Consider the following 72,089-nt stretch of genomic DNA (forward strand, 5'->3'; position numbering starts at 1 on the left):
ATCGCGACATTGCTGCATCACAGACAGGAGCGCCTGCGATGGTGTACTCAACGACGAACCTGGGTGCACGAATGGCAAAACGTTATTTTTTCAGATGGATCCAGGTTCTGTTTACATCGTCATGATGGTCCCATCCGCGTTTGGTGACATCGCGGTGAACGCACATTGGAAGTGTGTATTCGTCATTGCCATACTGGTGTATCACCCGGCGTGATTGGTGCCATTGGTTACACGCCTCGGCCACCTCTTGTTCGCATTGACGGCAATTTGAACAGTGGAAGCTACATTTCAGATGTGTTACGACCCATCGTTTTACCCTTCATGCGATCCCTGCGAAACCCTACATTTCAGCAGGATAATGCACGACCGCATGTTGCAGGTCCTGTACGGGCCTTTCTGGATACAGAAATTGTTCTACTGCTGCCCTGGCCAGCACATTCTCCAGATCTCTCACCAATTGAAAACGTCTGTTCAATGGTGGCCGAGCAACTGGCTCGTCGCAATACGCCAGTCACTACTCTTGATGAACTGTGGTATCGTGTTGAAGCTGCATGGGCAGCTGTGCCTGTACACGCCATCCAAGTTCTGTTTGACTCAATGCCCAAGCGTATCAAGGCTGTTATTACGGCCAGAGGTGGTTGTTCTGTTTACTGATTTCTCAGGATCTATGCACCCAAATAGCTTGAATATGTAATCACATGTCAGTTCTAGTATAATATATTTTTCCAAAGAATACCCATTCATCATCTGCATTTCTTCTTGGTGTAGCAATTTTAAAGGTCAGTAGTGTAGATGTAGCGATGAAGAGAGGATTTTCCCGTACGACTATTTCGCGAGTGTATCGTGAATGTTAGGAATCCTGCAAAACATCAAATCCCCGACATCGCTGCGGTCAGAAAAAGATCCAGCAAGAACGGGACCAACGATGACTGAAGAGAATCGTTCAACGGGACATAAGTGCAACCCTTCCCAAAATTGCTGCAGATTTCAATGCTGGGCCATCAACAAGTGTCAGCGTGAGAACCATTAAACGAAACATCATCAATATGGGCTTTTGGAGCCACCGATGGCCCACTTGTGTACCCTTGATGACTGCACAACACATAGCTCTATCAGCCTGGGCCCGTCGACACCGACACTGGACTGTTGATGACTGGAAAAATGTTTCCTGGTCGGACGAGTCTCGTTTCAAATTGTATCGAGCGGACGGAGGTGTGCTGGTATGAAGACAACCCTCATGAATCCATGGACCCTGCATGTCAACAGGGGACTGTCCAAGCTGGTGGAGGCTCTGTGATGGTTTGGGGCGTGTGCACTTGGAGTCTAGCTACGACTATGACAGGTGACACGTAGATAAGCATCTGTCTGATCACCTAAATCCATTTATGTCCATTGTGCATTCCGACGGACTTTCGCAAGTCCAGCAGGACAATGCAACACCTCATACATGGTTCAAATGGCTCTGAGCACTATGGGACTTAATATAACAACAACACACTTTTCATAAAGTTGTCTCACCTACACAAGTTACAGAGATATTTCATGAAAACTTTCCCGTGTGCAGTTACTTACCTTGACATTTTTTTCAACTACTAAGACAAAACCATATGTTACATTATAATATTGCTACGGCGAACTTCAACCATACGCGGTGTTCTAACAATAAGAAATATAAAAAAAAGGATTTCGTTAAAAAGCTGGCTCTTGACATTCTTCCATTAATACGAGGGTTGGAACTTTAATAGTGGCAGCTATTTATTTACAGTTCGTACAAAATAGACACTTGTTTGAAAGTTTTACTGACCTTCAAAGTAGTCACCAGCATTGTGTATAACCCGTTGCCAGCGATGTGGCAGTCGTAGGATACTCTTGACAGTTTCAGCGACGCTGTCTATTGCCCGACGAATTTGTAGCAGTTCTGAAGCGGATGCCGCGAAGTGTTTCCTTCAGTTTAGAAATCGAGTTGAACTTACGAAGGCTTAAGTCAGGGGAATGCAGTAGGTGGTATAGCAATTAGCAGCCCCATCAGTCAAACAAATCAGTAACAGCTTGCACTGTACGTGCTTGAGCATTGTCTTGCAAAATGGTGGTCAGGTCCTTCAGAGAATGTCATCACTTGTTAGTAGGCTGTTTAGGTTTTTATGTTGGTAACGCCTCGTAGCGCTCTGTATGAAAATCACTGGCTGTGCTGTGTGCAGTCTGTGGCTGGTTGGCATTGTTGAAATATTCGCTATTGTAGTGTTGGGCAGTTGGAGGTAAGCCGCCAGCAGTGGTGGATGTGGGGAGAGAGATGGCGGAGTTTTGAGAGCGGATGATCTGGACGTGTGTCCATCAGAGACAGTAAATTTGTAAGACTGGATACTGGATGTCATGATATATATATATATATATATATATATATATATATACTCTCCTGGAAATGGAAAAAAGAACACATTGACACCAGTGTGTCAGACCCACCATACGTGCTCCGGACACTGCGAGAGGGCTGTACAAGCAATGATCACACGCACGGCACAGCGGACACACCAGGAACCGCGGTGTTGGCCGTCGAATGGCGCTAGCTGCGCAGCATTTGCGCACCGCCGCCGTCAGTGTCAGCCAGTTTGCCGTGGCGTACGGAGCTCCATCGCAGTCTTTAACACTGGTAGCATGCCGCGACAGCGTGGACGTGAACCGTATGTGCAGTTGACGGACATTGAGCGAGAGCGTATAGTGGACATGCGGGAGGCCGGGTGGACGTACCACCGAATTGCTCAACACGTGGGGCGTGAGGTCTCCACAGTACATCGATGTTGTCGCCAATGGTCGGCGAAAGGTGCACGTGCCCGTCGACCTGGGACCGGACCGCAGCGACGCACGGATGCACGCCAAGACCGTAGGATCCTACGCAGTGCCGTAGGGGACCGCACCGCCACTTCCCAGCAAATTAGGGACACTGTTGCTCCTGAGGTATCGGCGAGGACCATTCGCAACCGTCTCCATGAAGCTGGGCTATGGTCCCGCACACCGTTAGGCTGTCTTCCGCTCACGCCCCAACATCGTGCAGCCCGCCTCCAGTGGTGTCGCGACAGGCGTGAATGGAGGGACGAATGGAGACGTGTCGTCTTCAGCGATGAGAGTCGCTTCTGCCTTGGTGCCAATGATGGTCGTATGCGTGTTTGGCGCCGTGCAGGTGAGCGCCACAATCAGGACTTCATACGACCGAGGCACACAGGGCCAACACCCGGCATCATGGTGTGGGGAGCGATCTCCTACACTGGCCGTACACCACTGGTGATCGTCGAGGGGACACTGAATAGTGCACGGTACATCCAAACCGTCATCGAACCCATCGTTGTACCATTCCTAGACCGGCAAGGGAACTTGCTGTTCCAACAGGACAATCCACGTCCGCATGTATCCCGTGCCACCCAACGTGCTCTAGAAGGTGTAACTCAACTACCCTGGCCAGCAAGATCTCCGGATCTGTCCCCCATTGAGCATGTTTGGGACTGGGTGAAGCGTCGTCTCACGCGGTCTGCACGTCCAGCACGAACGCTGGTCCAACTGAGGCGCCAGGTGGAAATGGCATGGCAAGCCGTTCCACAGGACTACATCCAGCATCTCTACGATCGTCTCCATGGGAGAATAGCAGCCTGCATTGCTGCGAAAGGTGGATATACACTGTACTAGTGCCGACATTGTGCATGCTCTGTTGGCTGTGTCTATGTGCCTGTGGTTCTGTCAGTGTGATCATGTGATGTATCTGACCCCAGGAATGTGTCAATAAAGTTTCCCCTTCCTGGGACAATGAATTCACGGTGTTCTTATTTCAATTTCCAGGAGTGTATATATATATATATAATGACTTTTGAGCACTATTAAGGTAAATACATTCCTTGTTCTCTATCAAAATCTTTCATTTGCTATGTATGCCTACCAGTAGCTAGTGACTTCAGTAGTTAGAATCTTTTATTTAGCTGGTAATATTGGCGCTCACTGTATTGCAATAGTTCGAGTAACGAAGATTTTTGTGAGGCAAGTGATTAATGAAAGGTATAGGTTATTGTTAGTCGGGATCATTCTTTTGTTGGGATTATTGAAAGCCGGCTGGTGTGGCCGTGCGGCTCTAGGCGCTTCAACCCGGAAACGCGTGACTGCTACGGTCGCAGGTTCGAATCATGCCTCGGGCATGGGTGTGTGCGATGTCCTTAGGTTAGTTAGGATTAAGTAGTTCTAAGTTCTAGGGGACTGATGACCTCAGATGTTAAGTCCCATAGTGCTTAGAGCCATTTGAACCACTTGATTATTGAAAGTCAGATTGCGTTGCGCTAAAAATATTGTGTGTCAGTTTATTGATGATCAGAATAATTAAAGAGAGAAATTTCTGAGGACGTTCAGTTTTGCTCAGCTGTTTGAAAATCAAATAACGTAAGGGCTTTATCAGCACAATCATTCATAAATCTTCCAAAGGGGACGTTTCACACTTCTGTCACTATGCTGTTCATTTTTGAACGAAACCTACGACCTACGTAGAGACAGAATTGATGACACTTTCTGCTGGATCTGACTATCATTTTGCAGGACAGTGCTCAAGCACGTACAGTGGAAGCTGTTACTGATTTGTTTGACTGATGGGGCTGCTAAGTCTTATACCACCTACTGCATTCCCCTGACTTAAGCCCTCGTGTGTTCAACTCGATTTCTAAACTGAAGGAAACACTTCACGGCGTTCGCTTTAGAACTGCTACAAATTCGTCGGGCAATAGACAGCGCCGCTAAAACTGTCAACACAACTAGCACTGCAAAGAGTATCCTACGACTTCCACGTAGTTGGCAACGGGTTATACACAGTGCTGGTGACTACTTTGAAGGTCAGTAAAACATCGAAAAACGTATCTGTTTTGTACGAGCTGTGAATAAATAGTTACCACTATTAAAGTTCCAACCCTCGTAAAATCCATATTGTTTCCTCAAAACATCCTTTTTTTAAATAGCGCTGCCTCCATTACACGGCAGGCTAGGTTCTATCCTTTTCAAACCAAGTACATAGCCAGACTATCGGACACACACTACTACTCTCTTCGAAAGACGTAAACTCTATGATCGAAGAATGTAACATTACAGAGGTTGAGTATGTTTATCAAATTCGCATCCGCATTCATATTTATGGTAAAAACTTCTTGAAGATTGTCGAGGCAAATAGGACAGTCCCAACGACCACATATGACAAATCGTGGGGAAAATCAGATGCTACATTACTGGCCATTAAAATTGCTACATCAAGATGAAATGCAGATGATAAAGGGGTATTCTTTGAATAAATATGTTATACTAGAACTGATATGTGATTAGATTTTCACGCAATTTTGGTGCATAGATCCTGAGAAATCAGTACCCCGAACAAACTCCTCTGGCCGTAATAACGGCTGACCATGCTGACCATGCAGCTTCAACACGATACCACAGTTCATCAAAAGTAGTGACTAGCGTATTGTGACGAGCCAGTTGCTCGGCCACCATTGACCAGACGATTTCAATTGGTGAGAGATCTGGAGAATGTGCTGGCCAGGGCAGCAGTAGAGCATTTTCTGTATCCAGAAAGGCCCGTACAGGACCTGCAACATGCGGTCGTGCATTATCCTGCCGAAATGTAGGGTTTCGCAGGGATCGAATGAACGGTAGAGCCACGGTCGTAACACATCTGAAATGTAACGTCCACTGTTCAAAGTACTGTCAATGCGAATAAGAGGTGACCGCGAGGTGTAGCCAATGGCACCCCACATCATCACGCCGGGTGATACGCCAGTATGGCGACGACGAATACACGCTTCCAATGTGCGTTCACCGCGATGTCGCCAAATACGGATGCGACCATCATGATGCTGTAAACAGAACCTGGATTGAAACTTCCTGGCAGATTGAAACTGTGTGCCCGACCGAGACTCCAACTCGGGACCTTTGCCTTTCGCGGGCAAGTGCTCTACCATCTGAGCTACCGAAGCACGACTCACGCCCGGTACTCACAGCTTTACCTCTCGGTCGGGCACACAGTTTTAATCTGCCAGGAAGTTTCATATCAGCGCACACTCCACTGCAGAGTGAAAATCTCATTCTAAGAAACTGGATTCATCCGAAAAAATGACGTTTTGCCATTCGTACACCCAGGTTCGTCGTTGAGTACACCATAGCAGGCGCTCCTGTCTGTGATGCAGCGTCTAACCGCAGCCACGATCTCCGAGCTGGTAGTCCATGTTGCTGCAAACTTAGTCGAACTGATCGTGCAGATGGTTGTTGTCTTGCAAACGTCCTCAACTGTTGACTCAGGGATCGAGACGTGGCTGCACGATCCGTTACAGCCATGCGGATAAGATGCCAGTCATCTCGACTGCTAGTGATACGAGGCCGTTGGGATCCAGCGCGGCGTTCCGTATTACCCTCCTGAACCCACCGATTCCATATTCTGCTAACAGTCATTGGATCTCGACCAACGCGAGCAGCAATGTCGCGATACGATAAACCGCAATCGCGATAGGCAACAATCCGACCTTTATAAAAGTCGGAAACGTGATGGTACGCATTTCTCCTCCTTACACGAGGAATCACAACAACGTTCCACCAGGCAACGCCGGTCGACTGCTGTTTGTGTATGAGAAATCGGTTGGAAACTTTCCTCATGTCAGCACGTTGTGGGTGTCACCAACCTTGTGTGAATGCTCTGAGAAGCTTATCATTTGCATATCACAGCATCTTCTTCCTGTCGGTTAAATTTCACTTCTGTAGCTCGTCATCTACGTGGTGTAGCAGTTTTAATGGCCAGTAGTGTAGAATGAGATTCATTTAGAGAATCGTTAGGCAGTGCAGTGCAGTTGAAGGTCAGCACGGTAGAGGCTACTAGACGAGTTGGCCGCTATTGCTGTACGTACGCAAGGTACCTGTTACGAAGCCGACGCATCCTGCGGCTGGCCCTGACGTCAGAGTAGCAGGTGCGGGCCAGTGGCTGCTGGCAGCGGGCCGCCGAGGTCATCTGCCTGGAATCCCGCGCTCCAGGGTCCAGGGACTGCCCCGCGCACGCCCAGCTCCGCTACTTCTCGCACCGGCTGCGCACGCGGTCCGCAGTCTCGCCTCCGCCGCCATGACGACCGCCTGGCTACTCCTGCTGTGCGCTCGTGAGTACTGCAGGCGCCACACCTGGCTCTTGTGTGCCCGTCTCTGAACCAGTGCAGTATCCTGTGCGGTAACAACTTACTGTTATAGATACGACTGTGCAAAATATATCACTTCTCGTACTTCATTCCTAAACTTGTCTGCAGTCATCATTTGTAGTGCAACACACATCTAAAGGACTGTTTCTGTCCATTTGCTCTCATTCGCATCCCATGTGCATAACCTCCACTATCATTTCATGCAAACGGTTCTTATAAGTAGTCGACTAGCACATAGCCAGCAATATTCTTCATATGAAATTTGAGTTTCTCCCGGCGTTTGAAATATGCAAACAACATACGGGAATACAGCCGGGTGACGTCATCGACAACCGCTGATGTTTCGATTGGTCGAGACCCCATCATTATCAGGGTACAAATGCCTTTGTCCCCTGAAAATTACAGGTTGTTTATTCGTAGTAAAATAAGGAAAATCGTTCAAGTGCCTTTGTCCCCTGAAAATCACAGGGTGTTTATTCGTAGTAAAAAAAAAAAAAAAAAAATCGTTCAAGTGGCTCTGAGCTCTATGGGAATTAACTTCTGAGGTAATCAGTCCCCTAGAACTTAGAACTACTTAAACTTAACTAACCTAAGGACATCACACACATCCATGCCTGAGGCAGGATTCGAACCTGCGACAATAGTGGTCGCGCGGTTCCAGACTGTAGCGCCTCGAACCACTAGGCCACTCCGGCCGGCTATCCGTAGTAACATCATTGGTTGTCGAAGACGTCACCCGGCTGCATTTCCACAAATTATTTGTGTAATAGTCTTCATATCATTCCTTATAAACAAAATTCACTTGTTACAGAGATCTCCGCATGAAAATGGTGTCCAAATAGTGTTCCCTATACCGCTACACATTTGTGGAAAATTTTTTTTTTTTTGTCGTATTTATGACTGATGCAAAGGTCCAGGGGTGCGTTGAAATTTCCCTCAATTTCTGACAAACCAAATATCTGCAATACGTCAAGATGGTTGACACTGGTAGCAAGTTTCATTAGATATCAAAATGTCTGGCTCGTTAGCACAGTGGAAAAGTGCCAGACTACAAATCGTAAGGTCTGTGTTTCAGTCTCCTGTCGGTCCGAGGATTTATTTATTTTCTATTTTTCTTAATCGCATCTTTCTCCTCTAGCAATGTTGAATTTCTCCATGATGTGAAGCAAACTGTACGTCCGCCTATAACAGAGTGGGTAAGCCAGTTCATAGGTCGGAGAAAGGCAAGGGCCATCTCTAGCAAAACATTGCGAAATCGTCTTCAGATTGAAAACGACCTTAGATCAGCGCAACAGCATTTGTGTTTTAATCGATTCTCATTTACTTACCTATAAAGCTAACTACAACAGTTGTATCGATTTATACATCTATATATATTAAAATTGCCTCATATTGGTAAATCACTAATTTTGATGATGCTTTGACATCACTGATCTTTCACATGTAACGTATTAAATGTTGCCTATGAGTAATCACTACGTCCAATTATACTTGCTCTTTCGCCGGCCGCGGTTCTAGGCGCTTCAGTCCGGAACCACGCGGCTGCTACGGTCGCAGGTTCGAATCCTGTCTCGGGCATGGACGTGTGTGATGTCCTTAGGTTAGTTAGGTTTAAGTAGTTCTAAGTCTAGGGGACTGATCACCTCAGATGTTAAGTCCCATAGTGCTTAGAGCCATATGAACCATTTGAACTTGCTCGTTCGCATGCATTACTACCGAATAAGCTCGACATATCGTTCTTCCAGTTGGTTTACTTTATACGACACTAATGGTTCCTTCAAAACTCACTTGTATTTCCTACACTTATCTAAAGTTATACAGAATTTCAACAATGGATGTAGTTTCGATGTGCTATAGGCGGCCATATAGTCTCTTCTTTGTGACGTGTTGATATCGTACTATTCAAATTCCAGCCAAAATGCTGCTGTGTATTAGTGGCTTTCTAATACTGCCTTCAAAAATTCCTTTTCCTTTTTACATGATAGAATAACTGAAAAATTCTACCAATAGACTGAAATCTTACAGTTAGTTTCAGAGACCTTTACCATATTTTCACCTTGTTTGATATCAGTGAGGCAAAAACTGTATCTTGGTGAGGATTGAAATGCGTCAATTTTGTTTTCCTTACAAAATAGAAAAGAATCGATTTAGATCGCATGTCCTTATGTTAAACTTGACCTCACAAATATTTTATTTTATCTGATTCATTGGCTACAATTATTCTTTGTAACATATGTCAGAGAGTAAAAGTCGAATTTTGCAATACACTCTCGGTGTTTGGTCATATACCCGCTTTCTCAATTATTTTTTTGTTTGTTTATATCATGTAAAATGTGTGCCTTGGAGTTATGCCTGAAAGTGCAACAGTTTGTGTTAATTTCCACTTTCATCACAGAGTATTAATTTTTGGAAAGTGATGTTCTTGTTTATCTGGAGTTAAACGTAATGGTTTCATTGTCTTTTCCGCCATTACACTGAAGCTGTTAATCAGAAATATTTTTGATATTGCTGAAGGTATTCAAGCGGTACTTTGTTCTATTTGTAAATGAGGTTTACAACCTTTGTTAAGTTATTCAGGTAAGTCATTTTGTAGCTCTAATAATTAGACAAAAATACGTCAGTCTTACATAGTCTACTGATTTCTGCCTGGTTTAAATGGTCAATATTAGCAGATGACACATAAATATACACTTAATATACAAGTAACATCTGCATCTCTACGCAAATTTGTGAGATGCCCGCACACATTGCGAATATACTGAGGCTGGAATCAGCTAATCGTATAATGTGTGGGAAACTTCTGTAGCACTATTACAGTCAAACAAAGGAAAAAGGTTAAGAGCTGCATTGTATAATACACAGCTGTACAATTTTTTTTATTAAAGGTGATCGATTTCGGTCATGAATCTGATCATCTTCGGTTCCCTAAAAGGTATTCAGCTATGCGCTGTACAACTGCAATGCCCAATGAAACTTAAAATATTCCTTTCTTAATATAACTGCGTATGTGTGATAGTCATGTAAAGATCAAACATCAAAGACGCAAGCAAGCTTGTTTGATGTTTACTCATACAAGACATCACTGCATTCTCTGAATTATTTGATGCAGCCCTCCGTGAAATCGTCCTCTACGCCAGCCTCTTCGTCTCAGAGTAGCACTTGCGACCTATGTTAATTACCGTTTACGCATGTTCTACTGGACGACAGCACACAGCACGAACCAAATCGGTGTTTTGGTTGATACCCTACGGACACACAACGTTTATTGCCGATCAGTGTGTCTGCGATCTGGAGGCCTGGGTGTTAGCTGTAGTTGTCCAAAAATGGTTCAAATGGCTCTGAGCACTATGGGACTCAACTGCTGTGGTCATAAGTCCCCTAGAACTTAGAACTACTTAAACCTAACTAACCTAAGGACATCACACACAGCCATGCCCGAGGCAGGATTCGAGCCTGCGACCGTAGCGGTCGTGCGGTTCCGGACTGTAGCGCCTTTAACCGCTCGGCCACTCCGGCTGGCTGTAGGTGTTCCTTCGCGTTTCCACTTCACAGTGATATCACCAACGTCCGTCTTCTGCAGCTACGGGAGGGTTGAAATGTCCCTGATGGTTGTTGTTACTCAGTTGAGATACAATGTAACGTCCACTGTCGAAGTGACCGAGCTCTACTGGGCAATCCATTCTGATGTTTCTGATACTGTACTGACAAAAAGGCTCTGTCTGCCTCCTTTTATACTGACTGGTCTGTTCTTGTCATATCTAGCGGTCAATATCGTATTCCGTAGGGGTGTCCAGACACCTTCGATCAGACAGTAGGTATTCGTGTGAGTTCTTATGTCGTAAAGCAGTGCCACTGACACTTTTGCTATAGTCTATCATCGACAAACGATTCTGAGACATACTGTCGGAACATCTGTATCCGTTTGTTCATGTACAACATATCGCAGGTCAAAAAGACAATACAGACCTCAGTCCTTCAGAACGCTGTCATTGTTTCGTGGGATCGTTTTCCATGAGGGTCACGGAAATGACACTGAATGAAAACAGACGGTCTCAGTTGTGGTGGGGGGGAATTCGGACAATCGCATGAAAAATGACAGCAAGACACTTAACATAGAAGTGATAAAGAACAATGACTCTCTGAAAGAAAGTTCTAGCTGTTTTTATTAATGGATAAAAAGCTGATGGGAAGAAATGGAAGTTGGTTAATGATTATAGGGAAACAAGGAAAGAAGCTGTAATCGTTGTGTTATTTTATGCAGTATCAGTAGACGTAACACAAAAGAAATTACTAACAAACATCAACGAAGCGAGAAGTAGGTCCGGTGTAGAAATGCCGCTGCCGGCCATAATCTCGCTCTTGTATTTTCGCCTAGGGGAATGTTCATGTGAGATTCCAGCTGCGGCAAAATCGTTATCCTTGCGCTCGCCCACCTTGAGCGTGTCGCAAGCTATTTTTTATTTGGGCAGGGCCAGCATGTAGCGTAATGTTTGCAGAAGGTAGTCTGATGGAATCAAAGCTTCAAGGCCGCATGTGGCGTCGCTCAGTATTGGAAGACTGTAGAGCCGGATCCGGCGATATTTTGGTGGCCGGTACTTGCAGAAACGCGGCAGTTTTGTTACGTAAATGTATGTAATCTTGATAACGTTGTCCGCGGCTGGTAAGATTTGCCGACAAAAAGCAAACACAGTGTTGGCACAATGTTTCGCCAAAATGCTGTTACACGTACGCCTAGAAGGATATTTTCACACTGAAGTGCCAAAGCAACTGATCTGCGTATTCAGATACAGAGATATGTAAACAGGTAGAATATGGCGCTGAGGTTGGCAACGCCTATGTAAGGCAGCAAGTGTCTGGTGCAGTTGTTAGATCAATTATTGCTGCTACAATGGCAGGTTATCAAGATTTTAAATGAGTTTGAACGGGGCGTTATAGTCGGCGCACGAGCTGTGTGAAGCCTCTCCAAGGTGGATTTTCCCGTACGACAATTTCATCCGCCTTCGCTGCGGCCGGAAGAAGTTCCTGCAAGAACAGGACCAATGGCGACTGAAGAGAATCATTTAACGTGACAAGTGCAACACATCCACAAATTGCTGCAGATTTCAGTGCTGTGCCATGAACAGGTGTCAGCATGCGAATCATTCAACGAAACATCATCGATATGGGCCTTCGGAGCCGAAGGCTGCTCGTGTACCATTGATGACTGCACGACACAGAGCTTTACGCCTCGCATGGGCCCGTCAACACCGGCACTGGACTGTTGATGACTGGAAACGTGTTGCCTGGTCGGACGGGTCTCGTTTCAAACTGTATCGAGCGGATGGACGTGTACGGGTATGGAGACAACATCATGAAACCATGGACCCTGCGTGTCAGGAGGAGACTGTTCAAACTGGTGAAGGCTCTATAATGGTATGGGGTGTGTGGAGTTAGGGTGATATGGGACCCCTGATACGTCTAGATACGACTCTGAGAGGTGACACGTACGTGTCCTCTGTGATCACCTGCATCCATTCATGTCCATCGTACATTCCGACAGACTTGGACAATTCCAGCAGGACAATGCGACACCCCACACGTCCAGAATTGCTACAGAGTGGCTCCAGGAACACTCTTCTGAGTGTAAACATTTCCGCTGACCACCAAACTCTGCAGACATGAACACTTCTGAACATATCTTGGATGGCTTGCAACTTGCTGTTCAGAAGAGATCTCCACCCACTCGTAATCTTACTGATTTATTGACAGCCTTCCAGGATTCATGGTGTTAGTTCCTTTCAGCCACACTTCAGGCATTAGCCGAGTGCATGCCAGGTCGTGTTGAGGCACTTGTGCGTTCTCGCGGAGGCTCTACACGATATTAGGTATGTTTACCAGTTTCTTTGGCTCTTCACTGTAGTTTCGTGTATAATTTACGTTACATTTCCTGGCAGATTAAAACTGTGTGCCCGACGAAGACTCGAACTCGGGACCTTTGCCTTTCGCGGGCAAGTGCGGGCAAGTGCTCTACCAACTGAGCTACCGAAGCACGACTCACGCCCGGTTCTCACAGCTTTACTTATGCCAGTATCTCGTAGAGCACTTGCCCGCGAAAGGCAAAGGTCCCGAGTTCGAGTCTCGGTCGGGCACACAGTTTTAATGTGTCAGGAAGTTTCATATCAGCGCACACTCCGCTGCAGAGTGAAAATCTCATTCTGGAAACATCCCCCAGGCTGTGGCTAAGCCATGTCTCCGCTGTATCCTTTCTTTCAGGAGTGCTAGTTCTGCAAGGTTCGCAGGAGAGCTTCTGTTAAGTTTGGAAGGTAGGAGACGAGATACTGGCAGAAGTAAAGCTGTGAGTACCGGGCGTGAGTCGTGCTTCGGTAGCTCAGTTGGTAGAGCACTTGCCCGCGAAAGGCAAAGGTTCCGAGTTCGAGTCTCGGTCGGGCACACAGTTTTAATCTTTCAGGAAGTTTCATATCAGCGCACACTCCGCTGCAGAGTGAAAATCTCATTCTGGAATTTACGTTACAATATGAGAGCATGAAGCTCTCAAGTAACAAGAAACACAATCGAATTTGTTTGCGTTCGCAGCAAGCTCTACTAGGTTATCTAGACACATAAGCGGAATAAAAACATTACATAAAAGTTTATTGTCATCACAAAGATATTTACATGCCAGGCAGAAGTTTGCAATGAGTGCAGCACAGTGCAGTTTCTACGACTTGCATAGATCTGTACACAAAAGTGTTGATGTATTTGTAAGTAATGTCATAAATTAATATCAAAACCATCGAGGATCGTAGAACACTCAACAAAAATAATAAAATGGAAATATAGTTCTGAACTTCGTTACTGTACTTCGCAGTACAATGCTGGCTACTCCACGTGACGTGTCATACAAAAATAATTTCCATATAATATAGATACGTACACATACGGTGTACTGAACGTTAAAATCCAGTGTCAAATGCTTCACAGTTATTTTGAGGTTGGTGACTTATTTAGAGCAGCTGTTCCGAAGCACGAAATGATACATTGTTACGGTAGATTTGAGCAAAATGAGACATTAATTCATATCCTAAAGTAATAGGTCCTGTAATGTAATTATCCTAAGACTGATAATAAATTCTTACTCAATATTCGAAATCCTTAGTGATAATCGGAAATGAGCAATCTTTTCTTGAAGAAGACAACTCACATCTAATAACAACACGTTGAGTTCGTAACAATTGTTCAAAGCTATGACCGCCATTCTAAATACAAGCAAGCAGTCTAAATGCAAGAAACTAACAACATAATCCATTTCTTAACTGCAATCTGTGTTAATACTCGTTCGGCCCCAAGAATCTTCTCCACACTGTTTCTTTCAATGTGTGTTTTTCATGGGCCTGTTGGTGGGTATGTATTCATGAATTTTGTAAAGAGTAAACTTCCAAACTTCCGCGGCCGGCAATATCACAATTAATAAAATGTTCCGTGCTATTATGTCTTGTTCGAATGGATTTCACATTTAAACCCAACGTTTCGTCCCCATCTGCGAAGGACATTTTCAAGGGTGATCGTAGATGCTTTGACTGTCCGATTGATACCTTGGCTCTCTACTGACTGACGTCACCCAGTAGCGAGCCAGGACGTGAATTGGACATTCAAATAATTATATGAATGCATGGTGTCTGTCCGAAACACTGACACAGAATCGCTCCAATGGGCAATGAATCCACCACCTTCAGTGAGGGTGCACAGTTACGTCAGACCTCCTGCGGGAATCTCTAAGTAGCGGAGATGGAGGACGTGGAAAAGGACTATGGATAGGTGGCACTAGGAAAGAATGTGTGTCGGCCTGGAGGCCCTCCGAGATCGTCCGCGCATTTGCGATAAATACCGTGTCCGGATGGCGCAACTGCATTATAAGCAGGAGATCCTTTTCACTAGTCGCCGCAGATACTGCAGAAAGTCCTGATGCAGCTGATATCAATAGTACCTTCCCTTTCGTTTCCTTTCCACTTACTCCTCCTTTAGTTTTCATAACATTAAAAGGAGCGAAGATCCCCCTTGAAAATGTCCTCCGCAGCCGGGGACGAAACGTTGGGCTCTAATGTGAAATCAATTCGACCACGGCATAACAGCCCGGAATATTTTATCAATTGTGATTCATGAATTCTATCCAATACCACCTCTTCAGTAGTGCAGAACGAACAATTCTTTATGGGGACCCCTGCGACTTTAATGATACAATTTCCGGTACGTTTCTGTTCACGGTTCACGACGATAAATTTCTCCTAAACAGAATGGCGCCTGTTGAGAACTATTCTCTGTGCAGTCGTTTGGTCTCCTGTGTTCTGCATCCTACTATATATATTCCAAGTACGTGCTTGCAAGTTCATGTGACGAGTAACGCTACATCTTCGACTACCGTCGTTGATTGTATACGGTGGGAGACTTCGTCTTGGACACGTCAATCTTTCTTAAGATAGCGCCACCAACGACGATGCAACAGACGTTCGTTTGCTACGAAACACAGCATTCCTCACAAGCACTGGTCATTGAGGACCTCGTACCGCCTGAACCATTCATTCCGACCATTAGTTTCTTATCTCAAAATACTCATTCTAGGGGATAATCTAGCGTTAACACCAATGGTTTGAGGCACCCTGTATAAACGATCGCTGTCGAAGTTCTGTGTCGTACCGCCAGGAATGTAGGCCGTGTTACTTCTGACTACATAATTTTTCCTATGCGAATATTACTGCCACCATTTCATTACTTGCAATTTTGACATTCATACTTACTACACCAGTAATTATTTATATTCTACGCCAGTGAATAGTACGTTAGCTTGTTGTAGTAGTTTTAAAATAATAATAATAATAATTTCGCGTGGGCTGACATCTTGATGTACGTCTTTCAATTGGATGCCACTTCGGCGACTTGCTCGTCTCCAGTTAAAGGCAGACAGAAAAATTTCCTGCGTTAGGTCAGAATTTGATACAGTACATCTGTTTTTCAAGTCCAGTGTTTTACAATTAGACCACCAGAACGAACATTGCAGTTGTGATAAGCCTGGAGTTCTTTCAGGTCAGTAGGGACCCACTCTTGTATGGCAGTCAGCAGTTCAGTGGTGAGGAACTAAACTGGAGCCAGACTGTACATGGTGAGTCAGTTTTATGAAGCTGTTGGCTCTAAGCACTATGGGACTTAACATCTATGGTCATCAGTTCCCTAGAACTTAGAACTACTTAAACCTAACTAACATAAGGACAGCACACAACACCCAGTCATCACGAGGCAGAGAAAATCCCTGAGCCGCACGGGATTAGCCGAGCGGTCTGGGCGCTGCAGCCATGGAGTGTGCGGCTGGTCCCGGCGGAGGTTCGAGTCCTTCCTCGGGCATGGGTGCGTGTGTTTGTCCTTAGGATAATTTAGGTTAAGTAGTGGGTAAGCTTAGGGACTGATGACCTTAGCGGTTAAGTCCCATAAGATTTCACACACACACACACACACACACACACACACACACACACACAGAAAATCCCTGACCCCGCCGGGAAAACGAAGCTGTTCTCCGGATGGCTTCAAACTGCTGTCGTCCTTATATCAGCTACCGTTGCTCACGAGGCCAACAAAAACGACCGACTGATGACTTGAGCTCAATTTTGCGGAGGCGCCAACCGGTTGACATTCCCCTGGACAATTTATAGACCGTTGGAACTTCTATCCGGCGGTCACCATACTTGATTTCTCTGTGACCACCATCACCATCAGCCATTTAACCTACTCACTGCTGGCCAACGTTCAGCTTTTGTGTGCATTACTGTCTCCAGCCACACGCGTACATATCCATTTTACTCTTGTGTACCATCTAAAGTCTCTACCCACTTTCCATTAGGTCATCATTCCCAACGTTTCATTTAATCTGGAATCCAGGAAACATATTCCATAACCTATCTGCCATTAATTGGTGAAGTAACATGTCTTGGCTACCTCCACAGTTACCACACCCACTCTGATTTGTTTCTGATCTAGTTCCTGTACCTCCTAGCTGGTTCAACAAAAATCTCTCCATTGTTCGCTGAACAAATCTCAATATTAGAATGGTTCTCGCATTCAGAGATCATCTCTCACCGCCGTAAGTTAAGGCTGGTAATATACCCGATAGCAAACTTTACTTTTTTGACGATTCTCAGGATTATTTCTGAAAAAGTTTAGCTAAAGTCCTACAGTGCACTTCTACACTTTCGTTCATTTATTTTCCTATTGTGTCACCATATGGGTCCATGACTTCATTGATGATTTGAACTATTTTCTTTTCGATATGCTATAGTCAGATCCATGAACGGTGGCGGTTTGCGTATGTCAAGGCACGGACGGGAATTGCATTGTTGACGATTCTAAGCGACAGTTGCGGTACGCTTGAACAAAGCCTATATCCTGCATATTATGTCTCTTGCTTGCTTATGCAGAATTTATCACTTACCACCACAATCAGCGATGAGATTTCGCAACAAATGGAATCGAAATTCACTTAACAGCTCGCTACGGTCACATTTACGCTCACATTAACTACGGCATTCACAGCAGAGCGTTCAAAACACTACTGAGCGCTCATTGGCTGTCGAAGATTACATCTACATGGATACTCTGCAAATCACATTTAAGTGCCTGGCACCTACGTGACGTAGGTGCGCGGAACAAGCCTAAACTAGACCGCCATCGTTCGTGACTTCAACTGTAATATAAATAATGTTTGTCTTACTGTAATTCTTTTTCAATTTCGATTCAAAGCTTCTCCATTAAGTTACCCATTTATTGTTGAACATTATCTGCACTTGAGGAAAACAGTACAATATCTGCAAAACAGGGGTGCCTCAGATAGGATCCATTAATGCGTATTCTTCCATCGTTTTCTCGGTTTAAAGTTTTGAAGAACTCCTCTGCGGCAGCTGATATTAAGTTTCATGATGAGGACTCTCCTTTCCTTTTCTTTCAGTTTTTTTCACTATACTGATAAAGTGTGATGGACGCTGTAGCATTGGTGTAAACATCTTCAGTTTGAATCAATGTGTTGTTTCTGAAAATGACAAGAGACTACAGCCAGCTAAATAAACTACTATAGACTCTAGCTAGTAGGAAGCATGTGGTTAGCCAAAGAAAGATTTTGTTGAAGAGAAAATTTTACCTTATTCATGTGACATCGGGTTCCAAAAATTATATAGTTGTCAATAATTCCACTCCCCAAACATTATCAAACAAACATCTATCATCATACATTTCCTAGCGTATTTTCTTATAAACACATCATTTCATGCCAGCCGGTGTGGCCGTGCTGTTGTAGGCGCTTCAGTCTGGAACCGCGTGACCGCTACGGTCGCAGGTTCGAATCCTGCCTCGGGCATGGATGTGTATGATGTCCTTAAGTTAGTTAGGTTTAAGTAGTTATAAGTTCTAGGGAACTGATGACCACAGATGTTAAGTCCCATAGTGCTCAGGGCCATTTGAACCATTTGCACATCATTTCATCTCACTTTACAATGCATGTCCTACCAACACAGTCTCCACTAAGAATATCAAGTTCATACACTTCCCTATCCACTCGCTAACTACTAGTCCGTCCATCCACAGAATCTCTTGTCGAGAGCGCAGAGCGCTGTCAGGGATATTGACACAGCCTATAGCGCTGCCAACACACAGACAGGCTACTTACAATTTCAACAAATAATAGGTCCATGTTGTTGTCGAATTGTGTCTCCTGATAAACATCTTGCGTGCACAACCCGACACCACTCAGAATTTCTACATCTACATCTACATCTACGTCCATACTCCGCAAGCCACCTGACGGTGTGTGGCGGAGGGTACCTTCAGTACCTCTATCGGTTCTCCCTTCTATTCCAGTCTCGTATTGTTCGTGGAAAGAAGGACTGTCGGTATGCCTCTGTGTGGGCTCTAATCTCTCTGGTTTTATCCTCATGGTCTCTTCGCGAGATATACGTAGGAGGGAGCAATATACTGCTTGACTCTTCGGTGAAGGTATGTTCTCGAAACTTCAATAAAAGCCCGTACCGAGCTACTGAGCGTCTCTCCTGCAGAGTCTTCCACTGGAGTTTATCTATCATCTCCGTAACGCTTTCGCGATTACTAAATGATCCTGTAACGAAGCGCGCTGCTCTCCGTTGGATCTTCTCTATCTCTTCTATCAACCCTATCTGGTACGGATCCCACACTGCTGAGCAGTATTCAAGCAGTGGGCGAACAAGCGTACTGTAACCTACTTCCTTTGTTTTCGGATTGCATTTCCTTAGGATTCTTCCAATGAATCTCAGTCTGGCATCTGCTTTACCGACGATCAACATTATATGATCATTCCATTTTAAATCACTCCTAATGCGTACTCCCAGATAATTTATGGTATTAACTGCTTCCAGTTGCTGACCTGCTATTTTGTAGCTAAATGATAAAGGATCTATCTTTCTGTATATTCGCAGCACATTACACTTGTCTACATTGAGATTCAATTGCCATTCCCTGCACCATGCGTCAATTCGCTGCAGATCCTCCTGCATTTCAATACAATTTTCCATTGTTACAACCTCTCGGTACACCACAGCATCATCTGCAAAAAGCCTCAGTGAACTTCCGATGTCATCCACCAGGTCATTTATGTATATTGTGAATAGCAACGGTCCTATGACACTCCCCTGCGGCACACCTGAAATCACTCTTACTTCGGAAGACTTCTCTCCATTGAGAATAACATGCTGCGTCCTGTTATCTAGGAACTCCTCAATCCAATCACACAATTGGTCTGATAGTCCATATGCTCTTACTTTGTTCATTAAACGACTGTGGGGAACTGTATCGAACGCCTTGCGGAAGTCAAGAAACACGGCATCTACCTGTGAACCCGTGTCTATGGCCCTCTGAGTCTCGTGGACGAATAGCGCGAGCTGGGTTTCACATGACCGTCTTTTTCGAAACCCATGCTGATTCCTACAGAGTAGATTTCTAGTCTCCAGAAAAGTCATTATACTCGAACACAATACGTGTTCCAAAATTCTGCAACTGATCGACGTTAGAGATATAGGTCTATAGTTCTGCACATCTGTTCGACGTCCCTTCTTGAAAACGGGGATGACCTGTGCCCTTTTCCAATCCTTTGGAACGCTACGCTCTTCTAGAGACCTACGGTACACCGCTGCAAGAAGGGGGGCAAGTTCCTTCGCGTTATTTCAGAGGTGTTTGCCCACAAAATATAATTTCGAGTCGCCGATCACGGTGACGAGTCGAGGGCTACGTGACTTCCAGTGCTGTGACACCGCGCGCGTGTTGTTCACAGTGGGCGTGGCAGTGTCGCTGCCTCAGGGGCGGCAGGGCTGGTGGCCCGGGGTGCTCACCCTGCCGCCCGACCTCCCGGACAGCGCCACCACCAGCACCACCACGACGACGCCGCCACAGCCGCCGCCGACGCCGCCGACGCCACCCCCACCGACATCTACGGGTGCGCCGGCGTCTCCGGTGCCCTGCGACTGCCCGACGCCGCCGCAGTACAACCCCGTGTGCGGCTCTGATAACCAGACGTACACCAACCCACAGAAAGTGGAGTGCGCCAACACTTGTGGGCAGCGTGAGTATCATCAGAATACTGGTCGAGAGGCCTCGTAACAACGTGTAAATACCGAAAGGTTGCCCAAGTTCAAAGTTTACTATCTCAGATAAAACAAACGAAATCGCAAAAAGACGAAGGAAACATATGATCATCTTGTTTAATGAATATTGCTTATTAGCAAGACCTTCTTCCTCTTCTTTTTGTCCGCAGCTCGTGGTCTCGCGGTCGCGTTCTCGCTTCCCGAGCACGGGGTCCTGGGTTCGATCCACGGCGGGGTCAGGGATTTTCACCTGCCTCGAGATGACTGGGTGTTTGTGTTGTCCTCATCATTTCATCTTCATTCATGAAAGTGGCGAGATTGGAATGAGCAAAGGTTGGGAATTTGTACAAGCGCTGATAACTGTGCCCCACAAACCAAACATCATCCTCTTTTTCTTTTGCAATTTCCGTATTAGGCCAATTTTGGCCGGTCTGTTACGGTCTCCACCTTACTCTCTTTTCCCATTCGGTTTGCAGCTCCTCATCTCCGGATTCCTTCTTTGTAGATATTCAGTACATTCCTTTTTGTATTCATTCAGTTTCTCTTTAACACTCCAAAATCTCAGCTTCTCTCGAATACTTTCACTTTGTATTTTATGTATTCTTTTACATTCCTTCACCACTCTAAGAAATCTAATTTCTATCCTTTGTATTTGCTTTTCTTAACATTTATTCAACTCCCTCTATTCTTTTTCGTATAATAGGTTGACAATGTGGTTTTTTAAAAAATTTAAGTCGCATGTCATCCTGTATTTTATGCTTTGAAGTTCTACGTATCAATTGTTCCACAGATACTTCCAAATCTATTCAATTTGATCTGCATATCTTCTTCGATTCATACGATATTTTACATCCAATGTTTTACCTATTCAGTTGTTTTTTACGTTACCTGCTTTCTTCATTCTGACTGGATATTTTTCACAAAATGCCTTTGACTTAGATTTACTAGAAGATATTTTGATATTATATTCTGTACATATTTTATTTAGTTCGTAAATCACGTCTTTTAAATAATCTTCTCTTGAAAAAAATTGGCGTAAGGTCATCAGCATGTTGTTGTTGTTGTGGTCTTCAGTCATGAGACTGGTTTGATGCAGCTCTCCACGCTACTCTATCCTGTGCAAGCTTCTTCATCTCCCAGTACCTACTGCAGCCTACATCCTTCTGAATCTGCTTAGTGTATTCATCTCTTGGTCTCCCTCTACGATTTTTACCCTCCACGCTGCCCTCCAATACTAAATTGGTGATCCCTTGATGCCTCAGAACATGTCCTACCAACCGATCCCTTCTTCTAGTCAAGTTGTGCTACAAACTTCTCTTCTCACCAATCCTATTCAATATCTCCTCATTAGTTATGTGATATACCCATCTAATCTTCAGCATAAAGGACTGATTTTAGCTTTATCGTGTTATTGAGATGGAGCCCAGTATTTATCCTAAGAGTCATTTGCGATCTGCAACGTCACTGTAAATATTGAATTGCTTAGGGCATAGCATAGGCCTTTGTATCGGTTCCGTACATATACCTTCTATATATAAGATTACTGATAGTTGTTTATACCAACTTTAGACAGCTGATGTAAGCTATATCGGATAATCTCTGTCCTCCGTTATTCTCCATAATTTTTCTGTATCCACATTATCGGTAGCCGCATCAAAATCTGTAAAAGCGTTGCGTCTCTCTTTCTTAAACTCTCTCTGCTTTTCAGTAAGCTATCGTAAAGTAAAAATTTCATCGCTCGTTGATTGTACCTTTCTAAATCCGACCTGTTCTTTCACAAGTAAAGACACTGCTATTTTTTTCAGCCTAGTGTTTAAAATTGTAGAATAGAATTTATATGCCGTTTCAAGTAAGTTTATCCCTCTGTAGTTTTCACGTATACTTTTTTCTCTTTTCTTGTATATCGACATTACTTTCTTTTTCTTCCAATTCCTTGGTATACGTTTTTCTTCCAGCATATATGAAACATATGCAACAATTGTAAGTTGTAATGATAACCCTCAACTCTGCATTAATTCCATCTAAATCTGTTACTCTTCAGTTTTTGTAGTAATTCTCTTATTGTTATGTTAGGTCATTTCTGTGTACTTTTCTTGTTTATCTGCCAAGTTCGCATCATACCAGAAGTTTATGTTGTATTTAATCCACTCTTCTTACATAATATTATTTAGACTATTTGTATCCTTTTCTGTTTTATTTAATGTTTTCAAATCCTTATTTGTTATCTACTGGTGATCGTGAATAACATGTTGTGTATTACTAATGTTATTGCCTCATTTGCTGGTGGGACCTCTTCACTTTTCAGCAAGATGTCGTTACGTATTGCAGAGGGCAAAATAAGGTTATGTTACAGATGTATAGATAACACATTATGGCTTCACCCTTTTCTGCTTCCATAATAAATTTAATGCTGACGTGGAGAGTGTGCAGACATCTGAAGAAGTCACCGAGCCGTTCTCTACCATAGCTCGGCACTACGAAGATATCGGTGTAATGATACCACACCTTACGTTTACAAAATGCCAAGCCCTTTGGCTGTCTTGAAAATGCAACATGAAGAAAATGACAGTCACCAAAGTGGATTACTCATGGCGATGTCTTTCAGACTTTCGTATAAGTACCCATTCTATATATATCAGATCTTAGTAAGACAGTTTAAAGCTGCTTGATAATGTCCAGTGAGAAAATGGAACCGACTTGCTTCTGAGAGTCTTTGTGTAGCAAACTGGTAAACGAAGAAATAACATCTGACCAGGATGTCGTTTGTTCAAGCTTCAGTTTCTTTAACTTTTCAGTGAGTCCTTAATGTCTGTGCCGGTCGGTTTTCAGTTTCGGCCGAAGCAGAGTGGCCACGAGTTTTGCCAGTTTGCACGTCAATGAGCCAGTTTGCAAATTTCTCCGTGGAGAATTTCGCAAGACAGTTACAAATCTAGCTGACAAGAGCTGGGAAGATGAAAACGAGGTGTATCCTTTTCTCTATGAGGCCAATGAGGTAGAACAAGAAAGCTCACGTTTAATCAGTCTTGCAGCTGAGTTCCTGCGTGAAGCAAGGAGAATATTCCTTGTTAAGCAAAATGGCTTTGGTACATACAAATTTCAATTATTTATTCGTGTGTTTAAGAAATTAAGTGCAAAATAGAAAATCAGCTGCTGCTTGAATTATCCTGCTTTTTAAATTCCATTTCCATTTGTCTGTGAGACCATCAGTCACGGTAATGCGCATTTGATACTTTAGTTTTTATCGCCGTAAGTGAATATGTGATGGTGTGATAGATAACACTCTCCATCTGAGGAAATAATACGTGTCTGAGTTATCAGTATGCGATGCTGTTACCTGTGTTTCAATTGGACGTTTCTCGTTACTTACGTGATAACTTCTGAAACATGTCAAGACGCATGTAATGCTAAGAATTATTTTTGTCCGGTGTTTGTTTTCTATCTTGCCACTCATGTTACGCACTACTCTGATTCATTCGTCTCGCGGCTGATGTATTTACTGTGTAGTATACGAAATTACATTCAAGCGAAACTCCAACTGCAGTGCAGGGAAAGGAGTCTGATCATAGAAATGATTTTTAATTTACGAACATTTAAAACATGCTCTTTTCGCATTAGAAGTCTGTTATAATTTGTCATGTGCAATAAACGTGATACTCAGCCACTGAGTCCATCGAGAAATATATCCATATTAGAGCAAGCGACCATTCAGGATAAGTTGTTCCAAGTGATGTCATATTTTTGTTTTAAAAAGTCATTGGAACGCACTGGATATGATGTTGATAGCGAGTCGCCTCTCGGTGAGCCCTCAGGTGTGCAGTAACCGATTGAGGCGAGAACTTTACGAGGTGTTGGAATCGTTTTGGAGAAATATTGATCCATGCATCTAATAGTGGAACACACAGTTGTTCTTGGGTAGTTGGAGCTGGATTCATCGAGAGTAGACGGGCATATACAGCACCCTAAAAACGCTCGGTTTGCTCAAGGTCGTGCGATCTGTGGGGCCAGCCATGGTTTTGAATTCATTGGAGTATTCGTCTAACTACCTGCGAGCAGCCAAAGAGCGGTGACAAGTCGCTTCGTCCTTATGAAACTTGGTGTTTCCGTCAACGGCATCAAATACTAGAAAAGGAAGCAAATGGTGTACAAAAATGTAGGAGAAGGTCTGTCTGTAACTTGGGAAACTTGCCAGACTTTCACTGTTGTAGAAATTTAATATAGTTTTGTTACGCCATTTTTAAATAATGGCATTCACTTTTTATATGCTGTGGACGTTTTATGAAATAAAAAAAAATTCTCCGGAAATTTCAGGTTGTTTCCAAACAATAAGACACGTTCCGAGGTACATCATGGTCATATACCTAAAAAAATATTCTACTGAAATTTAAAAAGTGTAGGAATCAAGAAAATCTTGTTAATATGGTATTTAGTAGCCTATCTGTTAAACTACTACTCTACTAGACACCAATAACGAGTAAGTCAATTCAAATTGCACTTAAGTGACAGAAGTCACTGGATAGCAATATGCACATATACGGAGGCCAGTCGTATCACGTACACAAGATGTCAAAGGGCATGTGTCATTCATACTCAGGTGATTCATAGGAGAAAGTGTCTGAAGTGATCATGCCTGCCCGACCGGAATTAACAGACTTTGAATGCGGAATAATAGTTGGAGCTAGACGCATGGGACATTCCATTTCGGAAACCGTTAGGGAATTCTCTATTCCGAGAACCACAGTGTCAAGAATGTGGCGAGAATACCTTATATCAGGCCTTACCTCGTGCCACAGACAACGCAGTGGCTGACGGCTTTCACTTATCGACCGAGAGCGACAGCGTTTGAGTAGAATCGTTAGTGCTAACGGACAAGAAACACTGCGTGAGAGTACCACATAAATCAACTTAGGACTTACGACGAGCGTATCTGTTAAGACAGCGAGTCGAAATTTGGCTTTAGCTGGCTATGGCAGCAGATGACCAACGCGAGTGCATTCGCCAACAGCACTACATCCCTGCAGCCACTCTCATTGGCTCTTGACCTCGTCCGTTAGACTCTAGACAACTAGAAAACCGGGGCCTGGTCAGATAGGTCCCGATTTTAGATAGTAAGAGCTGATGGTAGGTTACAGTGGCGCAGGCCAACTTGTCAACGAGGCACTGTGCAAACTGGTGGTGGATCCTTAATGGTGTGGGCTGTGTTTACATGGAATCGGCTGGGTCCTCTGGTCCAACTGATCCGATTATTAACTGCAAATGGTTATGTTCGGCTACTTGGGGACTATGTGCAGCCATTCATGGATTTTACGTTCCAAAACACGTGACGGGGTCACAACTGTTCGCTATTGGTTAGATGAACGTTCCGGGCAATACGATGATTTAGCCAATCAGACTGTCTGATGTGAGTCTCATGGAACATTTATGGGGCACAATCGAGAGGTCAGTTCGTGTACAAAATCCTGCACCGGCTGTGTCCATGCGACGTCGACCTGATGCAGTACGCCAGGCAAAGTGAAGTCCGACGCAATATTAATAGGTATTTCATGACTTTTGTCACCTCAGAGTTAGGAGCAGTACTATAGAAAAACAATTAAAGGCAAGTGCTTTTTGAAATTAAAGCTGCCGGAAACTAGCACTAATTTCCATTTTCAGGTCAGGTAAAATTGTGGAGGCATTACCGAAGTCCCTTTAATTTGCAAATATCACATGTTCCATGGCAAAGGCCTTGCCCTGCTTCAACATATAACACAGTCCATGACCGACGAAGTATAACTTTACCGTCCACATGTTATCCAACTAGTTTTGGAAATATGTAGAATTTACTTTGCTTGCCATAAAATTTTATAGCTGAAGAACTGACGACATATTACAAACAGCTTTAATATATTATAAAGCACTTAAATGTGTAAAACTCGAAATATTCACAAGTGCTACGCAAAACAAAACCTCACGTACAGCAACAGCAAAATCTGCAGAACATAGTGGAAACTGCTATGGCAGTCTCTAATGCACATTCCTTCATGTGATTCTAAAATCAGTCACGAGACTGTAGTACCAACCAAAAATCATCATGTATTCCTAGGTACACTGTCTAGGTACAACACTTCCCCCAATACAAAATTTGCACCTGTCATTTATTCCTGCTGCCCGATAATGGAGCCTAATTGCGATCATATGAAAAAAGCCCAGGCCTTAACTGAGCCATCCTTCGGTGGACACAACCTTACACACTGATCAGCCAGAACATTATGTCCACCCATGTAATAGCCGGTATGTCCACCTTTGGCACGAATAACGCCGGCCACGCGTCGTGGCATGGAAGGAATGAGGCCTTGGTAGGTCTCTGGGTGGATTTTACACCACATATGCATACACAAGTGACATAATTCCCGTAAATTCCAGATAGGGGAGCGATGACGTCTGACGTTACGTTCAATCACATCCCAAATGTGTTCGACCAGCTTCAGGTCTCGTAAACTGGGGGCCAGCACATCAGTTGGGGCTCGCCACAGCGTCTTCGAACCACTCTGCCCCGCTCCTGGTCCTGCAATATGGCGCATTATCTTGTTGAAAAATGCCACTGCAGTCAAGAAACATGATCGTCATCAAGGGGTGTACGTGGTCCTCAACCAGTGCACGATATTCCTTGGCTATCACGGTGCGTTGCACGTGCTCCACTGTACCCATGGGTGCCGAAATGAATTTTCCCCAGAGCATAATGGGGTCGCCGGCAGCTCGTCTTCGTTCCGCAGGAGCTGTTTCGTGGAATACGACGGATTCGCCCCCTCCCCTTGGCGTGATGAAGTAGCTATTGCTATTCATCAGACCATGCAACGCTCTGCCCCTGCGCCATCGTCCATTGTCGATGGTAATGTCGTAGTTGCAGATGCCATGATGTTAACATTGGCACATGCATGAGTCGTCGGCTGCACTGGCCCGTCGTTAGGAGTTTTCGGTGCACTATGAGTTCAGACACACTTGTACTCTGCCCACCATTAAAGTCTGATGTTAGTTCCGCCATAGTTCGCCGCCTGTCCTGTTTTATCAATCTGCCCAGCCTACGACGTCCGACGTCTGAAATGAGGGGTGGCGTCCCAAACCCACGACGTCTGGACGTAGTTTCACCTGTGTTTCGGCACGTGCTGAAGACACTCACCATAGCACTCGTCGAACACGTAGAAAGTTGTGCAACTTCCGAAATGCTCGTTCCGGACCATCACAATCTGCCCTCTGTCATACTCAGATAGATCGCTCGCCTTACCCATTCTGCAAACGGAGAGCGCGCCCGCTGGTAGTTCATGCACTGCGCGTCTGTCTGACCTGCAGTCGTTCCTCATCAGATGACGCTGCTGTCACCTGGACGGGTTTATGTCGTTAGTAGTTCGGTGGTCATAATGTTCTGGCCGATCAGCGAAGACACGCAGGAACCATTGTTACATGCGCCATTCACTCGATACAACTTGTGGCTGCCTTATATTCTTCAGGCGATTACTATTCCTGGGCAGATATGGCTTGTCGATCACTTGGGACCTAGGCACACAGAATATAGGTTATCGGTCGATGGAGACACCACACAAATGTTGTTTTTGTTGTTGTGGTCTTCAGTCCTGAGACTGATTTGATGCAGCTCTCCATGCTACTCTATCCTGTGCAAGCTTCTTCATCTCCCAGTACTTACTGCAGCCTACATCCTTCTGAATCTGCTTAGGGTATTCATCTCTTGGTCTGCCTCTACGATTTTTTCCTCCAAGCTGACCTCCAATACTAAATTGGTGATCCCTTGATGCCTCAGAACGTGTCCTACCAACCGATCCCTTCTTCTAGTCAAGTTGTGCCACAAACTCCTCCCCAATGCCATTCAATACCTCGTCATTAGTTATGTGATATAGCCATCTAATCTTCAACATTTTTCTGTAGCACCACGTTTCGAAAGCTTCTATTCTCTTTCTGTGCAAACTACTTATCGTCCACGTTTCACTTCCATACATGGCTACACTCCGTACAAATACTTTCAGAAACGACTTCCTGACACTCGAATCTATACACGATGTTAACAAATTTCTCTTCTTCAGAAACGCTTTCCTTGCCATTGCCTGTCTACATTTTATATACTCTCTACTTCGACCATCATCAGTTATGTTGCTCCCCAAATAGCAAAACTCCTTTACTACTTTAAGTGTCTCATTTCCTAATTTAGTTCCCTCAGCATTACCAGAGTTAACTCGACCACATTCCATTATCCTCGTTTTGCTTTTGCTGATGTTCATCTTATATCTTCCTTTCAAGACACTGTGCATTCCGTTCAACTGCTCTCCCAAGTACTTTGCTGTGTCTGACAGAATTACAATGTCATCGGCGAACCTCAAGGTCTTTATTTCTTCTCCATGGATTTTAATACCTACTCTGAATTTTTCTTTCGTTTCCCTTACTGCTTGCTCAATATACAGATTGAATAACATCGGGGAGAGGCTACAACCCTGTCTCACTCCCTTCCCAACCACTGCTTCCCTTTCGTGCCCCGCGACTCTTATAACTGCCATCTGCTTTCTGTACAAATTGTAAATAGCCTTTCTCTCCCTATATTTTACCCCTCCCACCTTCAGAGTTTGAAAGAGAGTATTCCAGTCAACATTGCAAAAGCTTTCTCTAAGTCTACAAATGCTAGAAATGTAGGTTTGCCTTTTCTTAATCTAGCTTCTAGGATAAGCCATAGGGTCAGTATTGCCTACCGTATTCCAACATTTCTACGGAATCCAAACTGATCTTCCCCGAGGTCGGCTTCTACCAGTTATTCCATTCGTCTGTAAAGAATTCGCGTTAATATTTTGCAGTCGTGACTTATTAAACTGATAGTTCGTTAATTTTCACGTCTGTCAACACCTGCTTTCTTTGGTATTTGAATTATTATATTCTTCTTGAAGTCTGAGGGATTTCGCCTGTCTCATACATTTTGCTCACCAGATGGTAGAGTTTTGTCAGGACTGGCTCTCCCAAGGCTGTCAGTAGTTCTAATGGAATGCTGTCTACTCCAAGGACCAAATAATTATCTGCGTATAACTCCTATATCACAATAATAACCTAGGCCTGAATTAATAAGTTTGCTTGACTGCACAGAAATTGGCGAATATTATGATTCTTGAGTAAAAATCTCCACTTTCTATGAGTACTTACTTTGCAAAGAATAAATGAACTGTTATTTGCGAAAGAATGCCTTCAGTCCTCTATCCAGACTGACTCTAATGAATTAAACTGCAGTCCACTCGTAGGACTTCACTACAGTTGAACAGACTAAAAGATGAAGAGTCAAACTAAAAATCACTTTCAACAAAAATCGAAATTCACAGCAATACATTTCGTCGTTATACATGTAGTCAGGAGCCACTTAGAATCTCTAACTAGCCTTCAAGAACAACTGTAAAATTTTGTTTGCACGATTCAGACATCACATAATCACAAACAGATCGGGACAGAACTTTGTTTTTAACGTTTTTCATAGTATCAATGTGCGCCGACAAGGTTATGTGCTCTTTGGCGACAGCGTCATTCACGCTGTTATCGACCAGCATCTCAGTTCACCGATCGTTTTACCAGCAGCGGCACTCCGTTGAGGTGGAGACACTCAGCTTCAAAGCGATGTCTTCGCCAGTCTGCTCCGAGCAGTTGGGGCATCAGTTCGTTGTGTCCACGGGCCCCTGTTTAGCGCCTGAGCCACGAAAAACTATGGAATCTACACTCGAGAAACGTAATGTGATAAAACGTTTGTTCTACACTGAACAAATGACTTGCAGACATCCAACAATTGATTGTTACAGCTTACTGGGACAGTGTTCTATCGTTTTCGCAAGTTTCGCTGTGGCTGAAGGCATTTAAAGAAGGATGAGAAGAGGTGGTCGACGAACCCTGGACTGGACGGCCGTCAGCCAGCACAACCGACTACAATTTGACGCGGTTGTGCGATCTGATAAATATCGACCGCCAGTTGAGTGTCCAGATGTTTGCAGAAAGTCTCAACATTCCGAAAACTGTTGTACAGGGACTGGTGACAAACAAATTGCACATGAATAAGTAGTGTGCCAAGGTAGTTCAGAGCTTTTCACGGACGATCAGAAGAATCACCGGGTGATTGTTGAGACTAAATTTCTCTAATGCATGGTAATTGAACTTCTGTCTTGGGCAACGGCACTACTGGGGATGAAACATGGTGTTTCGAGCACGAGCCAGAGACAAAACGTCGAAGCTGCTAGTGGCACACCTCTGGATCCCCAGAACTTTGAATAAAGCAAGAACGAGCAAGTCGAAAGTGAAGACGATGTTGATTGCCTTTTCGACGCCAAACGTGTGGTCCACACTTAGTCCTCAAGGCCATATCTTGAACATAGAATATTACGTTGATGTGCTGGAAAAAATTAAGATCTTCCGAGTGAGAAATGAAACTGCCACTACCTGGGAGCTCCACAATGACAACGCTCCAAGCCACAGCACTCTTTGCATCCCCGAGTATCTAGCGAAGCACAGTTTGGCAACGCTAAGGCAACTCCTCTATACGATACACACATAGCTCTGGCCCACTTCTTTCTCTTCCCAAGGACACAGAATGTCCGGAAAGGAATCAGTTTTGGATCCACTGAAGCCGTCCAAGGCGCCGTGACTAGAGCCCTCGGCGAGGTCCCCGTTGAAGCCTTCCACAACGCGTACAATAATCGGCAAAGGCGCTCGGAAAATTGCGTAGCTGCCGAAAGGAACTATTTTTAAGAGCATTAAACGTTTGTCGGTTTCTACAGTAAATCTATTGGTTAAAATATAGCGTAACTTTCTGGACACACCGCGCATCAATTCATGGAAAATGCCCCCTTGTCCAGACAGAAGTTGCCCTCTCCGCTATGCGAATTCCCATCATGATGTGCCTACACCGAGTGATCTCAGGGTAAGGCAATTTAAGAGGTCCGATATAAGCGATCCCTCACAAACTGAAACTGACATTCACTGGGTCACACGACAGCGTGCACTATTCCACGGCTAGTGCCGTCGTTCGCGGACCCTTCCTGTCGATATACGAGCAAAGGACAGATGATGGCATCGACTGCTCAAGCTTAAGCACTGCATTTGTCTCTGTACAATCCTGGCAGAATTGATTTCCCAGAGTCAGCACACTCCGGTCGACATCGATCTGATGCACAGCAGACCGTCGATCACGTCGCATTTTTCTGCGGAGACGGCCTGACGTACGTTCGTCAAACTCTTTTGGTCCTCTACTGCGGCTATTTATGCGTGTGGAAACGTTGTCTCTGAGACACTGTACTCGTTCTTTCACCCTGGACATCCTGACGTAATAAAATGAAATTCTTGAGTAATTTTCGAAAAGCTACGACTTGCGCTGATTATCATCCCACCGTCAAAGTCGGTTAACTCGTGCTCACATGTTCAGTACGTACACATCTGTAAAACACTCTACACACGCTCCATACTCCACATCTACGCGTAACATTCAGGTTACGTACAGAGCACATCTTCCAGAATTTGTGCTACTTACTTTATGACTAAAGAAAATATACACACATCAAAAAAGGGTAGCATCACCTCGGTTCCGTGAGTTCCGGAACCTGTTCAGAAAATTGGAATAGAGATCGACATAAACATCATTTCCGCACTTTTTATTGCTCATGAAAACTACACATTGCATGTTGAACAACCATACAGCGACACCTTCAGAGGTGCTGGTTCAGATTGCTGTAAACACTGGTACCTCTAACACCCAGTAGCACGTCCTCTTGCATTGATACATGCCTGTATTCGTCGTGGCATACTATCCACAAGGTCACGAAGGCACTGTTGGTCCAGATTGTCCCACTCCTCAACGGCGATTCGGCGTAGATCCCTCAGAGTGGTTGGTGGGTCACGTAGGCGATAAACAGCCCTTTTCAATCTATCCCAGGCATCTTCGATAGCGTTCATGTCCGGAGAACATGCTGGCCACTCTAGTCGAGTGATGTCGTTATCCTGAAGGAAGTGCACGAAGGGGGCGTAAATTGTCGTCCTTGAAAACGAATGCCTCGCCAATATGCTGCCGATATGGTTGCACTATCGGTCAGAGGATGGCATTCGCGTATCATACAGCCGCTACGGCGCCTTCCATGACCAGCAGCGGCGTACGTCGGCCACACATAATGCCACCCGAAAACAGCTGGTAACCTCCACCTTGCTGCACTCGCTGGACAGTGTGTCTAAGCCGTTCAGCAAGACTGGGCTGCCTCCAAACACGTCTCCGATGACTGTCTGCGACACTCACCGGTGAAGAGAACGTGATGCCAATCGTAAGCGGTCCATTCGGCGTGTTGTTAGGCCCATCTGTACCGCGCTGCATGATGTCGTGGTTGCAAAGATAGACCTCGCCATGGACGTCGAGAGTGAAGTTGCGCATCATGCAGCAAATTGCGCACGGTTTGAGTCGTAACACGACGTCCTGTGGCTGCACTAAAAGCAGTATTCAACAACAGTTGCTGTTAGGGTTCCTCTGAACCATAATCCGCTGGTAGCGGTCATCCACTGCAGTAGTAGCCCTTGGGAGGCCTGAGTGAGGCATTTCATCGACAGTTCCTGTCTCTCTGTATCTCCTCCATGTCCGAACAACATCGCTTTGGTTCACTCAGAGACGCCTGGACACTTCCCTTGTTGAGAGCCCTTCCTGGCACAAAGTAACAATGCGGACGCGATCGAATCGCGGTATTGACCGTCTAGGCATAGTTAAACTACAGACAACACGACCATGTACCTCCTTCCTGGTGGAATGACTGGAACTGATCGTCTATCGGACCCCCTCCATCTAATAGGCGCTGCTCATGCATGGTTATTTACAGCTTTGGGCGGGATTAGTGACATCTTTGAAGAGTCATAGGGACTGTGTCTGTGATACAATATGCACAGTCTACGTCTATCTTCAGGAGTCCTGGGAAGCGGGGTGATGCAAAACGTTCCTTGATGTGTGTACATTTGTAGCTGAATCAAAAAGAACGAAATATCAGTTCGTGCAGCATATGTTAACTTGCAACAAAACGAATCTGAATGAAAATGTGCGGCATAATGTGCTACTTCCTTCAAATCCTTTCTGCTTTGACACTTGCTACAAGCGCGTCTAGAATGAATCATTTCACTTGACACAGATTCGTGCTATTAGGATTAAAGGAGTAATAGGTTTCTACATGCGATGCCGATACATCTTGGCCATTCCTCTTAAGTTTCGGAGGTTTTCCACCTGTGGTTGATAGAGATGGATAACTGGTGACTGGAGGATGGGAGGGGAAGGGGAGGCCACTAATGTGGAGTAAAATCTGCCAAGGTTATGATATAAAAAAAGGAGCCAGAAAACCATTCTATTTCTTTATCATTCTGCACTATAAAGCGGCTAGTATCAAGTAAGATTGAGACGATAATTGAGAGAAAATCAAATTACGATTCACTACAAAATTGATCACATTACTGCAGTGCAATGATTGTCCCTATTATCACTATCTTTCCCAGCACCAATGCCTCACAGGCAAGACAGTTTACTCGTTGTTAAATTAAGACGCCATCAGGAAGAAGAGTAGAAGTATGTGACTGGAGATGTGTGGAACAAGTCAAAACATTCAGGGGAATTAGAATCCAGTAACCTTTCATTCTGTATAGTCCTATTTCCTACCGCACTCTTAAAATTGCGTTGGACTCGGTTTAATATGTGGTATAGAGTCTATCAATCTCAGAAAAATATGATAACGAATTCTGAAAGGAATCCGCAACCAGATCCTCTCCCGAGGAGCTGGTCTGTAATGGACCTTTTTAGACTAGATGTAAACTCCACGAAACGAATAAAAGTAGATATTATGTAATGCGCGTGACTGTCTTTGTTGCAGGCGTGACCATCCTCTACCTGGGCACATGCCAGCTGAGGAGGAAGTAAACCCCGTCTGAAGGAGCGTTGGATCTAGCTGGATCTGGCTGAAGTTGGCTTCTGCAGTCGTCTGTCTGTGCTACATCTTCTCCGCCTTCTCCACTTGCGCAGCTGATTCAACTCAATGTTCATTTAAGATGCTACGAACTGCAACATGAAAATTACAAAGTTGCTTTTTGACAACCAAGCCGTCCGCTGTGGCCGAGCGGTTCTAGGCGCTTCAGTCCGGAACCGCGCTGCTGCTACGGTCGCAGTTTCGAATCCTGCATCGGGCATGGATGTGTGTGATGTCCTTAGGTTAGTTAGGTTTAAGTAGTTCTAAATCTAGGGGACTGATGACCTCAGATGTTAGGTCCCATAGTGCTTAGAGCCATATGACCATTTGACAACCAAAAATCAATTCTGAAATGGTTTCGTGGCATGTTTCACTATATAATAAGAAAAATGGTACCACTACTAAAGTAAGAGATATTTTTTAAAAAATAACGAAAAATGAATAACAGTAATAAGAAGTAGTAGGTACCATTTTCGTAAGTTGTTCACTCGTAATACTGAAGTTATTTCATTATTATATTTTACTGAAGAATGATCGCCGTAAGTGAAGCGTTTGTTCCTATTTTTGTTAATAAATATTTTCCACCACTCTGCAGTGAGAATTTATTTTCTGCTTTACACAAACTTTTGATGAATTGATACTTATTCATTTATCTATGTTTTTGGTTCCATACGATCGTGATACCATGTGTAGGCCTGTTAACCCTTTTTCATATACACCAACTCCTACTCCTTTCCTGACAAGTGAGTGACGTTATACGGGATGTGAAGGGAAGTATATTAATGTGATGAAAATCTGTACAGGCAATCTAATTTATTGTCCCCTTTCATAAACGAACAAGCTACGCATCTTTGTATTGCAACGGTTCAGTTAATATCCTACTAAAACAGACTTTCTTCCAAGAAATTTACAAGCCATGCCGTAAATCACGAAATTAAGTCTCATTCCCGTAGAAACGTGAGCAATTTTGCGCGAATACCTACAGTAACATCGGCGCCCGGGCTACTCCTTGAAACCAACACCTGGTTTGAAGATGCATAAAACACATTATTAAGTCCAGAGAGACGATGTTACTTCTCCTGGCTGGCTGGCGCTATTAACTACAGAGGTTTGAGCACACATATCAATAACTGAGCGAGGTGTGACAACAGTGGAGTTGTCAGAGGAGCGTGTCCATGTAGCTATTTAATATGCATCAACATTATATCACCACCATGCAACCAAAACAAATCGCATGTATCCAACTTCTTGTTACTGTAAAATGTTTAGAATGCATGATATATAACTCTATAGTCCATTGTATGTTTATTCTGTGGTTGTTTAACCGGTTATAAACTTCCAAAATACACTGGAGTTATTACAGGACAACATATATGATAGTATAAGAGATAAATAGCCTTTCGTGTAGCTCTGTAAAGGTAAAAGTTTTCAAACGCGCTCGTCATGTGTGATTATCTGTACGGATTTCAGTACATTGTACACTATTTCAGTTTGTTTTTCTGTGTCAACTGTCTACGTTAAATGTGATGCCGCCCTTATATTCTGAATTCTGCATTGACATCCGTCTGTTTTACTAAATTGCTTTTTCCCTACATCTGAAAACTTTATAATCATTATCTGTTCTCCTTAAAACCTCTTCCCCCGTTAGGAACGCGTTTTTGATCTCCTTAATATCATTTTTGTATACAACTGATTCAGCAGAAATTACAAAACTTGTAATGGCCTACAAACTAAATACGAATAACTTCCACGTATTTCGCCTACGGTCAATTTCACAAATTACTCGCTTGTATCGATCTGCTATTCACACATCATGAAATACTCTTCAAGCGAGATGGCACTGCATTTCTCGCTGGTCTTTTATTTGGCAGAAGTGGGCTCAAATCCTTGTCCGACAGTCATGATTTAGAGCCTGCAGTTCTACTGAATCGTATCTGACGTCCATTGCACTGTCCTATCTCTGTTTTATAAGAGCTCGTGGATCGTCATTAAGGATCTTACAAGAAGTCCGGTAGGTGGGCCAGGTACTGATGAACTCCAGCACCTGAATACCTCTAACAAGGGAACCTCCCCATCGCACCCCCGTCAGATTTAGTTATAAGTTGGCACAGTGGATAGGCCTTGAAAAACTTAACACAGATCACTCAAGAAAACAGAAAGAAGTTGTGTGGAACTATGAAAAAAATAAGCAAAATATACAAACTGAGTAGTCCATGCGCAAGATAGGCAACATCAAGGAGAATCTGAGCTTAGGAGCGCTGTGGTCCCGTGGTTAGCGTGAGCAGCTGCGGAAGGAGAGGTCGTTTCTTTATTTTCGCAAAGTTATGATCGTTCGTTCGTTGACGTCTCTGTTCACTGTAATAAGTTTAGTGTCTGTGTTTTGCGACCGCACCGCAAAACCGTGCGATTAATAGACGAAAGGACGTGCCTCTCCAATGGGAACCGAAAACATTTGATCGCAAGGTCATAGGTCAACCGATTCCTCCACAGAAAACACGTCTGATATATTCTATACGACACTGGTGACGGCAGGTGCGTCACATGACAGGAATATGTTGTCGACCCACCTAACTCGTACACTTGGCGAATGGGTAAAAAGATTCCTCTACCTTGCCCGATTTAGGTTTTTTTTTGGATGTGATAATCACTCCCAAAAAAGTGATGAAAACATAAGATTTTGTCACATAAACTGCAACAAATGAATGCAACAGTTTCGCAGTCGCACAGTTTTCCCTGTGCTCTGTCAAAACATATGTTTTTAACGTTTTCAAATTTTTCCGGGTGTAGACCGTCAAATCCTGCATATGTCCAAGCAAATCTGAACATGTCCTGGAATTTTGGAGAGCGAAGTAGATTATGTGTGAGTGCCTGAACTTTGATAATTGTCTGAAAATAATAAATTAAACTTTTCACTCGAGGGACGACTTGAACCAAGGACCTCTCGTTCGGCAGCTGCTCACGACGCTAACCAGGGGACAACGGCGCTCCTGAGCTCACACTCTCATTGATGTTGCCTATCTTGCACATAGACTACTCTGTTTGTATATTTTGCTTATTTTTTTCTTAGTTCCACACAACTTCTTCCTGTTTTCTCGATTGATCTGTGTTTAGTTTTCCAAGGCCTATCAACTGTGCCAACTTATAACTAAATCTGAGGGGGGTGCGATGGGGAGGTCCCCTTGTAAGACACAGAACCACCCTCCACTAACTAGTTTGTAAAATTTGTGCACAGTGGAATCTAAACGCGAATGTCAAATGATTTGGCCCCGTGTAGTGAAACTGAAGTTGTCATAATGTATTAGTTAGTTAATTGTTCCATGAATCATTTCGCACGATAAATCGTAATGATGTGGAACGAGTCGTTTTACATTCACATCGCAAACTGTAAACATGGGTACAAGGTGTACATTTTTAAGGTTCTTTTTTTTTTAAAAAAAAATTACAGGCTGATATGACTTAGTAATTCCTACCCACCACATTTTACACATGATAACAATAGAAAGTCTTCTACGGAATAGAAATTGCCAAGGAGAAACTTTTTTAGTTTGTTTTCAAATTTTACTTTGCTGTGTGTCAGATACTTTATATCAGGGGTACGTGGTAAAAAAAATTTGTTGCTGCATTGTGCACCCCTTTTTGTGGGGAAGACAACGTTAATATAGAGTAACGGATCTCATTTTTCCTCCTAATATTGTAATTATGTACATCATTGTTCCTCTTGAACTGTAGTGGATAATTTACAAAAAACTTCATGAAGGAATAAACATGTTGTGAAGCAGTAGTCAGGATGCACAACTCATTAAACAGATGTCTACAAGAAGATCGTAGGTGCGCACCACACATTATTCTTACAGCACTTTTCTGAGCACCGAAGACTTTCTTTTTTAATGATGAGTTACCCCAGAACATTATTCCGTGTGAAATTATTGAACGAAAACATGCAAAATACGTCAGTTTTTCCCATCCCCAAGATCTGCAATAATTGTAACCACAAATTTAGCTGAACTAAGTTGTTTCGGGAGCCCCAAAATGTACTTTTCTCCAGTTTAAATCCTCCTAATATGGATGCAAGACGTTTTCCTCAGGGTGTATTGCTATCAATTGAAGAATGTTCTAATTTCAGTATGAGAAGTTGGTAATGCATGAATATGATTAAATTTTGTGTGCGTTACTTTTTTAGCATACGGCTGTGATTATTCTTTTGAACTGTTCGTCCCTATACTTTCTACTATATTTAAGAAATTATCATGAAATGTATTTACCTCCAGTCACTCCAGTAGTGACGTTATCCTGTTCTGCGGCTGGATGTCATGTCTCGTTTCGTTACATTCTATATAGCTTAAAGTCTGTTGTCGGATTTACTGATTTTACTGAATTCTGACATTACTTGCATGTTCCTTGATTTATTCCAATACACTACTATCACCCCCCCTCCACCGTCCATAAATAAACGAAATTAATAACGTGATCAAAGGAAAGCTATCCATTTGAGCAACAAATGGCATTCAGTATCACGACATATTTATTTCCAAAAGACGTGAATAACATGCAGCACACATCAACACAGCACATCGATTACATTCATGCTTGTGTTTCATAAAATGAACTGTACTAACATACAGTTGACAAAGATGAACACAGGATGAGGGGCAAACTGACTAAGTCTGACTTTAACACCGAAAATTACTACAATCTGCTTATACCGGACAGCGACTGCTGCTGCTATAAGGGCCGGCTGCAGTGGTGAAATTCACTGTAAAGATTCCTAATGCCGGTGCTGCGAAAAGCTCACCACATTGACGTAAAGATCTCTAATATGGTGACCAGTACGCCTCCATCCCCCTTTCTCGTCCGAATCCACCTTCGCGCCCAGATGATAAAATGAAAAACGATCTTTCCACTAGATATCTTCACAACAGGCATGGGCACTTCACAAATCTAACGATATAAATGTGTGACGTGTCCACGTCTATTGTGAAGATATCTACGGAAACCAGTTTGATACAGTGGTTCTTGTTATAAGCACAAACAATTGGATCCTTTCCTGAAGACAGTGTCAATGACGCACCGAAACTGGTAGCGCGATAAAATTATTCCAGAAATTTGCGGCTGTTGGATATCTGTTTTGTGCAAATCATCGACTAGCCGCAGTCCAGTATTCCATTAACATAAAATGGAATTACAGATATTTAGAATTTATAATGAAGGCAGTTATTTGCAGTTACGTAGTCTCAGCAACAAGAACAGTCGAAGTAATTACCTCAGCGGAAATTAACCTTGTTTGTTGAAAATATTTTGCAAAGAAAAAATTTCTAGTGGGGAATGCAAGTGCGATGTAAGACTTTCACAAATGCGAGAAGAACACCATCCCATGAAAGTACATAAGAATTTCTAACATGGAGACGATACACGTGGATGAAATCGGTAATACAAGGAACAAGTGATTCGCGCAGTCGTAACGCAGGAAATAAACGGTATAATTTACCAGTAGATTATTCAGACAAATGGACACCAAAGAGCACTAGGCTCTCCATGTGCCCGCCTTCTCCCATCTGGGGAAGGAATGGAAATAATAATAATAATAATAATAATAATAATAATAATAATAATACTGATTCCCTGAAAATTTCGTCGTGAGCGGAAAAGCTAATTGTAAGTCACTTGGGTTTACACTTTTGTAGCAGAGAGAAATTGAAAATGTAACCGCATACCTAAAACTCTGCTTGTAAAATCTGCACGTAAAAAGACACACGAAAGCTGTAGGACTTTACCTAATCTACCATCCTGGTTTCTAATCATATGACTGCTAAAGACATGTTTGCGGCTTGCTACGGTCTCGCCATAAAACCGTAGCCAACTCAATGCGTTCATATTCACAATAGACGAGGGCCTTCAAAAGTATTTGCTCCATCACGGTGCTAACAATGACGGACAAGAAAGAAGTGTCTATGTCCAGAAAAACGTGACAGAACAGAAACGAGACCTGCCGCCTAGTGTTCTCGTTGATCGAAGCCTTTCTAAGCTCTTAGGCTTGCGCTTTCTCGTTTTGGCAAGGATACCACGCTCTATCACGGGGCTTCCAAACGTGTGGTCCGCGGACCCCTTAGGGTCCGCCGGCTCTTTCTAGGGGGTCCGCGGTCACCTTTCACCAAATCGTGTAAAATAATGAGTAAAATTATTGAATAAAAATGTTAACATCAGATTCATCACTATTTTTTTTTTTCGTGTGAAAAACATGTGTACTTTACTTCAGGTCGTATTCCCAAGCAGCCTTTGCGGTTCCGAAGTGAGAACGCATACACAGTTTAGTGCCGGAGAATGCGGCTTCTCTGATCGACTGTTTCGCAACAATACGGGGGTCGTTTGTGCGCCGGCTCACGGCGCTAGATGCGCTGAAACCTTTTACACATGCGCGAGTGCGAGCTTTGTCGACCAATCACAGCGCTCGCTGGCACGTACGCGACCCCAGCCATCATTAAATGTTAAACTTGCTTTGTCAGTGCGCTATCTGATTCATAAGTCGATTTTTGACCAGTTTATTACTTCTATCATGGATCGGTGGCTGAAGAAGGGTGCAGTTTCTCTGTCGCTTTCACAACAAGGGAAGTTTCCAGTTGAAATGAATGAGAAGGGAGGACGACCAAAGGAAGACTTTACATACATTTGAAAATTTTTCTTCGGATTTCACGAAAAAACACACACACACACACACACACACACACACACACACACACACACACACACACACACGACTGTTACGAAATATGCATGCTCCTTCCACAACAGTAGCCAAACAGTGGAAGTGAACAGATGATAAGCGGCAGCTTGTCAACACCGAATAGTTTGGACGTGACGTTGATTGATCTTGGAGGAAGGCAGCTCCATCGTGTGAAAATTCAATTATGAAGTAATTTTAATCAGGCTATAGTGTGTTGAACAAAGGGAGTAAATCCACTAGTAAGTGTCTGGGTACTGTGGGAATTCAAATTGGATCATTAATTTCAAGTTGTTTTCATTCATCTCTAAACCAAAGACTATTGATACTTCGAAGGGGGGGGGGGAGGGGGCTCATTGGGAGCATGGCACTTGCATTAAGAAGCTTTCAGTTCCCATGGGTTTCGCTCTGAAATTTAAAGTTACTGTGCTCTTGACTGACTACGGATCCGCCATGGATTTTCGACTGAAGAAGGGGTCCGCCGGCTGAAAAGGTTGGGAAGCCCTGCTCTAGTAGAACGTGCCAAGGCGTGACTTAATGTCTGATCAGACACGTGACTTACACCGAGCACGGTAAAGCTCTACGGTGCTCATTCTAAACTTTTAACGAAAAACCACTCAAAAACTCAGAGTTTGCTCATCGAGAATTTGAGATGCATGTTGGAAAAACAAACAAACGGATCTTGAGGCAGACTGGAGTGAGAGATGTACTTACTGATATAATGCAAATGAAATGGAAGCGGGCAGGACTAAGGCAGGCGAATGCGTGGTAAATCGGCCAGGTTGCTGGATTCCAAGAGGTAAGAAAAGCATGAGTCAGCGACCTAATGGAGGGTGACATTGAAATTGGTTGACATTAAAATATAAGCAGAAGCAAGATGAACGCGTATAGTTGTAGACGGTAAGGTGTGGAACTGTCTTCAGTAGGCTTTTATCCAGTAATAAACGACGGGCTGCCGATGCTGGTGATAATGTAATCGATTTTGTGAGGTTTTAGGTGAACTGAAACTTGTAAGAGTAAGTGAGGTAAAGTGTCCAGCAGTGTTGAAACTCTCTAAAACGAAATACGTTAAATATGTCTACAAAAAGAAGCCAGAAAAAAGTTGAAATAAAATAAAGTGCATCACATGCAGTTTTATTTTTGAAGTAGTAACAGCAGCATAAATTTAAATTTATTTATTTAATTTTGATATTATACTAATACAAACAATTAACTGTGAATTAACAAGATTATTTGAATTACGTAGCTTAGACAGAAAGGAAACAACAGACCTGAATTCCTAAAAGTTCAAAACGGATTATATGCGTCATTATACGTGTTAATTTAAACATTAATTTGTATCCATGAAACCTATATTTAGTACTGTTTCATCCAAATCTTCCGTGCACTATAGTGAGGTTGACAGCTTAGAAACTGAAACTTGTAAGAGTAAGTGAGGTAAAGTGTCCAGCAGTGTTGAAACTCTCTAAAACGAAATACGTTAAATATGTCTACAAAAAGAAGCCAGAAAAAAGTTGAAATAAAATAAAGTGCATCACATGCAGTTTTATTTTTGAAGTAGTAACAGCAGCATAAATTTAAATTTATTTATTTAATTTTGATATTATACTAATACAAACAATTAACTGTGAATTAACAAGATTATTTGAATTACGTAGCTTAGACAGCTGGACAGAAATTCGCTGGTCCTCTTCTCAGTTCACTCGCTGTCACATTATTTATTGCAACTGTGAAGCGGATGACTTCTGACTCATCCTGCATACATCGAAGTCTGCTTTCCTTCGAACAGCTTTCTTCATTATTGTGATGTTGCGATACTTTGCTACTGTCAGCTAGGCTGCAATGGCTTTTCCAGTGACGCTGTCAACTGTTTCCGTTTCATAGTTACGTTTTTTTTCTTGTGTATGCGTATTCTGCCGAACCCAGAACGCACACCAATACAACTTTAGTTTTCTTTGTTGTGCTTTTTCATTCAATTAATGACAAATTTTCAAGGGATATTGAAACGTGTTTTGAAATCCTTGTTCAGTGTAATAACATTCCTTTAGTCAACATGGATCTCAATCCTTACCCACAGTAAAAAAAAAAAAAAAAAAATGAAAGACAGAAAAAAGCGAAGTGATTGTGCCAAAACCGAACTTCCGGATCCCAGCTAAGACACTCATTTGCCGCCTAAATGGTATTAAAAGAAGCCAGAGTTAGCTCTAAAAAGACGACATGGTAACACTTGTGGTCAGTGTGGGAGAAGTGGTTTTGTAAATTATTTGTCCTGAACAGTGCCGCTGCCTGCTGAGAAGTTGTCAGCCTAGCGTTGATTTACACCTTCATTGTTGTCAGTGAGTCTGACAGAGGACGCTTGTTCCGTTATTTTTTTAGTAAAACTTTTCTGATTTCCTGTCGTGTGATATAGGTAAGCCATTTCTATTTTCCTGTCATCTTACTTCCGTAAACAGTAAAACTTTTTTACAATATCAATGCGTAAATAACGTCTTTTGGCCTACAATGTTGTTTATTTCGATTCGATAGATTCATCTATGAAGCACTAATGCCGACATGGCATCAGATCGGGAAAAATGGCCACAGCACTCGTCGGGAAAAGTGACCAAGCTGTTTACGCCAAGAGTTAGTTGCTTTTGTATGTCATGTATAATACCGCAGATCAGAGTGACTTATTAACCGTTTTATATACAAAAATATTTTTCATTCTGTTCGCTGGTGACGGGATTCGAATTAAATATTTTATATTATCTCAAACCGCCTCTGTTCGATTTGGTCTAATGCAAAAATCCGATTACAAATTTTCTGCTGCAGCTACCTGGAATTCTTTCAGATAGTAGGACACGAAGATGTTTAGAAAATACCCAGGGGAAGCAGGACAACAAACATGGCATCCAGTTGCGATGGCACTGGGCACATTAACCCCTTAGGTAGGGAAAGGTGATCACTAAATTACAGAAAAATGCATGTAGTTCTTACATATTATTGTCTTTTCCCTTTAAAATTATTTTCTATCGTACCTCATAGTACGTAGATGCAAAATGTGTTAGCGACAACATTTGCTGATAACCACGGTTTGGGGAAAATTCAGTTTCAATTCAGAGTGGCCACTTCACGCCATTTCGCCTTACCCAAGTCAGGTTGTTAACGAGGGACAACAAATAATAAATTTTTATTCGATTTGTCTGCCCTTTGTATGGGGTAAAGTGAAACTCTAACGTGCACTGATCATCTAACAACAGACCAGCAAAACGTTAATTATAGACAAAACGGACTGTTACTTCTGTCAACTTCATCCTCCTTGCCTTGTAGAAATACGTAATTATAAAAAATATTTAATCATGCACTGTAGTCCAGTCAACGAAGGAAAATTACGACATGAACCATTAACAACATACCAAAAATTCCCACCGGTTGTGTGCGGTGGAGGGAAGGAGTGTTTAAAGGTTACTTTCTTATGAATTTTCTTGAATGACATCTAGCGAAATTACTTCCCTCGTGCAAAATTAAACATTAAATTTCCCACAAAAGAAAAAATGTATTTTTTCTAGGACTACTAGTTTCCGTGGTGCAGGAGACAAAAATTCGCAAACAGCAAAAACAGTGATGTAGGCTGAAGCAATGAATTGAAATTTGTACCTACGCCACGATTCGTACCTGGGTCTCCTACTAACTAGGCAGACGCGCTAATAATTACGCCACACTGGCACTGCAATTACCACAGCTCAGGGATTTTAATTCGTTGCTTCAGCCTACATCATTATCTTAGGTAAAGGTGAGATTCGATATGTCTCAGTAACATCAACTTTATGTAATAGTTAAAAGTAATGTTCTGTAGCATAAAATTAATGTTTATTGTTAAACGAAGTGGTTCATGGCCGAATATTAACTGCATGTACCGCGTCTCAGTGCAGTAGAGCCGTATTAAAGGACAAATTGTGTTCTAGGCCTGTAACAGGATAGAGGGGTGGGGAGAGGGTGGTGGTAGAAGTACGAAAAACGTTATCTGATTTGATCCATTATAAATGGTTTTTGAAAGCCTGCGACTGTAGATACAATAGGTTTGTTATAAATAAATAAATCTTCTGCTACCAGTCACGATTTTCTTTATTTTACTATTTGCACGACGCGTTTCGAGAAATAATTCCCATTTTCAAGTGCGTTTTTATGATGTGTGTTAAGCCATTTCTTTTGATGTTGTCAGTGTGTGTGAGTCTGCTTCATTTTGTTGACTTTTACTGTAATACATAAGAAACGCGATTTTTAGTTTGGTATCAATATTTTCTGTGAGGTTAGTGGCTAAAGTTTGAGAACAATTTGTACTTACAATTTTCTAATGGTCCATTTGTGTAGAGAGTCACACACACTTAACATCACACACAACTTGTACATTTTACACATCGAAAATATCTTATATTAACAAAACAGTTACAAAGATCTTCTTATAGGTAGTTCACAGAGATAACATTATAGGTCTTCCACAGATTATGATATGCTTTTGTACAGAGGTTAATTTATCTTTACAATTTGGCTCATGAATTACTTATACTGATTTTACAATTGTGCTTATTTCTATGTTTTACTATTTTTATTTAAGTATATTATCGAAACATCTGAAGAAATTCACTGATTCACTTTCAAGTTTTTCATTTAATATTTTATCTTCATATTTTCTGTAATGTGAATATATCTCCAGTTCTTCAAGCAAATCCATTTTATGTCCTTTATCTAGTCGGTGGAGTACTTTGACATTTTGCTCTATTTTTCCAAATGGGTGTCCTATATTATGTATGTGTGTTGCTATTGCTGATGTAGCGTGTTTGTTGTGGGTGTATGCTCTAATGTGCTCTGTGTACCTGGTGTTGATATTTCGGCCTGTTTGTCCTATGTAGAACTTGGAGCATTCCTGGCATGTTACCTTGTATATTCCAGAGTCTGAATATGGATCATGATTACACTTTATAACAGTAATACAAAAGAACCTTATGCAACACAAGAAACTTTCATACACAGAGATTGTCGAATTTATGGAACTCTTTCAGCTAACCCTAAGTTACAACTACTTTACCTTTAATGACAACATTTATAAGCAACCAGATGGGCTAGCAATGGGATCATGTATATCCGGTACCATAGCTGATATATACATAAATCACTTAGAACAAAAATTATTTGACAGCCAAGAACCCTGCCTAAGGAAAAAAGAATTTTATAGGAGATATGTAGATGACACACTACTGTTAGTGAAAGGAGATACCAAAGACATCACAGACATTCTTAATCATTTCAATAATCTAAATGAGAAAATCAAATTTACAGTGGAACATGAGCAAAATAAAAGTATCAACTTTCTGGACCTAAATATTACAAGACACAACAACACATGCACATTCAAAATTTATAGGAAAAACACAATGACTGACACCACAATCCCTGCAACCTCATGTCACCCAAATATTCATAGACAGGCAGCTTACAGGTCAATGCTGCATAGGGCAACAAAAATACCATTGAACCAAGAAAATATGCAACAAGAAATAAACACAGTGAAGAAGATTGCAGTTGCCAATGGTTACAATGCTTCCATGGTTGACACAATCTTAGACAAAATGAAGAGAAACCCAGGTACAAACTGCACCACAGAAGAAAAAGAGAAAAACAAATATATATCTAGCATTCCATACATAGGCAATGTATCACAGAAGATTGCAAATATTTTCAAAAATCACAGAGTAAAAATTGGGTTTTCTACATCCAATAAACTACACCAAAAACTAATACATAATATAAAGTGTAATCATGATCCATATTCAGACTCTGGAATATACAAGGTAACATGCCAGGAATGCTCCAAGTTCTACATAGGACAAACAGGCCGAAATATCAACACCAGGTACACAGAGCACATTAGAGCATACACCCACAACAAACACGATACATCAGCAATAGCAACACACATACATAATACAGGACACCCATTTGGAAAAATAGAGCAAAATGTCAAAGTACTCCACCGACTAGATAAAGGACATAAAATGGATTTGCTTGAAGAACTGGAGATATATTCACATTACAGAAAATATGAAGATAAAATATTAAATGAAAAACTTGAAAGTGAATCAGTGAATTTCTTCAGATGTTTCGATAATATACTTAAATAAAAATAGTAAAACATAGAAATAAGCACAATTGTAAAATCAGTATAAGTAATTCATGAGCCAAATTGTAAAGATAAATTAACCTCTGTACAAAAGCATATCATAATCTGTGGAAGACCTATAATGTTATCTCTGTGAACTACCTATAAGAAGATCTTTGTAACTGTTTTGTTTATGTAAGATATTTTCGATGTGTAAAATGTGCAAGTTGTGTGTGATGTTAAGTGTGTGTGACTCTATACACAAATGGACCATTAGAAAATTGTAAGTACAAATTGTTCTCAAACTTTAGCCACTAACCTCACAGAAAATATTGATACCAAACTAAAAATCGCGTTTCTTATGTATTACAGTAAAAGTCAACAAAATGAAGCAGACTCACACACACTGACAACATCAAAAGAAATGGCTTAACACACATCATAAAAACGCACTTGAAAATGGGAATTATTTCTCGAAACGCGTCGTGCAAATAGTAAAATAAAGAAAATCGTGACTGGTAGCAGAAGATTTATTTATTTATAAACAAACCTATTGTAAAACGTTATGTCGCCGGATTGTGGTCATGCACTTCCCTCGTTCATATATATGCCAAGGGAAGAGTGACCAGTTGATTACCCACTCTAGCTACCCCACTACGTCGCAGGAGGCAACTGCACGATATTTCGCAAAGTTAAATCAACCATTCTGCAGTGTGTACTTTCCAAAAAGTGCGTTAACTATGCATAGAAAAACAGATATGAGTTGTTAATAATACTAACACAAGAAACGCACAGAATTTACATAAATCTCTGCCCATTGTTCGGCACTGTTAAAGGGGAAACTGTTTCTCACTCTCCTGTACGGCAGCTCTAATGTTCTTCCGGGAAACGCAATTCCTCCACTATGAGTGCTGTTCGCATTTCATTTTGCACACAAAATAGACATTCCCACCCTTTCCTGTCCATTTCGCTTATGTCCATAGACAAAATAACTCCACTGAGCTTGTGTTTATATAGTAAAGTTATTTTCAGTGTAGTAAATGAGACTTATTTGCAGCTGTTAAGTGACCTTTTATGTAAAATATCACAAACACTAGCAATTGCTAAGTGTGATGCTCTCAGTAACGTTTGTAGTGTTGGCAGAAAAGGGATATGACTGGTAATGTGGCACACTGCTGCTGTCTATCGTTGGCAGTGTACTGTAAAGCCATCCAATTGTACTGTAGTCAGTCGGAGGTGAATTAGTGAATAACCAGGAACCATTAATTGTGTCACTGGAAGACTGCATAAATATCATCCACTAAGGAACCTACTGGCATTTGTAGTGTGGGCTGCACTAAGTGGAGTCGCGTAGCGCACATCCACAGTATATTTTTCAAGGTGGGTGTGAAAATGTCTAATGAAATGGCACTGATCATGCTCCAGTCTAGACCACTAATCTTCTGTAATGCATTGCTCGATTTAGGTTGTATTATCTTAAGTTCTATAACACCTAGGTGATTTACTGCTGTTGCAGACGGAGACAGTTTAAGCCTTTGAGCCTCTTCAGATGGTGGGAGAACTGAGGCTGTGATGATGCATTTGGTACCCACCATGCTGCGAGAAGCATTCCAGTCAGTGATGTGGAGACACTGAAGTCGACATTGTCGAATACGTATTGGCAGCATGTTACACGTGGGGCAGGCTCTTCACTGTGTTGGACAGGTGACAGCTACTGCTGTAGAATATTGTTACACAATAGCTCACTTCACAACTGCAAATAAATACTCATTTACTATACTGAAAATAGCTCCACTATATAAACACGAGCTCTGTAAAGTTATTTTGTCTACTCACATGAAGGAACTGGACAGGAAAGGCTGGGGTGGGATCGTCTGTGTGCAAAATGAAAAATGCGCAGCGCTTGTGCTGAGGGAAGCTGACTTTCCAGGAAGAAAGCTACAGACTCCGCACAGGACGGCTAAGAATCAATTTTCTTTCTATTATAGCACTGTAGAGCAGTGTGCAGAGATTTACGTAGATTCTGTCCATAGGCGTTTTTCCTGATAGTATTATTTTCGTTATCCATGCAGTGTTACTGCACGTTGTGGGAAGTGCTCGTGGCACAAAGGTTGGTTTCACTTCGTGAAACATCCTCCAGTTGCTTCTCGTGGCTTAGTGGGGTAGACGTGCGGAGTCAACTGCTCGGTCTTTACTTTGCAGACCTATGTAGGAGAGACGTGCATGACCACAATCCAGTGACCTACCTTTCTTCACCCTTTTACCCTCCACCCTGTTACACCACCAGAACACAATCCCTTCATACAGGTCTACTGCACTTAGTTAACGTTTGGTCTAAACCCACTTCATTTAACAATAAACATTAATTTTGTACCATCAAAGAAAAAATATATGAGATATTTTTAGATATATATATTGAAGTTTAATTCCGTATACATAAACATTATCTTTAGAAGTCGTGGTTTTCGAGTTTAAGAAAAACATAAAAAAGTGACTTTAAAATTCATCCTCCCCCCAGGTCCGCTGCTCACACCCTACTCGTGGAGATTGTTTGTATGTTGTTCATAACACTCCCTCTTACCAGTATAAAAAAATTTTCGACTCCGCTATTTTTCCCCCTATTCGACCGTTTTGGTCTTCGTTGATTGGACTATAGCTGCAAGGTGCGGTGGAAGTTAGCTATAACCTGCGATAGACTTTCGATGAGGTCATCCTTATAACATGTACTGCACGTTTCCTGCGTAGTCACGCTGATAGACGGCTAGCGGCAATTACAGAGATTTGCACTTCAACGCTGCAACACATTCTCCGGTGTCTATGACTACTAACATACACAGTAAACCAACTGTCATGGTTAGTCCAAACATAGCTTTATATTCCAGTTTCATCAGTAAACCTATTGTTATGGTTAGTCCAAACATAGATTTATATTCTAGTTTCATCGTTTACTCCTTTCCGTAATAAGAAAGACGGGCTGTTTGAGAAGCCGTACGGTTTTTCGCTGGCTCTCTGCTTTGTTATTGCTCGCGTAGCAACTAATATATGAGATAAAATACGTTGCTACGAAAAGAGCCCTGAAATACTTTTTAGGGATGCTGTGCTGTAACTTTCTGACGATCATTAATTTTCAACAAAACAAAATATATTATGTTCTTATTATTCTGGATCTGGCTTTCTATTAAAGGAACATTGTTTCGTTACTGTAACTCGCTATAAAGTTCAACATATCTTCCTTACTTTACAGTTATTGAAAAGGTTGCTGAAAATTATTTCGTTATCAATACTGATGCTACAGTACGCAATGTTTGTTCAACATCAAAATTTTGCAGTCGATTTTTGTTAACAGTAAAACACCAATAAGTACCACGACTAACACGAGAACATGAGATTATCATCAGAGAAAAAGATGTTTTTACAATAATGTTTGCCAGACCAGAACTACGCACAGCAAGATTTCTTTTATGTTATGAAGGTAAATTATCTTTTTGCACTGTTAATAATATATCATCCGCAGCCCGCGTCCACCTGTAAAACACATCATAAAATCTGCTGCTCTGCCCTGCAATTCCGAAAGCTGAAAGATTTGATTTTAGTTCACTATTGCCTGTCCGCTTTTTTGCGGTATGATTAGTTTCATTTAATGCAGTTTGAATCCGCCGCGGCAGCGGCTCGTTCGTTCGTAGCGCAACTCTGCACCACGAAAATGTCTTAAAAGGATGGGATAAAATAACAGGAAAGTTTATTACGTTCGTAGCGCAACTCTGCACCACGAAAATGTCTTAAAAGGATGGGATAAAATAACAGGAAAGTTTATTACGTTCGTAGCGCAACTCTGCACCACGAAAATGTCTTAAAAGGATGGGATAAAATAACAGGAAAGTTTATTACAAATCATAGTGCAAGTTTTCACTAAGTAACTCTATTCAAAACATTTAGACAGATTAAATTCTTACACACCTTTACAAATCAGTACCCAATGGCGCCCTCCTCTCAATCTTAACAAAAGAATGCTACACAAGCGTACAATATAGTGTCACAGACTATTCCTACTCACGTAACTCCAAGAAGACGACAGAGAAATTAATGCTCGGTCACTACTATTTATACTCGTTGTGACATATTCTTATCCTTGTTTGAAATTTAATAAGTATCGTCTGTGGCGGTTTCAGTACTCGCTGGCACAGATATTATCTTAAAAAAAATCGGTACTTAATTCTATACAAGTATAAAACATGACTCATAATGGTTTCTCTTTATTACATGAAGTTCACACAATCATTGTCCACGTAATTACAATCATCCAGTTCAATTATTCTTTTCTCCTTTTTTACCACATATAATATGTGTTTTGCCAGGAGACGTTACAGGTTGTACAGCTCGGATCTCTTGATCCGAATAACAGTGAACTTTCAATGGGGCAGGTAGGTGCTGCCAGTTAGTAATAAAAGGCAGCATAAAAGCCAAGGTTAAGCAGCAGAAATTCTTGGTCTAAACCGGTGCAATAATACTGCTTTTATTTTGTTCGTGGGATAACGCAGTATCTGTCAGAAATAAGTAAGGTTACTATCTGAGTGTGTAGCTGTTTATTACTGTCGAAGCGTCCGCCTGCCTAGCTGCGTGGTAACGTGCTTGTCTCCCATGCACTTGGTCCGGGTTCGATTCCACGCGGGTTGGAAGTTTTCTCTGCTCGGGGAATGGGCGTTATGTTGTCCTCATCATCGCCCGCAAATCTCACAATATGGCACCGACTGAAATAAGACTTGCACTTGGCAGCCGAACCCGACTGGTACATCTCGGCGAACAATGCCATACGATCATTTCATTTTCACTGTCGAAGCAACAGGTAGACGATCTCATGGACACGTACTAAGTGCACTTGTTTAAAATTTCTCGTATTCTTTCGGCATGAAAATAGAATGTTTTATACTAGAATGTGATTGGGAAATACACGGTGGGGTGAATAAAATTGGCCTGGAGAACGGAGTTCCAGAGTACAAAGAAACACAGCAGAGCAAACGAAATACAGTACAAACCTGACAATATCAGATGTAGAAAGTGACCACCATTCATCTCTTGGAACTTTTGAGAAAGTTTCTGAAGGTGAATCGAAGATGGACTGCTGGAATTGCTGCAATATCATCCGAAATGTTCTGCTGCAGTTCTTGAAGATACACGTTAGACTTGAGAACTCCCCACCCACAGCAATTGCACACTGACAGTTCAGGTAACCTGGGTGGCCAGCTAGGGCTGCGACCAGACTGACCTCCTCTAACAACACTGTCAGGCATGAAGGTAGTGTAAATGTGCTCCAATGTCCGGCTGGTTGTATGGGCATTTGCTCCTTCCTGTTGGATCCTCCTCTGTTAACACTACCACAAAATGATTCGTGCGGGCCACTTTTAATTGCCCCAACCTGTAAATCATTCTCATATAGGGATTTTCGCATTTTCAGATACACTTTTCCATGTTCGTGAGAATATGGAGGCTATGTAAAACTTCGGCGCTTTCAGTCGTATCTTTCCTTGGGTGTGTTTCACACTCACGTACAACTTTTTAAAAGAAGGTCATTGTCGCAGGCATATATTCAGAGACTAGAGATGGCTGAATAAACGATGTCTCACATGTAGATAAAGAAATATTTTGTAACTGGGACTAAAAAATACACGAGCTGTGCGGTGGCACAACAATTTATTCGTCCTCCAGAGGTGACTACGGAGCCAGATATGATTCAGCTACACTACTGGTCATTAAAATTGCTACACCAAGAAGAAATGCAGATGATAAACGGGTATTCAGTGGACAAATATATTATACTAGAACTGACATTTGATTACATTTTCACGCAGTTTGGCTGCATAGATCTTGAGAAATCAGTACCCAGAAAAAACACCTCTGGCCGTAATAACGGCCTTGATACACCTGAGTATTGAGTCAAACAGAGCTTGGATGGCGTGTACTGGTACAGCTGCCCATGCAGCTTCAACACGATACCACAGTTCATGAAGAGTAGTGACTGGCGTATTGTGACGAGCCAGTTGCTCGGCCACCATTGACCTGACGTTTTCAATTGGTGAAAGATCTGGAGAATGTGCTGGCCGGGGCAGCACTCTAACAGTTTCTGCTTCCAGAAAGGCCCGTACAGGACCTGCAACATGCGGTCGTGCTTTATCCTGCTGAAATGTAGGGTTTCGCAGGGATCGAATGAAGGGTAGAGCCACGGGTCGTTACACATCTGAAATGTAACGTCCACTGTCCAAAGTGCCGTGAATGCGAACAAGAGGTGACCGAGACGTGTAACCAATGGTACCCCATACCATCACGCCCGGTGATACGCCAGTATGGCGATGACGAATACACGCTTTCAATATGCGTTCACCGCGATGTCGCCAAACACGGATGCGACCATCATGATGCGCTAAACAGAACCTGGATTCATCCGAAAAAATGACGTTTTGCCATTCGTGCACCCAGGTCCGTCGTTGAATACACCATTGCAGGCGCTCCTATCTGTGATGCAGCGTCAAGGGTAACCGCAGCCATGGTCTCCGAGCCGACAGTCCATGCTGCTGCAAAACATCGTCGAACTGTTCGTGCAGATGGTTGTTGTCTTGCAAACGTCACCATCTGTTGACTCAGGGATCGAGACGTGGTTGTACGATCCGTTACAGCCATGGGGATAAGATGCCTGTCATCTCGACTGCTAGTGATACGAGGCCGTTGGGATGCAGCACGGAGTTCCGTATTACTCTACTGAACCCACTGATTCCATATTCTGCTAACAGTCATTGGACTCGACCAACGCGAGCAGTAATGTCACGATACGATAAACCGCAATCGCGATAGGCTACAATCCGTCCTTTATCAAAGTCGGAAACGTAATGGTACGCATTTCTCCTCCTTACACGATGCATCACAACAACGTTTCACCAGTCACCGCCGGTCACCTGCTGTTTGTGTATGAGAAATCGGTTGAAAACTTTCCTCATGTCAGCCCGTTGTAGGTGTCGCCACCGGCGCCAACCTTGTGTGAATGCTCTGAAAAGCTAATCATTTGCTTATCACAGCATCTTCTTCCTGTCGGTTAAATTTCGCGTCTGTAACACGTCATCTCCGAGGTGTAGCAATTTTAATGGCCAGTAATGTATTTTACTTTCATATTCTTTCACTAAAAGACCTACTTCGCTGCAGAGGGCTACTACATGGTGTTTTCTCTGGAAAAAAAGCCGACATGATGGCGTTGACATCACAACGTGACAGCCACTGCAAGTATTACGTAAGCTGATTATCTCAAGAAGTTGTCACGATGGAAATGGATGCATTAAACACGTGGCGTAATAATTCACAGATAAAACACTCAGAAATCCCATCAGCGTCATATAATGTATGTCATGATACGACTCTGATAACTTAGTAATGACTAATCCGAGTCGTTGGTTTACACTTCCGCAGTACGGCAAAAATTAGAAATAGTGAAAAGGAAATTATAAAAATCGGTGGTATTTGGAGGTACACCTCCCCCCCCCCCCCCACCCAGACCCTTCCGTCCACCAGAGATAATTTTCGTGTCTGAATCGAAGCTACATCTGCCACATTTGTCTCAGAGAACGCCCTTCCCGTAGTATCGGATCTGATCGAAAATAGAAAATGTTAATATGATATTAGTAAACAGCAGGAGCATTCATGGTAAGGTCCTAGAATTGTTACCGCTTATTGGAGGCTATAAAGCCCAGATGATATTAGGAACAGAAAGTTGGTTGAAACCGAGAGCAAAAAGCAACGAAATCCTAATTTCAGATTGGAATATTTATCGTAGGGACACGTTACTTGCCAGTGATGGCGGCGTATTAATTGCAGTAAGGAATTCGACAATATCTGGTGAGGTTGTCACGGATTCCGAATGTGAAATAATATGGATGAAGTTAAGCATAAAAGGTCGGTCTAAAATGGTAGTCGGATGCTTTTTCAGACCACCTGCGTAAGAAGCTGTACTGGTAGAGCGCTTCACAGAGAACTTGCAGAATTTCGTGAATAAGTTTCCTGATCATGCTATTGTAATAAGTGGCGACTTCTTCTATCCAGGTATAGATTGAGAGAGTGATGCTATCATGACAGATGTTAGAGACGGGCATTCGTGTGACATTATTCTGAAAGTCTTTTCCAAAAATTACTTCGAGCAGACAGTGAACATCAAGTAGAGTATCAGTGATTATAAGGCTATGTGATAGCATCTATGACTACGGGTTTTACAAGGAATGTTAAGAAACGTAGGAAAATAATTTTACTTAGCGCGTATCTCGACTTCAGGAAGGCATTTGACACCGTCCTTCAATGATATTTAGTGAAAAAAAAGAAGAAAAACGAGCTTACCAAGTATCGATCCGACCAGATTTGCGACTGGATTCGACTTTATTGCAGACAGAGCTCAACACGTGGCTGTTAATGGATCAAAACCGACAGTTGTAATGGTAATTTCCAGAGTACCCCAAGGAAGTATGATGGGACAGTTACTATCTTAAGACTTTTTGCAGATGATACGGTTGTCTATAGGAAGTTGGCAATGCCAGAAGACAGTATCGGGGTTTGCAAAATGGCTTGTGGAGGATTCATGAATGGTGCAGGGACTGGCAGCTGACACTGAGCGTAAATAAATGTAATATATTGCGCATATTTAGGAACCGAAATCCACTAGTGAATAACTGCGTTATTGATGACAAACTGCTGGAAACAGTAAGCAGTGGAATGATCGAATAAAAGAAATAGTAGGAACATGGAAAATCAAATGCGAGACTAAGACTTTCAAGAATTATCATTCATCCACTTAGGCAGTGGCTTACGAGACATTTGTTCGGTCGATTCTTGAGAACTGATAATCAATCTGGGACACTTATCAGGTATGACTGAGAGAAAGAGATAGAGAAGATCCAACGAAGAAAGGCATGTTTGCTCACGGGATCGTTTAGTCGGCGCCAGAGCGTTACAGAGATGCTCAACTAACTCTAATGGCAGACGCTACAAGAGAGGCGTTGTGCACCACGGATAGGTTTACTACTGATATTTCGAGAGTGTACTTTCCGACAAGAGTCGATCAACGTATTACTTCCTCCCCCCAAAGATCTCGCGAAATGACCACGACGAGAAAATATTAGAGCTAATATAGGGGCTTACAGATAATCATTCTTCCCAAGAGCCATTCGCTTATGTAAAGGGAATGGGAGATCAGTTAGTGGTACCTTCCGAAACCCACCCTCAGGTAGCTTGCGGAGTATTGATGTAAATGTAGATGTACTTACGTAAGTTACACAGCTTAGTAATAACGTAGGTCTTCAGTTCTTTCGCATCTCAGCTGATATATATCTTCAACAAATCATTTTTCCAAGACCTATAGTCGAAATTTTTTGTCGTACTGCTCCTGATTTTCGATTCTAACATTCGTAAAATTATTTCCCTTACTGTGCTAGAAAATTACTATTTCGTTGGGTTGAGTGCAGCAGAACTTCGCTACAACAGACAATATGCCGATGTCCCCAACTTTTAGGCCGTTTCATTTGCTGCCTACATATGTGTACCTTACAGTAGAATGAGTTGATGCTCGTAATACTTGTAACATTCTCACGTTCGTAACTAGGTAGTTTTTGTAACTACTCAGTTTTGGCTGCATTTGAAGTACAATTATTTGTACGTCGTATTTCAAATGGAAATATTTGCAAATTAGATATTTGCATCGTCTTAGAGGTAACGAATGCCCTCTTAGCAAGTTATTTTGAGGACATTAACATACAGTTACAGGCGAATGAAAAACTGGTAGAAGCCGACCTCGGGGAAGATCAGTTTGGATTCCGTAGAAATGTTGGAACACATGAGCCAATACTGACCCTACGACTTATCTTAGAAAATAGATTAAGGAAATGCAAACCTACGTTGGTAGCATTTTTAGACTTAGAGACAACTTTTGACAATGTTGACTGGAATACTCTCTTTCAAATTCTGAAGGTGGCAGGGGTAAAATACAGGGAGCGAAACGCTATTTACAATTTGTACAGAAACCAGATGGCAGTTATAAGAGTCGAGGGACATGAAAGGGAAGCAGTGGTTGGGAAGGGAGTGAGACAGGGTGGAGCCTATCCCAGATGTTATTCAATCTGTATATTGAGCAAGCAGAAAAGAAAACAAAAGAAAAATTAGGAGTTGGAATTAAAATCCACGGAGAAAAAGTAAAAACTTTGAGGTTCGCCGATGACATTGTAATTCTGTCAGAGACAGCAAAGTACCTGGAACAGCAGCTGAACGGAATGGACCGTGTCTTGAAAGGAGGATGTAAGACGAACATCAACAAAAAGCAAAACGAGAATAATGGAATGTAGTCGAATTAAATCGGGTGATGCTGCGGGAATTAGATTAGGAAATGAGATGCCTAAAGTAGTAATAGAGTTTTGCTATTTGGGGAGCAAAATAACTGATGATGGTCGAAGTAGAGAGGATATAAGATATAGACTGGTAATGGCAAGGAAAGCGTTTCTGAAGAAGAGAAATTTGTTACCATCGAGTACAGATTTAAGTGTCAGGAAGTCGTTTCTGAAAGTATTTGTATGGAGTGTAGCCATGTATGGAAGTGAAACATGGACGATAAATAGTTTAGATAAGAAGAGAATAGAAGCTTTCGAAATGTGGTGCTACAGAAGAATGCTGAAGATTAAATGGGTAGATCACATAACTAATGAGGAGGTATTGAATAGAATTGGGGAGAAGAGGAATATGTGGCACAAATTGACTAGAAGAAGGGATCGGTTGGTATGACATGTTCTGAGGCATCAAGGCATCACCAATTGGAGGGCAGCGGGGCAGCGGGGGGGGGGGGGGGGGGGTAAAAACCGTAGAGGGAGACCAAAAGGTGCGCCTTCCCTACCAAGAAGTCCTCTCTCCAGTCACAACATTCGCTTGATAACATATATGATCATATTTCACTTAATAATATTGTGTGGTGCTTGACTGTTACAGTTCAGCACATGAATGACTCATACAAAAGGTTCATGACAGTTGATAATATCACTCCTCGTACTACATGAGTTTATGGGAGTGACATAAAATGGTCTTAAATCTGTTAGATTTCTGCTCTGCAACAAACAATGCCTTACCTTCGAGAACAGAAAATGAGTTTAGGGAACTCAGATTTCTACCAAACAGAAATTATCAATTTCTGTTTGCAGTCACAAACCTGTATGGAACGTGTGAAGCACAACGCTTAGAACGCCACTTGTTCAGTTAACATTGAAGGTATGTGATAAATTTGGATAGGGTAGAGTAACCCGTTTCGTTCACAATAAAATTATAAAATGGACAGTTAAAAACAAAAGAATCTAATTATACAGGATGGTAAAATCAATTTGACGCAATATCTATGCGGTTTAGCCCTATGTCATTAACGTACTTTGTTACAATGGAAAATAATAAACGAAAAATTGATTACTGCTGCTAGGCTACTAAGATTATAATATATAGGCCCAAAGAATTATTTCTACTCATATTACAACAAAGTCTGCACATTAAATGCATTTACGAGACGCTTTCGTACCCTAGGCACATGCTAGTGGTCTATTTCTGTGATTTTTTTGTTGTATTTTAAGTGATATCGCTACGTCAAAATGCTAAGAAGTGAGGTCCATGGTCTTTCGCAACACCAACTGAACAACTTCGCTGAGTTCCTGGTAAGGGTTAAAAGATCGCGTAAGTGCAATAATTGTTTCTGTACAAGAACGCGTTCATTTATAGTCGTTCATGTTAACTACTGCCGCCCGTCAGAGGAGCTCTTCTGACCCCTGCAGCCAGTTTGTTTAAGCTCTGCCAAGGAACAGATGTACGCTGTAAACGCACGGGACGAGATAGCGCCGGCTGAAGACGCCAGCTTCGAAGCAGACGTGTCGATCTCATAATCGCGTCCTAAAACTGTTGACCCGGTTGAGTAATCTTCCTGTCAACTCCGTGATGGCTCCACTCCAGAATGCGGAGTCCTTTCAAGATGATAATGTCCGCACAAGGAGTGAAGCTGAATGAACAAAAGAAATCGGTCTGCTACTAGTGTTATCGTGATATTATTGAAATTTTTCGACAGTTAAAAGTTGTGCTAGGTTGAGCTCTAGCCGGGATCTTCTGGAATGGGTTTAAGTAATAATACTGTGAAAACACGCCTGTAAATCCGCCTCAGCCTTTAATTTCAGTGATGCTTCTCTGCTATTACTTCTGAATAGAACTGCTATACCCCACACACTGTAATAGAAACACGGCTCACAGTAGTCTGCAATCATTCAAGTATCAGTGAAACTGAAGACTGAATTGGTTCGAGAGACGTTGTCGGATGGACTAAGTGCTTCGAACGACGGTTTGCGGTATGAAGGAGCAGGCGACCCGGTCTGGAATTCCATTCTGGCCCAAATTTTCGACATATTATTACACTGCAGGGTCAGTATTTGGTGCAAGACTAATAGTAGAACAAGCGTCACGCGTTAACGACGTTCAGAACTATCTAAGACGACAATTTTAAATTAGTACCCCTTCAATTATTCTGTGACTGTCAAAATATACAGACAGGTTACTCAGAGGCAGCGGTTTTGATTACACAAACAACTTTTTGTAAGTGTTCTCTACTAATTAATAAACAATGTTCAATAAAAATCCAGATAGCCACAGAAATCAGTGAAAGGGAATACGCCACAAGAAGACAGCCATTTCTGAGCTTAACAATCCACAGCACGTGGCAAGACGGAAAACTACTGCTTTAAGATTTGTGAGTATCCATTAAAGTATTTTGAAAAAATAGCTCTGAGCACTATGCGACTTAACTTCTGAGGTCACCAGTCGCCTAGAACTTAGAAATAATTAAACCTAACTAACCTAAGGACATCACACACATCTATGCCCGAGGCAGGATTCGAACCTGCGACCGTAGCGGTCACTCTGTTCCAGACTGTAGCGCCTAGAACCGCACGGCCACTCCGGGCGGCAAAAGTATTTCGACTTTAGATTCTTTTTCCTTATGATGAGCTTAAATCTCGAAACATTATTAAACAGTTTCGGCAAATTAACAAACAACTTTGACTGGTATAGGTGTCTCAAAAACTGTTTATAAGCAGTGCGAGTCTCATATCAGAGGGGACTGGTTTACAAATCCTTCTCCTACCATCTCGAATCGTTTGTTATGTCATTTCCTTTTTTAGTCTGAGACGAGTAGAAGACAGTTCCGTCAACACGGATGTCGTCGAATCGCTGCCCATTCTGTCAGAGATAGCAAAGGACCTGGAAGAGCAGCTGAACGGAATGGACAGTGTCTTGAAAGGAGGATATAAGATGAACATCAACAAAAGCAAAACTAGGATAATGCTGACGAATTCAATCAGGTGATGTTGAGGAAAGTAGATTATGAAATGAGACACTTAAAGTAGAAGATGTACTTAGCTATTTGGGGAGCAAAATAACTGCTGATGGTCGAAGTAAAGAGGATATAAAGCTTAGACTAGTAATGGCAAGGAAAGCGTTTCTGAAGAAGAGAAGTTTATTAGCATACAGTATAGATTTAAGTGTCAGGAAGTCTTTTCTGAAAGTATTTGTATGGAGTGTAGCCATATATGGAAGTGAAACATAGACAATAAATAGTTTGGAGAAGAAGAGAATAGAAGCTTTCGACATGTGGTGTTACAAAAGAATGCTGAAGATTAGATGGGTAGATCACGTAACTAATGAGGAGGCACTGAACCGAATTGGGGAGAAGAGGAATATGTGGCACAACTTGACTAGAAGAAGGGATCGGTTGGTATGACATGTTCTGAGGCATCAAGGGATCACCAATTGGAGAGCAGCGTGGAGGGTAAAAACCGTAGAGGGAGACCAAAAGGTGATTACATTAAGCAGATACCTTGACGGGCGAGGAGACACTGTGGCCAGGCCTCGGGTTACGATCCCTGCCCACTCTGCCCTCCGCGCCCCCCTCCCATGCCTTCCCTCCGTGAAAAAAAGTAAGCTTGAGATCAAAAAAGTCTCGTCTTAGTCATTTCTTTCGTTCAATTTTTAAAAAAGTGGTAATCGTCGTGCATAAAAAAAGGGGGTAGCGACTTTGGTTGATAATCAAAACGTTCTCGGACCCGGGCTCGAAACCGTCACCGCTTAAATTTTGATTAATAATGACCACTGGCGGCCGGAGACTTTCTGCATAAGAATTCACCCTCATTTTGCCAACGGCCTTGTCAAAGAGGACAGTGGAGCGGGCAGAGGTCCAGGTCACACTCTTGTCCTTGGGGTGGGAAACTGCCCCTAAAGGCGAAAGAATCAACTATGATTAGCGGCATGATGATGCAGAAGGCAATGGAAACCACTGCATAAAAGACACATGACATGCATCCACAGGACATGTGGCCTGTCAGTGATAAAAAAGAAATGTACATTGGGAAAGGATTCCGAAATAGTCCCCCTTTCCGATTTCCGGGAGGGACTGCCAAGGGGAAGGTGACCATGAGAAAAATATTGAATAACCAATGAAAGACTAACGTCCGACGAGTCGGGGCGTGGAATGTCAGACGCTTGACCGTGGTAGGAAAGCTAGAAAATCTGAAAAGGGAAATGCAAAGGCTCAGTCTAGACATAGTAAGGGTCAGTGAAGTGAAATGCCACGAAGACAATGATTTCTGGTCAGATGAGTATAGGGAAATATCAACAGCAGCAGAAGATGTTATAACGAGAGTAGGATTCGTTATGACTAGGAAGGTAGGACAGAGAGTGTGTTATTGTGAATAGTTCAGTGATAGAGTTGTTCTTATCAGAATCGATAGCAAACCAACACCGAGAACCATAGTTTAGGTAAACACGCCTACGTCGCAAGCTAAAGATGAAGACGTAGAAAAAGTATATGAGGATAATGAAAGTGTAATACCATACGTAGTGAGAGATGAAAGACTAACAGTCATGGGGGACTGGAATGTGGTTGTACAGAAAGGAGTAGAAGAAAAGGTTACAGGAGAATATGAGCTTGGGACAAGGAATGAGAGAGGAGAAAGACTGATTCAGATCAGTAATAAATTTCAGCTAGCAATCGCGAATACTATGATCAAGAATCAAAAGAGGAGGAGGTATACTTTGAAAAGGCCAGGCGATACAGGAACATTTCAGTTAGATTACATCATAGCCAGACAGAGATTCCGAAATCAGATGATAAATAATAGGGCGTACACAGGAGCAGATATAGACACAGTTCACAATGAAGCAGCGATGAAGAGCAGGCTGAAGATTAATCAGGAAGAATCAAAACGCAGAGAAGGCGGTACGGGAACATCAAGGAATGATGAGATATGCTCGAAGTTGTAAGGCTATTGATAGAGCAATGAGGAATGGCTCAGTAGGCAGTACAGTTAAAGAGGAATGGTCATCTCTGAAAGGGACAATCACAGAATTGGGAAAGAAAAACATAGGTACAAAGAAGTTAATTCCAACGAAACCATGGGCAACAGAAGAAGTACTACAGTTCATCGATGAAAGAAAGATACAAAAATGTTCAGGGACTTTCAGGAATACAGAAATACAAGTCGTTGAGTAATAAAATAAATAGGCAGTGCAGGGAAGCTAAGACGAAATGACTGCATGAAAAATGTGAAGAAATCCAAAAAGAAATGATTGTCGGAAGGACTGGCTCAGCATACAGGAAAATCAAAACCACCTTCGGTGAAATTAAAAGCAAGGGTGGTAACATTAAGAGTGCAATGGGAATTCCACTGTTAAATGCAGAGGAGAGAGCGGATAGGTGGAAAGAGGACATTGAAGGCCTCTATGAGGGGGAAGATTCGTCTTATGTGCTAGAAGAAACAGATAAGGGAGCCAGTATTAGAATCAGAATTTAAGAGAACTTTGCAGGACTTAAGATCAAATAAAGTAGAAGTGATAGATAACATTCCATCAGAATTTCTAACATCATTGGGGGAAGTGGCAACAAAGCGATTATTCACGTTGGTGTGTAGAATGGCGACAAACCATCTGACTTCGGAAAAACATCATCCATACAATTCTGAAGACTGGAAGAGCTGAAAAGTGTGAGAATTATCACACAATCAGCTTTACAGCTCATGCATCCAAGTTGCTGACAAGAATAAAACATAGAAGAATGGAAAAGAAAATTGAGGATGTGCTAGATGATGATCAGTTTGGCTTTAGAAGAGGCAAAGGCACCAGAGAGGTAAATTCTGACTATGCTTTTATAATGGAAGCAAGACTAAATAAAAATCATGACAAGTTAATAGGATTTGACGATCTGGGAAAAGCGTTCGACAATGTAAAATGGGACAAGATGTCCGAAATTCTGAGAATATGGGTAAGCCACAGAGAGAGATGGATAATATACAATATGCACAAGAGCCAAGAGGGAATAATAAGAATGGACGACCAAGAAGGAAGTGCTCGGATTAAAAAGGTTCTAAGACTGGGATGTAGACTTTCGCCTCTACTGTTAAATCTGTTCATCGAAGAAACAGTGACGAAAGGATCAAGGATGGAATTAAAATTCAGGATGAAAGGATGTCACTGATACGATTCGCTGATACATTGCTATCTTGAGTGAAAATGAAGAAAAATTACATGATCTGCTGAATGGAAAGAACAGTCTAATGAGTATAGATGATGGATTGGGAGTAAATCGAAGCAAGACGAAAGTAATGAGAAGCAGCAGAAATGAGAACAGCGAGAAACTTAGAATCAGGATTGATGGCCACAGAGTTGAAGAAATTAAGGAATTCTGTTACTTAGGCAGCAAAATAACCGATGACGGACGGAGCAAGGAGGACATCAAGAGCAGACTAGCACTGGTAAAAAAGGTATTCCTGGCCAAGAGAAGTCTTTTACTATCATATGTAGGCCTTAATTTGAGGATGAAATTTCTGAGAAAGGACGTTTAGAGCACGGCATTGTTTGGTAGTGACACAAGGACTGTTGGGTGGATGAAGAACAGTCCATTAAAGTTTTGTGAGTTCTTTTACAGACTGGCGTGAGGCCTTGTGTGTCACGGAGAAGAAGTGGCTCGTTTGTATTTTTGTGGCGGTGAACACGTTGAAGTTGTTTCTTCAATCTCATGAGAGTAGTACAAAACATTTCTGAGTTGATCGTCGCACCATGACGGAGGATCTCAAACTGATATACAGTTTAGGGGCCCAGAAGACCGTCACCAAGACTTTACCGGCTGAAAGTACGGCTTCTTCTTCGGAAGAGAAGTGGTGTGGTGCCACTACATGGATTGCCATTATGTTTCTGGTTCGAAGCGATGAACTCATGTCTCACCACCCGTGACGATGTTCGACAAAAAATTGTCACTATCAGCCTCGAAACGCTGGAGCAATTCTTCACAGATTGTTCTTCGTTGCTCTTTATGGGGCACAGACCTTTGGTACCCAAAATACTGAACGAGTGGGTCTGTGCCAGCAACAGAGACGTCCTGTTGTGCAGCGAGGTGTTTGATTGGGATCCGTCGATCACCCCGAATGAGAATGCCCACATTTCTAACATTGCAGGAGTGTGTCGCCGGACGGCGAGCGGGAGATCGGACTAGTTTCTACGACGTTATTGCGATGATGACAGACGCCTCGCCCATCGATTCATCGTGCTTTTGTTCATTGCCAGATCTCCGTAGACATTCTGCAAACGCCCATGAAAATCTCCGACGCTGTAGCTTTCCGGTAAAAGAAACTAAATGACAGCTCTCAGCTTGCGACGCACCCGTTATAGACGCCACTTCGAAAGCTGCCCATAGTGCCGCCAACGTCACGTCATGAAACTACAGGGGCTGAAGCGGTAATATTCCACGACGACCCACAACAAATTCAGCATTTCCTCAAGCGAAATTGGCCGCGAAGAAAGCGGAGTTCCATTACTTACTGAACGCCTCTAGTGTACACAAAACTACCTTATACCTAATACTACAGAAAAACACTAATAATTACAACTACAAAGTAATAGCAATAAAAAGTGATACAGATAGAGTAAAGGGAAGAATAGAATAAAAAGGAGAGAAAGAGATTTTTAAGTATCATACAAATACATTGAGGAGGCGACAAGCACTGTGACAGCTTTTCGAGCAATCTTCATTTCAGCGGCTATGGGACCATACGTCCTGTTTCCTTTTCGTGGCTTTAGAAGCCATGTGGCTCCGAAAACTAATCGACGCTGTTCTGGAGTGTTTGGAATTTAATCACTTGTATGGCAGGTGACGCACTGAACTTCTAGTCTCACGTTCAGACTACACTTAGGATCTGAAGACAACTCCACTTCGGAAACAAAGAAGCTAATATCTACTAAACCGCTCCCTTCCATCCCTATCGTGGTACTGAGCCATTTATCTCCTCCACTTCACCTCACATACGCACGTCCGTCGTGGGTATTCAGCAGTTGGTCTGCGTGCTCTCGTTTGGCTATGAGAATACTGAAGCAATTTCACTGAAGAAACCAAATTTCATTACGCACTACGTCGTAGGTAGGAGTGCTCTGAAGCTGCTGTCTCCCTCCTGCCATGAAGCACTCATAAACTGGACATTCCAGAAGGGTGTGGTCCAGTGCATCTAGACTCCGTAATCACAGCTGGGTCGCTTTTTTTCTGAATTATTACAGACAGTACGGACCACGTGCTCTCAGGTAGGTAACGAATGTGCGGTTGGTTGAACGTTGTCCATTTGTAGTCTTTCCATTGCATTTGGGAAAAAGCAGTATGTCCGCCTCTAAGTGCTTCCCATCACAAATCCGCAATACACTCTCTGATGGAGATGCAATTATCTTCATAAGTATTTCATATACTTTATGTGGGCTGTTTTCTTTGACTCGTAGATCAAGAGGCAGGGAAACAGGTCAACAATTTTGCTTATCTTGTGTATGATTGTGGCACACGCCTATATGTAGCAAATGGTGGTCTAGTATGATGGGTTTCTAAAGCGTTTTCGAGAAATCGAAGGTTAAAGTTTTATGGAGCAGCGGCCTTATCTAGCTAAGGCGGCAGATTACAAGTCTACCCGTATTGCGTTCAGGTCTCATTCTTATTTTCTAATTCTTCACTAAAATAGCTACAACGAATCACATTTCTTCGGAATGGAAGAATTATACTGATCATAGTGATATGGTCGGGGTGACGAATAATCTAGATATAATAAAGAATTGTAATGAAATGAACATTTATTGATACATTAATGCCAGTATTAAGAACTTATTGCTGTGGTGCCATTAGATATGTTTTCATAGTCATTCGTAGTCTGGCGGAATTTGGGCGTCGTATCTATTATGAAAACATGAACTAAGCACCTAGCACATCTGATTTTAAGTAATGATTGTAGAAACACTCCGCATTAATAAATAAAAAGAATATCCTTTCCAGAAAATGTTTGACATAAACCATGTATACTTCAACACTCGTACGAATACCGGACCTGTCAAGTTATGGACTAAGAGGGAGTGAAAAGTAAAGGAATCTTCATGAGACTGATACTTACCTCCAGGTCTGCGACAATGTAGAAACAATCTGCAGTCGCTTCAGGAAAATTTTGGCAGCTGGTGCTCTCTTAGTTATTCAGCACTTTCGCAAATCTTTGAACCTTGAGAACTGCAGGCAAGAATAACCCTGAGGAAGTACAATCCAAACATGAAAGAGGTAGTTCACAAATACTTGAAAATTGCACATCAGCCCGGGGCCTGTACCAGACAGGACAAAATGTGGGAGGCAGAGAAGACACAAAGAGGAGTAGCGCGTTTTAGCACAGTTTCAGTTAATAAGTGCGAAAGCGTCATGGAGGCGTTCATCCATGCCCAGTGGCAGGCGCTACAGGAGAGGCGTTGTGAATCAGGATGCTTACTATTAAAATTTCTAGATTGTACATTCCAACAACAGTCAACCAGCAAACTGCTCCTTCCTACGTATATCCCGCGTAAAGACCATGAAGGTAAAATTATACAGTTTTCAGCATGCACGGTGGCTCATCTGCCACCCCATCCTATAAGTGCTGATTCAAATTAATTATTTAAATTCTCTGTCTGCTAGTCTTCAGGATGTATACTTCGTCCTTCGGAACAGCACACTTAGCAAACAGGGGGGAATATTCAGAACGTTTGTTTATCAAAGTAATTGGTACTTAGCTAGTAAAGTTCTTCCTTCGTTGTGTCTCGTGGTTTACGTCTACGGGTCTTCTTTCTCGCACTCCTGTAGAATATTGACAAAACATTTGGATTTGCAGGCGTTCACGGGTTTGATCTTGTTGTATCGATTCTAATCAAAACAATGAACAAATTTTAGTGTTCACTTTGTTGATATATTCTTGAAATCATTTCACAAATTTAAAATAAGGTTTTTTCTTTGTGGTTCACAATTATAAAAACGTACTTTTGAGCATTATTATTCAGACATAATGAGCAACACTCGGCCAACTTTGATCACATGCAACCATACACAATTTCTCTCGGCAAACTACACGTGCCTCTCTGACATTTACGTTCCTGAAATTAATCAGGACAACATTTGATTTCTAGCAAAGCTGCATGGTCATCCACGGTAACTGTTCTTTCGGGAACAGATACTACCGTCATATATATAGTTTAAAATATTGGTTCCCGGCCTTTGACCTTCTTGTGAGAACGCACACGCTATGCCCGAACTCGTACGGGACTTGGTAGATTAACCTGCCACGAGTAATGAGTATGATGGGCAAACATCTATTAGGCGCACTACGAATGTAGTGTTGTGGACATGTTGGGAATGTGGATCTCACGGGGAGCGTGCAAGGGATAAGTCCCTGCAGACGCACTGTCCTCTGTGTCCGCTGTGGCTCAGGTGGATAGAGCGTCTGCCATGTAAGCAGGAGATCCCAGGTTCGAGTCCCGGTCGGGGCACACATTTTCAACATGTCCCCAATGAAGTGTATCAACGCCTGCTTGCAGCTAGGGTGTCTATTTAATTATCATTTCACTTTCTTTATAGGAAATAAATACAGAATTTATGAAAATTAAAAAAAGGTCATCGCAAATTGCATGATAAAACATCTTGCATCGGAAATGACGCTTTGTACACGGAACAAAATGTAGTGAGACCAGTTTCAGTACAGTCATCAACAATTGTTCTTCCCTCGGACGAGGAAGGGAGGGGTGCGAAGTATCCTGCGCCACACAATATGAAGCGGTTTGTGGAGTATAGATGCCGATGTAGAAGTCGTAAGGTTCCTAGTTTAGTTTTGGCATTCAAGAAAATTGATGTGAATTCTATACTTCCATTTGATATGTCATACTTCAGAGCTCCATTCTAGATATTTCTCAAACAGCTGAAACTTCCTAGTAGATGAAAACTGTGTGCCGGACCGAGAGTCGAACTCGGGACCTTTGCTTTTCGTGAGCAAGTGCTCTACAAACTTTTTTTATGTCATTTTGTTCGTTGTTGTTCGTTGCATTTGTTCGGGGCGGATGACTAATGACACCTGCTACAGTTAATCGTTTATCCAGTCACTCATTTTTTTATTACAGAGGGTAGTTAACCCTCTGATCGAACACGCTGAGCTGCCGTTCCAGTACCAACTGGGCTACTCAAGCACGACCCATAACCCCTCCTCACAGCTTCAATTCTGCCAGTACCTCGTCTCCTACCTTCCAAACTTCACAGAAGTTTTTCTGCGAACCTTGCTGAACTAGCACCCCTGGAAGAAAGGATACAGTGGAGACATGTCTTAGCTTCAGCCTGGGGGATGTTTCCAGAATGAGATTGTCACTCTGCAGCGGAGGACAGTTGTTTTCAATAGTCGATATGTTACGCACAGAGTTTAAGGGTACAAGTACTGTTAGCTTTGGTTGTCAGTAGCGCTGTCGTTGCAGCGGCATTCTAAGAGAATGCAAGTGAGTGAGTTGGGTGTTGGCTATGTTACTGAGCGGTCTTAAATATCTCGCAGGGATCAGAGATAAAGATACAGAGAAGGATGAATCGAGAATTATGATCTGGTAAAGATTAATTGGGCAAGTAAAGATCTGGAGGTACAGTTGTTGCTGGACTGCTTGCTTGGACGTAGTGTTTTTGAATAACAGAGGGTTTTAGTGGAAATTTTCTTAATTGGTTTGGGTTAATTAGTTCATTATTCAGAAGACAATATTTAAAGTTAACCGTTCACATTGCTTGCACTCAGAAGTTAGTTTTACCACATGATGGACTGCCGGGTGCTGTGTTCTCTTCATTATTATTTCATCCCCATCCGCCATCGAATGTGATAAGACCTGCACCAAGGCGGCCGGACCTGCCCCGTAAGGGGTCTCCCGGCCAATGACGCCAAACGCTCATTTCCATTTCTATAATTAATTTCATGGCAGAGAAATTTTTGTTATAAGTTGTTATAAAAAATAATTTTTGTAAAGATCATTGTAATTACTGAGGGACAACTGCGTTTCGTAACAGAGTTTTTTAAACGATAAATTACTTTCGATCGTTTAGCAAATTCAAATTCCACAACCGTCTCCTAATGGAACAATTTTCATATTTTCTGATTATGTGTGTCGCCGTTATGTACTCTGCAGAACACAGTGGCTACAGCCAACGTATGACCTATTTCGAACAGTTGCACAAGGTTTCTTCTTTCTTATTTAGGCTGCTTGGTGCTGTGCTGCATATTTTATGTTCATCACTTCGAGCAGCACCTAGTTTCCGTTGCTGATTTGTTAGGGCCAGCTACTGTACAATCGAGATAGTAAGATCATCTGTAGTTACAGGTAGATGTCACTTTCCAAAATTCATTACCAGATCAGTTTGGATAAATTCAGTTCATATTTCTTTTCAAATGAAGATAGCTTTATTTTTCACAGTGCAGTGCTACATTCGCGTGTGTATTACTCAGTGTTTGGAAATTTATTCAGTCATATTGCATAGATAAATTCGCAGGGGTTTTTAGTAGAAACATTTTGGTTATTTATTCTTTCAAATTTCGTTTGATAAATGTTTTATGCTATTAGCTTGTGTGTTGGAATTGTAAGTCACGTGTTGTGACGTCACACATTGTAGCACTCCATTACACAACTCGAAATTCCACGGGATCGCTTATTTAGTTTACAGGTTCGGCTTTATAATTAATTTGTTTTAAGTTGTTTATAGTCCAGTTAAACTATTTCAGTTTTGGCGACTCATGGATCAGAAAGCGTTTCCATAACTATACGACTAGCATTGTTCAGGATTACAACACAGATGCAAGTTATAAAGAATAGCAGTTCTGTTTACTCCTGTTTCAGTTCACAAGAACGAACGCTGAAAAGCTGCAAAGTGCGTTGTGCTGGAGCAGCATTAGTTACCGCTAAGCAAGTACTACAGTTACTCGAAAGGTTTCACTACCGCGTACCTTTCAGAACAAATCGACTCATTCTACAGGGATTAGATACAGCATATCGTATGCAGTCACGGTTAGTAATGTTCTAAGAACGTCGGGCTTCTGTGTGTTTGTCACGCTTACCGAGTTATTTCCACCGCCTTTACGGTGTAGTGACGTGTGAGTTTACGCTGGGACAACGATAGGACCTGAGCGGCGCGGAGGCTGCGCTCTCGGCCGCGTTATCAGTGAGCCGTAGACACCCGCGGTGCGCGCAGCTCGGCCGCACCAGCCGACACCATGATCAACACGTTCGCCTCGATCGCCAAGAATGTCAACATCAAGCCGAAGCTCGTCAGCATCGACAACCTCGTCTTCAAGCTGCACTACCGCGTCACCTTCCTGCTGCTGTTGGTGTGCACGATCCTGGTGACGAGCCGCCAGTATATCGGCGAGCACATCCGCTGCGTCAACGACAAAGCCATCCCCAACAACGTGATCGAGACGTTCTGCTTCTTCACGAGCACGTACACGGTGGTCCGCCACCTGGACCCCTCGTCCGTGCTGAGCGGTGCGCCGCTGCCTGGTGTGGGACCATACGTGGAGGGCGAACCCATCATTCGACACGCCTACTACCAGTGGGTGCCGTTCGTGCTGTTTCTGCAGGCGTTCGCCTTCTACATCCCCCACTGGATATGGCGCAACAAGGAAGGCGGACGGCTCAAGCTGGTCGTCAACATGTTCGAGTTCGCTGCATTGGCCGTTACTGACGAGGACGTCACCGTCAATGGAGTACGTACCAATATGCACGATCCTAAATCTATATGTATCCTCTGGGTCCTTCTATATTCGTTTTCGTTCTTTTCTACTTGTCTTCATTGGTTAACTACGTTTTCACAGAAATCCATTACTGTCATTGTTCGGGTATCACTAACACTAGTAAGTTCTACTTGTCACATGGTACAAACCCATTCTCTTCCTGACAAGGTTCACACAGAAGCAAATTACTCTCCAGGATGCAGGATCTGGTGCTAAGGAACGAACGATATTTATTGTACATCCCGACTGTACTGTTGCTGATAGAGACGCAGAGCGTACCCAGCTGGGTAAAGATAAAGAGGGAGGAGGA

General features: G+C 42.5%; 1 protein-coding gene across 1 annotated transcript; it reads left to right on the forward strand.

Annotated features, from left to right (window-relative positions):
• Positions 1-7,019: 7,019 nt before the first annotated feature.
• Positions 7,020-35,476, forward strand: LOC124800984 (4-O-methyl-glucuronoyl methylesterase 1-like). Its single transcript, XM_047263039.1, has 3 exons — positions 7,020-7,151; positions 20,503-20,790; positions 34,696-35,476. Exons 1-3 carry the CDS (start codon positions 7,118-7,120, stop codon positions 34,740-34,742), a joined length of 369 nt encoding a protein of 122 aa, XP_047118995.1. The 5' UTR covers positions 7,020-7,117; the 3' UTR covers positions 34,743-35,476.
• The last annotated feature ends 36,613 nt before the right edge of the window (positions 35,477-72,089 follow it).

This window comes from Schistocerca piceifrons, chromosome 1, assembly GCF_021461385.2.
Source record: "Schistocerca piceifrons isolate TAMUIC-IGC-003096 chromosome 1, iqSchPice1.1, whole genome shotgun sequence".
Classification (NCBI taxonomy): Eukaryota; Metazoa; Arthropoda; class Insecta; order Orthoptera; family Acrididae; genus Schistocerca; species Schistocerca piceifrons.

Bases quoted from the DNA above. Each gene is read 5' to 3' on its own strand.
- LOC124800984 (XM_047263039.1), top strand. From the start codon at position 7,118: ATGACGACCGCCTGGCTACTCCTGCTGTGCGCTC. The intron at 7,152-20,502 runs GTGAGTACTGCA...TGTTGTTCACAG, and splicing joins GCTACTCCTGCTGTGCGCTC to TGGGCGTGGCAGTGTCGCTG. The intron at 20,791-34,695 runs GTGAGTATCATC...TCTTTGTTGCAG, and splicing joins CGCCAACACTTGTGGGCAGC to GCGTGACCATCCTCTACCTG.